Source organism: Astatotilapia calliptera, chromosome 19, assembly GCF_900246225.1.
Source record: "Astatotilapia calliptera chromosome 19, fAstCal1.2, whole genome shotgun sequence".
Classification (NCBI taxonomy): domain Eukaryota; kingdom Metazoa; phylum Chordata; class Actinopteri; order Cichliformes; family Cichlidae; genus Astatotilapia; species Astatotilapia calliptera.
Window position 1 is genome coordinate 14,651,284 of NC_039320.1, and position 57,920 is coordinate 14,709,203.

Here is a 57,920-nt window from a genome sequence, read left to right on the forward strand (position 1 = left end):
ATTATGCTACTTTCTGCTTTTACCGCATTGCATTATTTTAAAGGTCTTGTTAGTTAGTGTTTTTGCAGATTAATTGCCTTATTGTAGATCAAGCTACAGAACAATAAATAAGTGATTAAAATCATCAACAGCTGGAACATTAAAGAGATACATGCATCAATGAATCTGTTATCATAATCCAATAATATCATTTTGAAAAGTGTTACTGGACATAATACGTGCATTAAATATTGGGAATATATTTGGATTATACAACCTGTGCATTATTAAGCTACTGAAGTAGGATTATAGGTTTTACTTGCATTAATGCATTTAAAGTTTAAATGCATTAAATTCTCCCTAGCAGAACAATTATCCAACATGCCTTCTTGTGAAGCTCCACTCTTCACATAAGAAATCTGAAACAGGAAACAGGGCTGCACATGAGCACGAAAATCATGTTTACTATGCCTGTTTTCTACCATAATTTTATTTCTGTTTTCAATATTTTCTGGGGAGCCCCCACCGCTGAAAAAGAAAAATATCTAGAAACGCCCCTGTTTCTAGGTTACTTTCCTCTACTTCACTTTGAATGCACAGCTTTTAATTTTACTTTTTGATACTTTGACTTGCGGAAAGATTATTACCTCTAATTATTTAAATAAAACAATTGAAATTTAAAAAAAAGTACACTTGTTTTAGTCAGATTACAGGCCGAAAGATATTTGGCTCGACCCAGGCAGTCAACCTTGGTTATAAAGCCTCACCACTGACAGCCCAAGCAGCCAGTCTGCTTCGGGGAGGCGGTTTCTGAGTCCCAGAGGCGTCCAATCGGATTCCTGGGTCTGCTATCGATTCCAATTTGTCTGAGGCAAAGTTTTTGCGTCCGTCGCTCCTCGATACTAGACCTGCCTACTGAGGGCTGAATGCTCCTGCTTGGGGAAAAAATAGAGCAGATAGAAGAAGAAGAAAAGAGGCAGAGTTGGAGGGAGAGAGAGAAAAAGAGAGCGAGAGAGGGAAGCCGGGGGTGGACCGTTAATTTCATCCACACACCGTCTTGAATGCGTGGAGGAGAGTAGACTGAGCTGCTGTAAAAAAACATCACCTCGCCGAGGACCGGAGGACTTACGAGACAAGCAGAGAGCGTCTATATATAAAGCTTTATATATACATGTATAATATGGAACACTATGATGAAGAAAATTACTATATGCAACAAGAAGATGACTGGGATCGGGATCTCCTCTTGGATCCTGCATGGGAGAAGCAGCAGAGAAAGGTAAGGGCTTTGACTTCCTTCTGTCTCCCGTGCGGAAGTGGGATTGTTGCCTGTGATAATAATTAGGCTCTAATAACACAGCTCATTAATATTATCGCCACACATCCGCTTGGATGTGCACTTGGCGACTTTGGCTCCAGATCGATCCGTTAGTGGAGCCAGCAGACAACCAACGGCAGCCCCAAAAACCAGCTGGCAGTGGCTTGCTTTAATTATCAGGCTCATTATCGCGGCCAAAATCACCTGTACGGCTTCTTTGGGTACTTTTAAATACGGCTCCAAAACTTTTCTCGTCTACAGATCTCGGAGAGACTTGCGGATATCCCGCAGAGCTGTAGACGTATAGCGACCGTGTGTAGGAACAGCACTTTACGTGAAGCAGGAGGGAAAGCGTATGAGGAGGGACAATTAGAAGGCGGACGGGACGGCCACTTTTTCAGCGCAACAGATGTCAGCCATGCGCTTGACTGCATATGGTGTGTACCTGGCCCCTCCTGTCATCTGGCTTATGATGCGACGTGGATTAGGCCATGATTAACAACCCGGGGATGGAGTGTATTTGTGTGAGAAGGGGGGTAAACTCACCATAATTCCCTCCGACTCCCCTTTATTTAGCCATTTTACGCGCGGATTCTACGTATTTTCTAGCGCCACTAACAAAGGAGTACTTGTTTCTAGTTAGGAAGTTGTTTGCGGTGTTATTACCAGTGATAGAAAGTTAGCCATTTGACTTCTGACACTACTTTTCTTCCCCTTTGAGTGATTATGAGCGCTGTAACCCGAACTGCACACGGTTTATATTTTCAATAAAGAGCTTTAAGACGTCTTAACAAGTCCGGATCTTCTACACGCGTCTCCCAGCTGCTGCTCGTTTTCCAAATGGAATATGAATGGTCTGTTTCGAGAATGGGTGCTACTTTTCCCCTCCCTGTTCCCCATACTTGTCCTCTGCTTTGAAAAAGGGGGAAGAAAAACGCTGTGGAATCTGAGTAAGCTGTGGTTTGGTTTGGGCTGGGCTTGGATGGGAGCAAGCGTGCCCAAAAATGGTAATAATCGGCCCCTCTCGCTGCTGTTGGAAAACTTCTCCCCGAGTTTCTTTCTTGCTCTACGAAGCTCTCGGCTTCTGGTTTCCTGGATTATGTCATCGGCAGGCTGCTACCGGTCGAGAGCAGATAAAGGGGAAGTAAAGGAAAGGTATGCGGGGTTGATGTCAGGTGTGAACAGTAGACCGAAGTGCTTCGGACATCAGTAGGTAATTGTCTCCTGCTGGTGCTCCTTTAGGGGCTTTTGGTATATAAAGGTCATCATGCAACAAACGGGCAAGTTTCACCTGGCTGTTTTGTTCTGCCCATATCGCAAACAAGTCAGAATTTGTGGTGAAACACTTGCCTGTGATAACCTGCACATTCCTGTGCCTGCATGGCCCTCATTGATCTAATCATCCAGCAGAGAGCAAGGATATTTATTCATGTAAAATTCCCCTTGTCTGACAGAGCACTGATGATGGGTTATGTTGAGGTCTGACCAGACACAATTGCAGACTGAGAGGGATCACAGCAGCCCCCACCTTCCTCTGCAGGCCTGCACCTCTGTCCTTTGCCCCAAGGAGGGCATGGATAACTGTCACACGCGTGCACACTTCTCCGTGTGCATGTGTGCACGCAGCACTGAAAAATTCCTCCCAAGCTTCAGCAATCAGCTCTACTGCTGATGTACAGATAACCAGGAAGCCTTTCAGTCTCTCCCTCATAACTTTCTTTATTCTGATCTTAGTGTTTAAGTGCTTCAACATCTAAGATGTTGGTCACTGTACTTAAACATAAAATGAAACGATAGCTGATTATTTGAAGGTTTTTGCTGTTGTAGAATATAACTGGAGTTATCTAAACTCACTGTTGTTTGGATACTGATACAGACCACCAAGATGTGATAATTAGGTGGATAAAAATTTACAACTAAATTAATTCTCTTTGGGTCCAAGTGGCCATATGTGTCCATGCTGGGTGTCTCTTTACTGTTCAAGTGTCTTTTAAACTTTTTAACAGTGCAAAAGTACAAAAAAAGAGCACATTACACAGGTGAGGGCTTTTTTCCAGGCTCTTTTGCAATTCACTAACACACACACACACACACACACACACACACACACACAAAAGCCTGGCGTGTCTGAGAGTGCTTAAAATATTTGGAGTCCGATACAAGTCTTAACCTGACTCCCACGCACAAAGATATCTTCTAATCTTGAAATCCTAATGTCTTTGCATACCCAGGTGTCTGCTGCCCTCTGCCAAAGGTTACATGAAGCTCACATATTGTCACCTTTATCACATGATACATTCCTTAGTGATCACTCTGAGTGAACTTTATCGTCGCGCTCCTTTAATTTTTGGTCATTTTGTTTTTCTGTAGCTGGAAGGTGGAGTTCAGGTGTTAACTGCTCTAGCTAATTTGTCCAGGTTTGTCCTTATAAGGGTATGAGCTGCAGCACGTTCCACCAGATCTGCCTGTAAACCTCCCGCCTCCTACTTCCCATCTCACACACCCCTAAACTCTGTGTTCCCAACCCACACCCACATTCCCCTGGCCAGACTCTACAAGCCAGGTCACAGATCAGAGTCTCTGATCTCACGATTTGTTCACCTTCGCCAATAAAGTGGAGACAGACGCAGAGCATACCTGTTCTCTGAGGCAAAGAGCAGAAAAGTGGTGTGTCTCTTTAATTTGTGATGACTGCCGGCAGCAGAATCAGCGTGCTGATCAATAGATTTCTCTGAATTGTGATGTCAGAGAGTTCATGTGCTATGTGGCCAGGAAGGCTTTGCAGAGGCTTGCCTGTCTGTGTGATGCATATGTGGGAAGTGTCTGTAAAGCGAATCAGTCACCACTGTGATCAATCAGCACTGGGCGTGGCTGTCACAGGCAGCAGACTTCCCAATTCGGCACCCTGACCAACATCCACGTACAGTCACTCAACCTCTTCTGGAAGAAGTAGCACGATTAATTTGATAAGCAATAATTTCAATAACTGAAGTAAAAATTTCAAAGATTTTCCCATGTGGCGATGTGCTGAGTGATTTCCTTCACCATACATGGATATTTTAGTTCTGTAAATAAGCAAGTCTGTTGGCTGCTCGTGTCCTAAAAAACATCAAGTTTCATCACTCAGGAAACTGACTCAACACATGAATGACGGTGTGACGTTTTACTTCTAGTAAGAAAACCTTTAAGAGATGAGTGTTTTGTTCCACACTGGCAGCTGTTTGCTACATTGCATAATAGGATGTGTAATGTCAGCTCTGGCCACCTCTCAAAATGCTTCCTGTCATCAAATTCCTCTGTTCCCATGATGCACCTTTCCAAACCCTTTTTTTTTTTTTTTTTTTTAAACAAAAGGAGAAGAGTGTCAGATCGTTGGTGACAAAGCGGTGGATGTCAAAAGAGTAAAAAAACCCTCCAGCCACCCACCTTCCTCTCTGTCTCTGTCTCCCAGGCAGCTCTGCTCTCCACACTGATCAAGGCGTCAAGTGCTGAAATGTTGCTCCTCTTCACTACATAAAACATGAGCAGGCTGAAGAGTGTGTCACATTTATTTTCCATTTTCAGTAAACTGCCCGTCTGTGTCATGTGATGTTTTCCTTGCTGCGGCCTGTCATTGAGCCCTGATGACCACTGCCACCAAGGACTGCACTCAATCATATGATTAAACTCACATGTGCTTATCATCGTTTGTGTACATAGCGCTTGAATGATATTTTGAGCCAGTAAAATGTCATTTTGTCAGTGACCTTATGAGAGAAACAGTTATAAGTCTTATAATAGCAGTTAAATGAAACACACGATAGGACTGAGATATGCAGAAAATATGAACAACAAAAGAGAAAATGCTTTTTTTTTTTCTTTTTTTTTTTTAAACTTGTGAGGGTCAGTTTAGGAACATAAATTTACACATGTGAATTTAGTTTGTTTAAATATACAATACAATCTAATAATATGGATAATATTTGCACTATTTCCGGTCTACAAACACAGAAACAAACACACACAGTCAATGGGAAGAGTTGTTGCTCAGCCAGCTTTGAGGTAAAACATTCCCAGCATGTGCTTTGCACAATGTGCAATAGTCAAAGTTATAGTGTTAAAATATGTCCACAGTCATGGTTTAACATGTGAACAAATTCAGGTTATCCGCTTCCTCGGGGTGAGACAGGCTACAAAAAAATACAAGCAAAGACATTTTCTTGGTTTATCCTAAACCGTTTCCAAGTTTGGAAGATGAATTTGTGTTAATGTTCTTTATATCTTCCTAGGAAAATGGGAAACATTTATTAATATGTATGTAAACATGGATTTAAATACAGAATATAAGGTAAAAACAGAGTTTTAAGCGCTAATGAGCTTGAAAGTCAGTATTTGGTATGGCGATCTTTATTCTTCACACAGCCTGAACTTTCTTAGGAAAGTTTTCTTCCCTTGATGATTCTGATTACGAGACTGGACGTCAGTGGAAAAAGCAGCCAAAGACCTTCAGAAAGCCTGGAGAGCTATTGCCAAGGTTAAGAAGACGAGATGTGACATGTTGCTGGGATGTGTTAGCCACTCTCCCATTTCTGTGATGTATCTTTATATTTAGAGGACTTTTAAAAAAAACAAAACAAAAAAAAAAAACTATTGCGAGACTGTGAAGTCCCGGTCGTTTCTCCGATGCGGCCTTTATCTGATTCAGAGATGCTTCAGGGAAGTGAGCAACCTTTTGTCTGTTTGTCAGCAGGAGGCGGTTCAGCATCCTTTTCTCAGTCACTTAGTCATCTGTCAGGGTGGCTGCAGCTCCCTGTGAAGCACTAAAAAGTCTCAAAATTCAATATGTGAGTGAAAGATATCTTATTAGAAGACTCAGGAACTCCCAGGTGGATCCTACTGTTGTGGTTACTGCCGCCAGACTATAAATCCCAACAGGGGCTCCCAGGAGAAGCAGTCATGATACCCCGGTCACGGCTCTCAGGGCTCTGTCTCGTTTTCTGTATTGATGGGGTCACATGCTGACACCCAGGCTGAGAGCGCACAGGATCATCCACTCTCCCCATCATAGGAAGTTTTATGTGCGTGCTCCTAGCTCAGCTGGAGGGGTGTGCTCAGAGGAGTTGTGCAAATTTTATATTCCAGATATTAAAGAGCAGATGTTTTATCTTGAATTGAAATGCAGTGGTTTAATGACACAGACGTGTTTATAATTTTGACTGAAATAGATTTTTATTCATGAAAGAAGCATTTACTGTCAACCTGTTGAATGCCATATGCACGTTCCCATGAAAAACTGAATGTCTTCCATGTTTCTTCCAGTTTTCTCATTTGGGATTCAAACCAAAAACAAGATTCCTGCCATGAAACTGCTTCCTTTCTTCTTTTGTAAAATCTTCCTGTAAACTGATCCGGCGTGAACGCAATGTGGGTTTGATGGAGTCTGTTTCATAATTAGCTGAAACATCTTGTTATCTGCTGCTAATGAGAAGCTTTCAGTCTGGAGGAAACCCTCTCCTCTTTATGGCCTGAAGCTTTTGGTGGATGTACGGTGTGTCAGAAGACTGACCTGTGTCTAATGACTCTTACATAACCCCACTCTGCGTCTCAAGAAGGTGTTTTATTCTGCTGGGGCTTTAGTTGGAGGACTGGTGTCACTGTTTGCCCAGGAAATGTCAAATTGAAGGAGCTGTTTTTACTTTAATTGCTTCTTATGTGATGTTCCCTTACTGAGTTCATAATTTTTGGAAGAACTACTGGATGCACTGGCACACAGTTGGACATTAATGGTTCTCAGATGTAACTCAATGAGTTTTCATGATTCCCAGCTATGCTATGAAGTAGGTATTGTCTGTATCTTGTGAGTCTGTGTGTGTTTGTCTTCAGGGGAAAGTTGAGACCTGACGACACCTTCTTTCTTCAACCGCACAGGCTTTTTTGAGTTTATATTGACTGGATTTGTCAAGGAAATAACACTGCAACTGTGCAAGGTAAAGGCATGAAACTTTGTTAGTTCAAAGTAAAGAGTGCTGGAATCAGAGGGGCAAATGTCAGTTCCCACTTTATGTCTAGTTTCCTTATGAAGTGCAGGAGTATTTTCTCAGAACTCACTGGCATTGTGGTGGGATCTTTTTTCTGGCATGAGTGTGCTTTAGGTCCCTGCATTTGGAGCATTGCTTAGTGTTTAGTTTTTTTTCACCTGAATTTTTCCTTGGATACAGATTTTCCTGATCAGATGCTGCTGGAAGAATTAGTTTAAACTTGAATATCTGAATAGCCATGTGCAGCACTGTGGATGTATCTCCTCTGTGTGTGTGTTACCATGCAGTGAGAGCCAGCGACTGAGAGAGTTGTTCCCAGCTGTCTGAAGAAAGAAGGTCAGACCGCTGCACAACTTCTCGTCCGTTCTTGGCCTGCAAAAACATTTCCATGCTGTCGGTGAAATTCTCATCGCTGAACAGTTTCTCCTTTATTTGTTTCAGGAAGGTGCATGCTAATCTATCCTCATCCAGCTGAACAGTACATCTTAGTTTGTAAGAATCCACTGTTTGAAAAGTCAAATGTGAGCAATTACCAGGCTCTTATCTGAGCAGCTCCCAAAGGCCCAGGCCCTGATGCAAATTCTTGACTTTTCTCTAGCTCCAAATTTAGAAACGTTGTATATAGAAGTCAACCCCAAGCCATCGGTCATTAAAACAGTTTCAAGACCCATTGTTCAGTGAATTTTAATTACTTAGTTTCACGGGTTTGGATACGTTTGACTGCTTTGCTTCATTTGAAGTTTCATGAATGACAATTAATGCTGCATAGACTGCAGTTTGTTGTTATGTGTACGTTATTGTAGCCTCTTTGAGACCCCAGACTTTTTAGATTCTGCATTAACTCTGAGCTTTGGGGTCAAGGTGCTTTCCTGTGGAGACGACACTGCCGATCCCAAAAAAATAAATCTGCTCAATACCCAATATGCAACCATGTGTGGATCCACTGCACACTTATGATCACATGTTTTCAATACCGAACGACCCAGAGGGGCGTTTATAGGTGATCTGTCTGCATGTTTCCAAGAATTTTTTTCATGCACCACATGGGAAGGATGTAGTCGAGTCTTTCTTCCGCTAATGCTATTAATCACACCACATGCATTCTCAAGTGCATGTGCTGACTGCTTTGAAGCCAGGAGGGGGTTTGTACTGTACTCAGAAGGTCTGTGCACATGCTAGTGTATTAGCTTTAAGCCTCCTCATGGGAGCAGCTGTAGTGCGTTTCCTATACAGAAAAAAAAGGGGGAAAAAAAGCTTTGAGTAAACAGACACCATGGTAAAAACAGGGCGCAGGCACACCTTTCCATTCATTCATCTGTGTGGGTGTAGCTCAGGGGCAGAGAAAGGAGAGCATGGGGGGGAGGAGGCAGTGAGTGGAAGAAGAGACTCGGACAGAGGAGCTTTCAGGGCTCGGGACAAAGAGAGTGTGTTCAAGAGGCCGTCTATTGTCACATTGTCAACCTGGATTCAATAATTCATCATCATCAGCAAGGTTAGAGTTTGAGCTATCAAATGACTTCCCTCTTCAGGTGCTTTAGCTTACCATAAACACTGGAAACTGGGGAGACGGCTAACCTACACCGATTAATAAAAGAGAAGATTTGTTTCTATTCCTCAGTTTTTGTAGAAGGAAAAAAAAGATGGTATGGTACAGTCACATGGGTCCAGAGACTGGTCAGTGACCACCTGCTAACCACCAGTTATGAGGGCAAAAATTAGTATTCCCCAACTGGTTGCCGACAGTCGCTGTGGAAAGCTTCATTCATCCAGTCCTAGAGCAACTGCAAAAAGTGTCACACCCTCATTGTGAAAGATTTTGCCCAGCGATGTCCAGCAACTGCTTGACAACTGGTTGGGAAATACATGTTTTTCCTGAGAGAAATGTGGTTGCCAAGCAATCTCTAGCTAAGCTAACCAAGCTACTTTTTTATTTTTTTATTTTTATTTTTTACATTTAATAGACAGACATGTAAGGCATATAAACCTCCTCATTACATCTATACCAGATAGCAGGTAACCTTGTTTTCTAGAATTTGCTTTTGAGTTCTTCATTTAACATTGAAAGAAATGGTAAAACAGGACTCATAGCACTTAATGACCAGCTGCAAAGTTTCCAGACTGAGGGGAAAAAACAGGAAGGACATTCCTAATTAGCAAACTAGCTAAGAACATGGTCAAATTAAATGGATTTCCAGGAAGCAGTTTGCCACCCTTTTTACAGAAAAAAATTTTTTTTTTCTTTATCAAAAATCTGCTTTTGCTGATCACTTCCCACATGATGTAAAATTGTTTCTTGGATGGCTTAACTGATTTTGGAAGCTCACTGACAAAGTGGATGTGAAAAACTCATCAGATATAGGGTTAAAAACAATCACTACAAACATCATTCCATAACATCAGCTTGAAACATCTTATCCATCATATTATATTTTCTTTTTCATTCCTTTCATCCGTTTCTCTCCCTCGCTTCCCGTTATTTACTTTCTCTCCACTATCTATCCCCCTTTGTGTGGCTGAGTGGGTGGCAATGGATTTAAGGAAAACTTGTTTTGCTTTTTTCCTCCGTGCTTGTTTTAGTCTGGGCATGTTGAAATCTCCCTCCAGCTTTATCAGGAAGCCACTGCGCACAGGGTGGTGCATCACTGTTTGCACTGTGTGTAGTAAATGGGCAATTGGAGCATTTGAACAATACAGGCGGGATGTTTCTTAGTGTTTTATTTACACTGTGGGCAATTAAGTCTAATTCAGAAGGAGTCAAATTCACTGCAGTGACTAAGCCTTCCTAGGTGGCCAGAAAGAGATGAGAGGAAGTAAATATGAAGATGAAAATGATCCTGTGAGTGATAATAAGTGAGTTCTTGGCGTGGGGAGTGTCACTGGGAAAATTGAGGCCGGGGGCTATTTGTTCTGTTGTACTCCTACACTCTTCTAAAGTGGGACAAGTATTGAACGTCCGAATTTCAATCAGTGGCTGCTATTGATCCTGTGCTCCACCGGCACTCATGGTCAGCTAGAGCGGACTCCCTGCAGGCACGTCACATTGTGGTCTGATGACTCTGAGCTGTTTGTGATACGCGTTTAAATTGCACAGTAGCAGCGAGGGCTGAGCGACACCTCGGCTCCCTGCCCTGCTCTCTTTTGTCAGTTTCCTGCAGGATTAGCCTGCAACCTCCTGACGTCACTTCATTTATGACGGTAAGCAGCAGCAGCAGCAGCTTCTGTGAAGTGCTCGCAGCAGATCTCATTACAAGTTGTAACAGACACCTCCCCTTGATGGCCCCACCCCAGCAACCCAAAGCAGGAGGAAAGCCAGCCTGCTGCTTGTTGGTGTGTAGTGGAGAGCCCTCGGCAGAGCGGTGGGGCAGCAGAGTGGTTTAAGCTGCATGAAGTGCTGGCAGGTGCTGGTGCTGGTGGATGGACTTTAGGAGGGAGGGTGGTACAACCGTCACAGTAGCTAACTGTGGAGTTGAGTTGTAGTCTTGGCAGATGTGTGCGCGTGTGTCCTCCTGAACGCCCATAAAAGTCTTCCCACACTTTGTTTTTCTCAGTTTTTTTGAAGGATAATCTCTATGACCAAAAACCAATACAGCTCAGAACAGCCAGAGGAGAAACGTATATCACATATCACTTTATCCACTGGTGTTGGATGGTTTTATTTGTATGAAGTTTTCTCTCCTTTCTGTTGATGATAAATTGTGGTTCAGCTGTGTTGCCCTGAGCACAGAGTTTCTCTCAGGAGCAAAACAAAAATAGGAATAAAAGAACTTAAACTGGGTAAAATGGGGTACATTCATCCTTTCTAATAAGTCAAGTTATCCATTTCTTGGTGCGTTTGATGGCTTTGATTTATGAATCAATCACTGATCCAGCTGAAGGTCATCTCAGCCGAGCATTTACTAGATGAGACTCCAAAGGAAGAAAGAAGAAAGGCCACTGCTCGTTTCAATACTTTCATTAAAGTGTTTCATGTGGGGCCGGTGTGCCTCCATCATAGCTCTCTGCACTTTCTCCAGGACATTTATCTCAGCTTGCAGCATCAGTCTAATCTAGGCTTGTGTAGCCATTTTTGGTCATTCTTCCAGATGTGGGAATATGAGCCCACATTTAAATTATTTTTATAGTCCACATACCATGTGACTTTTTGCTATTTGCTGTTTCTCTAAACGAGCAATGAGCAAATCATCCATCATAAGTCTTAAAAAGGGTTTCATAAACTTCATACAGGATTATGTGTACAATTACAAATGTAACTGCCACAGAAAATATGTGGTGCACATATTTAGATGGAAGCGTTTGATTGGAGCTTTTCTGCCACGTTTATTCTGAAAAACTGATATTTAAGCTAAACTCTGATGTTCTTTGGGGTCAGCAGCAGGTTGGCACCACTTTAAGGGGCTGTTTCATGTTAGAGCAGGTCAGTGGCCCCTGGAGCTGAGCTGTATAGGTCAAGGACGCTGTAACCAAGGTTTGGGTGCATGTATTACTTGGACCTTTGGCAGTGCTCGTTTCTGTTGAAGAAAATTTTCAGTTCAGGTTTTTTTTCTGAACTGAGAGTGTTACCACTTCTGTGTTTGACTCGCAGGTGGAACTGATGAACACGAAGTTTAATTTTGTATGTCTGGCTATCAACAGCATCAGACTGCATTGTTTTTATGGCTCAGTGCTGAAACTCAACCGAATTATACACAATAAATTGATGTGTGCATGCAAGTTTCTTTCTTTTTTTTTTTCCCATGTAATGCCGTATTTAATGCTACATTAATATAAGAAATTGGATGAACAGGTCTCAGCATTTTCCCTTTTTGACGTGGGGAGCTTCACTGATAACATTTTTAGCCACAGAAAAACAAGCAAAGAACCTATTAAAGGCTTGAAACACCCTCATGTGGCCCACGTCACATAGCGTCCCTCGAGACTCTCCCATTAACATTAAAACACTGAACAAATCAGCATTTTTGAGGACAACTTTGGAAACAGATCATCAACAAACACCAAAAACAAATCTATTCCTGTGTGAATTGTGCTGTCTGCCACAGTGAAACAATTACAAAGGTAGAAAGAGGAAGAGAAAAACTACAGATATGAGGTTTTTTTTTTGGACATGTGAAAGACACACTGACTCATTGCTCTGGCTACCTGCAGAATTAAATATGTTAATTCAAGTAATTATAAATCGGGAAAGCATATTTTGTTTGCGAACTTGGAGAGAAATGTCTGTTTTCCTGGAAGCTTCTAGTTTGGTGCACAGAAAATTACTGCAGAAGTGCATTGGCCTTAACAGGACATGTGCAGTATAGCTGATGGGTGGATGAGTTGAAAGTGTCTTTTGTTTGAGTGCAGTGTAGCTCCTCCCCAGCTCAGCATTTCTCTGAGTCAGGTGATGGTCAGCAGTGAAAATCGCTGCTTCGGCACAAAGCAGCACCACGACTGGCTACCTACCATCACACGACGGCTGCTGGCAAACCGAGCTCGAGCTGACTCACGATTACTCTGAACCCGGCCACTGTGCTTCATCATATCTGTTTACATTGCTGTCCAACTGTTGTCAGAGACAGCTCAGGCATGACTCAGGACTCGAAGCTGTGATAATAAGTTCTCTTTACAGTGTCAGCATCTTCGTAAATTTGTATTTTTTTTTTAAAAACAAAATTGTATTGATACTAACACTGCAAACAAACAATATAATTTAATTGACGCAAGCATATAAAAGAAACATTCAAACTACAAGTGTATGCACATGCTGTAAACTCAGCCTCCTGCAAAAACACAGACCTTAATGTTTGTTTAAGTACTAGGAACATAAGCTGTACTTTCATTTTGGACACATACGCTGCAGTGAAATGGGATCCGTCACAGAGTGGCCTTTGTGCGGTGGGAGACTCCTGCTTTGAGCCAGCGAAGTGGGGAGATACATGTTCACGCTGGGCTTTTCAATGACTCGCTGCTCAGCAAGGCCTCTTTGATGCCCAGAGTCTATTTGAATAGCATCTGCACATAGATTTGCATCCAATTTGTGTGCTGTGAGATCATCAGAAGTGCTGCGTCTTCTTATCAGCTTGCGTCATACTCAGACATTTGTCTGGATATAAACCTGCTTGTTCTTAGTCTCATCAAATATGTAAAATTCAGGAAGTAGATAGAAGGTATTTGCTGTTTTATGGATATCTTCAAAGTTTGCACTTTGTACATTTGAGGAAGAAGAAATAAAACTACATATTGTAAGATGTTTTTAGTTATTTATTTCTAGTGCATTCAAAAGCTGCAAAAGGGTTAGATGGTGATGCATCTTTCAGGAAAAGTGGTGCTCAAAGTGCGAAAATTTCAAACAAAATTGCTGAGTACAGCTTCAAGTCAAGTCTCTCTTCCACAGCATGTCTTTATCCTGTCTTCCTTCTCTCACCCCAACCAGTCGCAGCAGATGGCCGCCCCTCCCTGAGCCTGGTTCTGCCAGAGGTTTCTTCCTGTTAAAAGGGAGTTTTTCCTCCCCACTGTCGACATATGATTGTTGGGTTTTTCTCTGTATGTATTGTAGGGTGTACCTAAATATAATATAAAGCATCTTGGGGCGTTTGACTGTTGTTGTGATTTGGTGCTATATAAATAAAACTGAATTGAACGGATACCTTCATTCGCAATCCACGTCTCCAAGAACCCACAACACCGAACATGCACACACAGACAATATAGTAAAGATAATAACTTGAAAATTAGTCAGAATGTCAGAATAAAAATGTTAAATTCCAACTGTGGTAAATAAAAGAGGAATAGATCATATTTACAGTGACCAAACCGTGAGGGACCTCAGAGGTGACTTAAAGCAACTGAGACTAGGTACAGCTGATTTCAACAATTCTTGAAGAGGTTTTTTTTTATGAGGGAAGGCCGCCCAGATGCAATGACATCAAAGGCCTGATTGTCTTTAGTGAGGAGATGGCACAGAGAGAAACTGTTGGATTATTTAGAAACCATTTTCTTTCTGTCATAATACATCTGGCTAAAGATTAGCTTAACTGAGGTTGAATGCCATTTGATTTACCTCCCAACACGCCGTCACGGATAGATGCTTCCTTCTGTGCAGTGATGTGGTTGACAGTTGTAATTAGGGATGTCGCCAGAGCCTCTACTTATGGTAACTTTCCATACCAAAATTTTGAAAGTGCTGTGGGACTTCTTTCAATGCTATAGGTAGCGAGTAGGGTTGTCAGAGAAATTGATACTTGGACACTAATTGATAGTAAAGATTAAAATTGGAGTTGCAGCAGGTTTGACAGCATTGTTGCAGAATGGCAGCACAAACATGAACATGAGCACCAAAAACTCTGTGAAGTACCTTAAAGTTGACCTCACGCTTTTTATGGAGAATTTCGAGACCTCACTAAAGCTCTCGTTTCAACAAGTGTTGTCAGTCCTTTGTGTCTGTGATGTTACAAGATGGTGCTACATTAATAGGATAACACAATTATTTGTGTCTAAGAAGTGTTATGTTTCTCTTAAAGTCCCAGTTTGAAGCAGAGAAAAGTTTGTCACCATATTGTCATCAGCAATGACAATATGGTGCCAGAAGCACAGAAAATAAACAGAACTGCTGCTGCAAGAGCCACTGTAGTTCCAATCATTGCTAACCAAAATCTGCCTTAATTTCCTCAGTTTCTGCCCACGGTATTGAAAGCAGTGTCTATTCCTGGGTGTCGTATGGAGTTTGAAGTTTGAGCATCATGACAAATCCTCGTGTAATTTGGTAGAAATAAGAGTTTTGGAAAGAACTGAGCTGATTTCTATGGAAGCTGAAAGAAAATCTTTTTTTTTTTTTTTTTTGTCATTCGTAAGTCAAAATTTCAGGTTATTATCTCAGATGGTTGAGTTAGTAAGTCAAAATGTGGCTTCGATAGGGGGAAAAACATTTCAGTGGCTAAAAAGCTTTCGTAGATTTCTGCAATGTGACCTTGCTGGTAAGTTTTTGGTGCTTTGGACACTACAGAGGGAGTGCCACTGAGTTCCATTATATATGAAAAATGAGCCGATATCTCAAATACTGGGTAACTCCCACCAAAAAACAATCGAGATGCCTTAATGGAAAAACATGTTCCTTTAATTTTGGAGGCACGGTGGTGGAATGGTTGGCACCGTCACCTCACATCAACAAAGTCCTGAGTTCGAACCTAACCAGCTGGCTGAGGCCTTCCTGTGTGTTGCTCTAACCAGGTACTCTGGTTATCCCCCCCACCGTTCAACGGCATGCATGGGGTTTGGTTAGTTGGTCATTCTAAACTGGCTGTAGGTGTGAATGTGAGCGTGCATGGTGGTTTGTGTCTCTTGATAAACTGGCGATGTCACCATGGTATATCTCGCCTTTTGCGCTGTGAAAGCTGAGATGGGTTTCAGCTCAACCATGACCCTGAACCGGATAAGCAGAAGAAAATGGATGGATGTTCCTTTGAATTCATTTTGTGAGGATATACTTTTAACTGACTAAATGTTCTGGTGAAAATCTTTGAATCTACAAGGTAAGTGTATCTGCTGCATAAACTGTCTGCATCTAAAACATATTTTTATTAAATAACATCACTGTTGCATCCTTTAGAAATCTAAATCTGATGGGAAATTGATGCAGCATCTGTGTTATTATGACCTGAGCGAGATTACATGAACTTCAGGAGTGCAACAGATCATCTCTAAAAAGTTGCTGACATCCAGGGAGGAAGCCACGCACTGAACACAGATGCTTTTGTGGTCATAAACTTGTGTTGCGTGGGGAGAGTGTGTGTGTGGACTCTGTTTTTTAAGAGCCTCTGAGCAGCCGAGCTGTTTGTTTGCGGGTCTCCAGGCTTTTATGGTTGTCATAGCAACCGCCCAGTGTCGGGCACTCTGCAACATTTTCACAGACGAGCCGGTCTTTGTTAAATGAACACGCCGGAGGAAAGAGCTATCGCCACGCTTTGACTTTCTATTGTGACACGCACACACACATGAATATGCAGCAGGGCAGCTCTGGGCCACGAGAGAGTAAATATCAGTCGACCGGTCACAATGGCTGCTATTCTTTGTCAGTTGGCGCTTTTTGGCTCGTCCACAGCTTGGTCAGCACGCGCGGGAACAGTGAGGAGCGTGTACATGCATGTGTGCAAAGTGCCTCTGCCTGCACAGCATACAGTATCTCTCTGCACCAGCTGCACACTGGCTATATGTGTTCCTGTGTCGCATGCTGGTTTTTTTTGCACTCTCTTTCTGAGGCACACTTGCCTCCTTGCATGTGTGCATGCTGAAGCAGCAGCCAAGGCAATAGTTAAATGTAATGGGATGACTTTGCTGAGTTGGCAGTTTGTAGTAACAGCCTGTTTGAGTGCCTGGTTGGATGGATGCTGCACCTGAGAGACTAGACTTTCACACGCCATCGCACGGCTGGACTGAAATGAGCTGTGTTAATCTACAGTACATGTTTTTGCAGATACTTCAGTGTCATGCATTATATTTGACATTTTTTAGATCTTTAGTCTGTAGTTTTATGCACACATCGTGCACATATTTCGTGGTATCTCGTGCACATATTTGAGTACCGCCTAACTGGACTGCAAAGCTTAGCAGATTGAGTACAGAAACGCTGGCAACAATTCTGAGATCATTTTCAAGTAAAACTTCATTATGATGCTTTTTGTCAGGGGAATATTTTCCAGTTTTTAGTTGGAGATTTTAGGACACCGTCCGTAGAAAATAACCGCTCTTTTCAGCTGTTAATCAACATTTTATAGGCATAACAACTGGGCAGTTAATTGAAGGTGAGGGAGTTTCAGTTTTATTTGAATATTTGTCCAGAAGTTTTGTGATATTCGCTTAATTTTCAGTCTGGCTTTGTTGTGTTTGTCATCCAGAAACTGTAGAGAGCTGTAATACAGGAAGTAACTGAGAGAACAAGAAAGTGAGAGTGAGTGGTTTAGTCATGCAGCTCTTAGGGGGACATACTAGGGAAACAACAGTGCTGGGATTATACCAGAGATTATACTATCACGATATTACAAGCACTATATGATATTATTGTGATTTTTAGCATTTTGTGGGATGCTGAGTGTTGCACTAACATGTTGAGATGTAAATTAAGATTGAGATTATGTCCTCAAAGTTAATCTTTGTTGATATACGATAAGATAAAGTTATCTCACTTCAGTTATTTTTCTTTTTTTACTGTCAAATGAGATTATTAAGCACATCAACCGTAAAATCTGCCGTAAAATGGAAGTCTGCTATCAGTCTGTGATTAATTGGGGCCAAGTTGGCAATTACATGCAATCGATTTCTAATGATACAGCAATTAACTCATAAACCATCAAGAATCACGTATCTGTTGCGGTCTACATAGACACAAATTCAGAGTTAACTGTTAAAATTGTTCTCTGCAACCTTCCTGTTCTATAGAAAAATAAACAGAATACAACTAGCTGGCAGTCATTCAGACTGATTGCAACATGCTGCCATGTCTGCATCTATAAATTAGACAGCAAGACCTTTTGCAGACCTTCAGCAATCTCTCTAAGAGTGGTTAAAATCACCAGAAAGCCACTATCTTTATTTATTTATTTGTTCATAGATGTAAGGAGGTTGCTCTATTATTATTATTTTTTTGTGTGTGTGTGACTGAGCCATTAGCTTGCTGTGAACAAGGAGGTAGCTTTGTCATGTCCAGCATTAGATGTTTTTTGCTCGGCTAATGTTATTTTAGGATGGTAGTGCAAGAGCTGAGCCCTCTTCTTCACAGCATTCCCAGATTATTATTATTTTTTATTCAATAAAATATTGGTGTCCTGTATCAATACAATATTGCCATGCAAATTATTGCGATAGCATGCTGTATTGATATTTCCTCCCACTCCGCTAGATTATACTGGTAAGTTTTGGTTCAGCCAACTGGACCAGTGGCTCACATGTGCCCTGCAGCCTCAGCCTTGGCCTGGTTCACAGTTTTCACTGCCAGAGAAGTGAGTGCTTAAATATCAGTGTGGGTAGTCAGGCTGCATCCTCTAGTGCGCTTTGAAGGAAGGAGACAGAGGGGGATGAATGATGACCTTTGACCCTCTCAGAACACTCCCTTTGCTCGTTGGCACTCCTGCCCTTCCTCTGTTAGGGAGAGAGAGCACTGTGACTACTAACAGAGAGAGAGAGAGAGGGGAGAGAGAGAGAGTAAAGCAGATGCCTTCCCTTCATCTCTCCTCCAGGTTCAGGAGTCAGAAAGGTCATATTGTTCATGTGCATGACTCACTCTGAGCAGGATGGATGGAGCAGCGGCTTTTATTACACACCCGTGCAGGGATGTTAGGAGCCTCTGTTTGGGTGTGTTTGTTTACCTGTCTGACTGACCGGTAGCATCAATGTTCCTAAGTACACGTGTGACATAAATAGATAGTAACAGCTTCATGTTACTGTTGGGAGTTCTGGTCACCGTATTCATTGCTTTTGGTGGATTTTAGTACAACAAACTGCATTAGGGCAGAAGAGATAACAGCTCAGTGATCAGATGTTGAAAGACAGTAAGACTAGACTCTGGGCCAGACTTTAAAAAACAAAAACATGTTCCCAGATCCAGGAGTTGAGCCCAGAAAGTGACAACACTGAACTCATTTCTGCTATGAAAGATGTTGTAGTAGCTCTGTTTGGCTTACACAGTGAGTTCAGTCAATCAGCTACTTCCTGACAAATGACTGAAACCCCTGCTTCATTCTTTAAAATGCATGCTTTGGTGAGACTTTAATTTTAGTGCGTGGTTTCCTCAGTTTACTCTGTGTTCCCTAAAAGGTCAGCAATGTCAAGACTGATTGCAAATCCATTGAATCATTCTAAAAGACTGCTAGAATTTTATAAATAGCTTTTTTAGTTGGTAAAATGATTAATGAAATGATGAAGCATTTTATATCCCGAAGGTCAGCTTGACTGTGACATCACACTGTTTTTGGTCATTGCGCAATGCTATAACTCAGGAACTGAAGGGTGGAGGGGTTGCAGCTATGTTTTATATGTGGTGCTCACCTATTGAATTCCTTTTTAAATTATTACTCTGAATTTTGAAAATATACATCCATGTAGGGCTGTTCGATATAACGATATATATCGGATGACGATATAAAAACGTCTATCATTTCATTTTATGCTATCGTTTGTTTCGTGGTGTCGCAAAATAAACGTTTACGGCAATATTTTTTCACCGTTTTGATGGTCACTGTAGTGGCTATATTCATTTCTTAAAGTTCTCTCTTTCTCTTATATTTAATATAACCACACTACGTACGGACAAGCGCCTGTTTTTATGTGTTGTCGTTAGCAACAACGACGGTAAAACCATCGCGTGTCCGCTTGTTTATTTTCCACATAAACCTTTCACAATAAAGCTCAAGATCCTGTTGAGACTTTTCAAAATAAACTGAATCACGTGAAAGAGTATGCAGAGTATTTACGGATGAGAAGCAAAAAAGAGCCGTCAGGTGCTAAAAAATAAACCTTTGACTCAAACGTTAGAACAGGCTTTTCCCCGCAGCACGCTGTGTAATAAATACAAAGAAAACGGCGGCCGTTACAACTTATGTCTAAAAATGTATAGTTTCATGCATCTGTTAAAACACTCGACTTCACCTACACGACGCCCAGCTGGAAACACTTCACACAAGTCGAGCTGCCCGAGATTCACAGAATTTACAGAAAATGTTACATTTTTGTGATTTATATCGTTATCAGGACTATAGATGTCTTATATCGGGATATGAGATTTTGGTCATATCGCACAGCCCTACATCCATGTAAACCTCATACAACTGCAACTTGGCTGGTGGTGAATGCCTACAATCTCCAACCATCCAACAGTTTTCATCTGCTTTTCCGAAGTAGGACAGCAACATTTTCCAGATCCTTCTGGGGAGTCCTGAGACACTCCTAGGCCAGGCAAGATCTAAAATCTCTCCAGTGAGTTATGGGTCTACCTGGGGTCCCCCCCCCCACCAGCTGGGCATGGTTTGAAAGGCTTAGAGATAGTAACTCTTGCTGGCTGTTCTTCATCGTCTCTGTCTGTGAACATATAACATAGTTATTCCTCTCTGTACCATCAGTTTCTTTTTTGTCTCCCCCTCAACTTCTGAGATGGGTTTTAAGCCTTCTTGCATGCCAGATGCATGGAGCCATAGCGCAGCAGTCTGCAGAGCATCCAGACAGCAGTTTGGCTCGTCCTGCAAGGCTCTTTTTCCCGCTATGCCTCCAAACTGAAGACGGCAGTAACACGAATCTTATCCGATCTGCTCTGCCAGACCTTTATTCTCAGTTCTGGGTTTTGGATGGAAGGATGTAACAAATAAATGAAGCCAATATCAGATTATGGCATTGTCAGAAATGCACAGGGAAGCATCAGCTGTGGTTTAACTTTAGCTTGGTTTTCATTCGCGTTTTGTGGCTTTTTGGCCACATAGAGGCTTCTCTTGGATGTGCTTTGGGCTCAGTTTATACCACAAGGCCCTGTGTTTTTGTCTCCTTGGACCTCAGTTTCCTCAACGGCATTGTCAGAGTTCACCAAATTTTAATTAAGCGTGAATTATTTGTACTGATATGCTTTGCATGTCTGAATCTACACATTTCTGTAATTTATTGGAAATAAAATTACAAACACAGCTACGATTAAGCTTTTTTCCTGTTTCCCATGAACGGGAAAATGAGGAACAACTCAGCCTTTTATCATTTACTGCTCACGTATTCTTGAGCAAGGCACTCCTCTCCTGCACAGCTGTTCCTCCGGGGTGCCATTTTAAATCAGAATGTGCTCTCTGTGAGCATGTCTGGTTAAATGCAATGTCCTAATCCATCACACATCAGGAAATCATCTGGGGGTCTGAGGAGGAGGAAAGTGCTGTATGACTGTTAGCAGCTCAGTTTTCCTGGAACAAAAAACTCTCTCCATCAGCACTTTCCTGCCCCACGAGCCAGTATGAAGTGAAGGTAGGAGAAATACTTAGGATAGAGATGACAGTTTTTACCTGCCTAGGATCTACAGAGGCCCATTTCCATGTCAGCTCATCCAGACAGTATTTATTCTCATTACTGCAGGAGCTGCAAGCAGCAGTACAATTTTTCATGTTGTGGATTTGATTATAAAACAGAAAAACTACTTCTTTTTTAACCATCTTTGTTAAACATTTTGGAGGAGATGCTGGAAAGATATTTTCCTAGACTCTATTTTTTTCATTGCAGTTTATCTGCCTGTTTCTGGGGTTTCGTGGGGACACGAGAGGCCCTGAGCTGGAGGCTGAGGCTTGAGAAACCGGTCGCAGTGTTGAAAACCGCCTTCCTGTGTCAAAGGCTCTGCCAGCACAGTCTGCCTTTCCTCTTTCGCCTAAACTCACCCTGCCTGTGTGTTTGGATATGGCAGGGGCTCGCACTCATGAGCTGGCTTGTTTCACTAAAAGGATTGTACTAATATGGAACTGGCAGAGAGGCAGGAAATCTTTTTTCTAAGTGAGGGTGATTAATGAAGTGGGAGAGAGGAGAGAGTGGGCAAAAAGGGGGAGGATGGGAGTAGAGGAAGAGGAGTGAGGGGAGGTGGTGGGTTTTTAAAGAAGAGGGAAATATGTGAGAGTTTTATACAGTGAGAAATGATTGTAGTTACTAATCATAGTGTATTAATCATAGTCACTGCTTCAAAGCCTGATTAATTCTTTAGTGCTTTTTAAAATAAAAACAACAGTGGCTTACTCACAGTCACCTTTTAATTGAGTAATGTCATATGTCAGGATGAGTCTGCTAAAACAAGTTAATCTGTGTCATCTATAATCAAGCTTCAGTCGAGCTGACCTTCATTAGATATTTAAAATTCCCAAATCAAGTCAAATTATATTGGTAGATTTTTTTCTTGTAAGTCTGTTAGGGATTTTTCTCCCATTTTGCAATATATGATCAGTATTATCATTTATTCCTGGTAGTTTGACAGGTTGAGGTTTACATATAAGTGAACCTATTAAATCCAAACAGCTTTGTAAAAAGCACTTTAAAGAAAGTATGGTTGAAACAAAAGAAAAAGCTCTTAAGTTTACAGAATTCTTTTATTTATTTGCTTATTTATTTATATAATACATTTTTCTTTTTGCCCCACTCCCTGCAGTTAAACTTGGTCAGTTTTATTCTTTTATTTATTCATCTGTATGTATTAACATTGCCCCAGATGTTCCCAGAAATGTCCAAACCCACAGAAATATGCATGTTTATTGACTTTAATAGTCCATTTTATTTTGGTTGCAGTGAGCTGTTTCATATCCTCTTTATGCATAACAGCCACCAAGCAAATGCAAACGGTAACAAAACAAAGTTTTACCAGTATATTAGCAGAATAACTTTAGCAAGAGTATCTGTGGGTAAGCAGTTGGCTTTGACAATCACAAATAAAAATTTCATGCAGTACATGTCTGTGAACTTCTATGTAACAGGTCTAGAGACTGGTTAGCAACCATCTGGCAAATGGTCACAAGGGAAAAGACTTGAGCTTAAGGAAGTACAACTCAAACCAGATATTAAGAATGTCTGCCTTCAAAGTAAAAGTTGCACCTTTTTAAATGTGTTGGTTACATTTAATTTAAAGGTGAATTTTCTCTGTTTCTGCTTCGTTAGCATCTGCCAAACCGACATCTGCCATGCAAACTACATGCAACCTGCAAGCCATCACAAGAAAGTTTTCAGTATAGCACTCTTTGCAACCAATTTCATAGTAGTAACTACTAGCAACCACCTTTCCCTAGTGACCAGGAGTTACCACGAGGTTACCGACCGGCCTTTAGGGCTGCATGAATAGTAATTACAGCTACTGCATACAGATTTTTCCCTTGCAACCAGTGGTTGCTAGATGGTTGCTCACTGATCTCTAGCTGTATTTTACTAAAACCTGAGTCAGATTTCTTTCATTGGTGCTGGTGGTTAACAAAATACCCAGTGACATAAATTATTATAGAGTGTTTATAACCACTGAGTACAGGTTATCCAGGTTGAGTATCCTGTGGTATTCAAGGGTCCTGAACTGTGGATTCGGTGGTTGCCATGGGACAAACATTGCATGCAATGATGCTCACTGGCAGACTTCCCCGAAGTTGATGTGGAGCAGATTTCTCCCACTCTTGACCCCTGTTGTTTTTACAGCCTGCCTCAGTTCTGGGAGGCTGAGACCAGACAGAGAAAGAGAGAGAGCAGAGAATGGGGGAGGCCTCCAATTTTTACGACCCTCCAGTTCCTCCCACAGACACATTCAGCCCTTCAGTCATGCTTTCACTTTGCTCTGTTACACGTTATGATGCTGAAGCTGAAACAGACTGCGTTAAACGGCAGTAATGAGAACGATTTTGCACTGGCAGGACTCTGGAGCAGACATGTCAACAGCTTACAGAGATTCACAGCACATACTGTACTGACACAAACTGTACAAGGACCAAACAGTTGCACATGGAGTGCAGAGGAATAGTACGAGACACGCCACACCGTGGATTCATATAATGAGCAGTTTTTAATTGCTTTAGGTGCTTCACAGCTGCATGAGTTTTTGGTCAGTTTGCTGTATTGATGTGGGCAACTCTGTCCTTTTGTTGCAGATCCAAAAACAATGACACAGTTTTTTTTTTTGTTTTCTTTTTAAATCAGTCCCTGCTTTTCAACAATCACACAGAGAGAAGTTGACGGTAGTAGAGACACAGTCTCAGTGAGCTACAGAGTTGAGATGATGGGTAAACATGGGCTTTCTTTAATATTGTTTTTTTTTAAATAAATGTAAGTCTTGAAGTTTTAAGTATATTATATTGATGTCACATCATATTGTGCCTGATGATACTGTGTAAGGTTTTTTTTTTTTGACGATGCTACTCAACCTGCGTCCTCCTCAGGCTATAAATATATATGTGCTAAGCACAGGGAAAGCCCTTCAGCCTCACTCTTAGGTAACTCTCAGAGGTTTTTCTCTCTTAGCTCTTTAGGGAGTCCACCACGGCTATTAATTAAGTTGGGTTGGCAATCTTCTGCAAAGACGAGCTTGAGTCATATGGAAACTCATTGCACAGTTGTCACTTTCAATCCCAAGGAGGAGCAATGGGGAAAACGTGACCTTTCCACTCTGTAGCAGTCGGTGCTGGACAAGCAACTATAACCAAGAATCCTTCAAAGTGGATCTTAAATCTGGTCTTCCAGGATAAAGTGTTTTATTCCAGGAAAATAAATTATCATCCTAACAATTTATTGATGGAAAATTTGAAACAGATCAGATAGTATATCTTCATTTTTAACATTACAATAGAAAGACTTTTAGGTTGAGGACTGAACTGTGCTGGGTAATGTCGCTGGCAAGTCCCACAGATGCGGTGACCTCAAGTGGATCTTGGGTCAACAAAATGTGCACATTTCTTTTATTAACTTTCTTTTTTGTAAGATTAGACTGACTAGAGCTTTTCAGGTCAAAGCCATGCTTGGCTGTCTGCTCGTGCAGTAATCTGTCTCTCTGTGATCAGTGGAGCAGCAACTCTGAGCCCTGCCCTGCCAAGAGCCTCAGAACACCTGAAGGTGTCTGGGAGTGTAGTCCACAGCGCAGCCAGAGGGGGGTCATGTGAGGGTGCAGGTGGCTGCCAGCCTGGACTGTGTGCTGTTGCCAAACTCCACAGTGACCCAGAGACTTAGAGAAACTGCAGGAGGGCCGGCTAATTCCTGTCAGGAGGAGGCCTGTCGTCCAACCCGAAGCAGCCAAACTTGCCCTCCTTCCAAGACATTTAACAAGCTAACATTCCTTCTGGGAACTTTTAGTCGTTTTCACAACTGTGCTCTTTGCAGCTTCATTCTGAGTGTTTTCAACACTCTGGTCTTCATAAACCTGCACTAATCACGAGTTTTAGGTAAAAACTCATGTTATTCTGCTCAGAGCATACAAAACACTCCACTTTGTACTTCACACCATTTCCTGTCTTTTTTGCTCTCCTTTAACATGAAGCTGTTTGCAGGTGGTTAGCAAAATTTCCTGATATAATTTAGATCGTCTTTCTGTTATTTTGAAGGTGTTTCACAAAGAGGAGGGAACAAAAGAGCTGGCACTTGTCAAGAATGACATCTTAGACAAAAAAGAGACAGAACATTGTAAGAATCTGAACCTGCAGAGCCAGCAAACACTCTTATCTTAATACTTTGATTAAATTGCACAGTATTCACACAAGCTGCTGACAGCACAGCTCTGCCTCGACTGTTTAAAACATTTGGAAAGCCCCTAAAGGGACTATTGATTAGAATTATTTCAAATATCTTAGTGCCTGTTGGAGCTTGACTTAAATCATGAGTAGTATTGCTGGAAAGTAGTATCTTCTGGGTTCAGGGCGTGTGCCTGCTGTTTGCACATAAATCTTCAGTGCTGGTCTTTTTCCGTCAGTCCTGCCCTTAGGGATGAAACACCATATAATCTGTCTGTTTCCCTTCACATCTTCTACAGTATCTACAGAGTTTCCTCCAGTTTTTTTTCTTACTCCACCACACGCCATCAACCTCGCACACATCTTAAACCCAGCTCTTCCACACTGTAGTTTATTGATAGCCGTGTAAACCTCACGCGACTCCATTTTTAAGCGTGATCTCATCGCGGAAGTTCCACAAGTGCTTCGAACCAGATCGCCAATGACTTTTAAGTGGCTTTTGTTCCCCAGCAGTGGAAAGCAAGCCAGTGAAAGACAGTGTTGGCTTTCATAAACGCCTGGCTCTGCTCCTGCAGGTCCTCCTTCAGCTCTCTGGAGGAAACACAGTGTCTGATCTGCGCACAGTGGATGCAATTAACCCGGGAACTCATAAAAAGGCGTTTTGCAACAGGGTGCATAACGGGCCCAGTCCTCATGCCAGCTCCTGTTGGGCGGTTGAGGTCCTGCTCCAGATGGTTTCCATTAGCATGTTTGCATGCCAGCAATGCCAGACAATCCAAGGCTTGCTACACCTACTGTATGTATACAATGGTCCAGTGTGTGTGTTGAGTGAAGAAAATCCAGAAGTCAAGTTTGTCGGCACCACAGGAAAAGGTGAAAGTGTGGGAGCAGGGATTGCATCTGTCCATCAACAGATTTCCATTGATATGTAACTTTTAAAGGTCCCGATGTTGTGGTTTATTAGTCCTTGTAGGAGAACTCCCTTATCCCTCATAAACTGTAAACGGAGCTGGCAGTGTTTCAGTATTTTGTTCACAGATATCCTAACCAGACATGATTTCCTGGCAGCTTTTCCCTGTGGATAGCAATGTTGGGCTAGACTGAAAAATGTCAGCATCTACTTCAAATTCTCAGAAAATGCACAAATTTTGTACAAACATTCGTAGTTCCCAAAAGATGAACTATGTTGATTCTCTTATTTTTTACCAAATTTGTGCCCTAAAGCTAACAGCATTCCTGTGAGCTGTTCTTTGTTTTACAGCTGATAATTCTGGTGCGCTACTGTACCCACATTGGTGTTATTTAATATGTCAGAGAAAGATTTAGTCCCATTATTTATGCCAAGTGCAATGAGCCAAAAATGCAGGATTTATGGCATTCACCATCCACTGTGCCCGTTACTCTTACAGCAAAAAGGTTACAGTTCAAGACACAACAACAGTGTGTACTTTGAAAGGGCAGATGAGGTCTGAAAGGAGGAGGAAGTGGTGTGTGATCTGGAAGGCTGAGAAAATGCAAAAAAACCCACTTAATTAAATAAATCTGCTAATCCAAATAATCTCCTGCTGATGATATTGTCACCGTTGCTTGCTTGATTTTTTTGAACTAGTGCCAATATCATCAGATTGTAAAACTGAATAAGCCTGCAATACAATACAATGCAAACAAAGAAACTCTAGTTGCTTGATAAGTAAACTTGCCCCTTTAAGAACCTGGTTGGCTCATGTTTGGTGTATATTTTGCAGCACATTAAATACACACATGTGACGGTGTTTTTATCTGATTTCTTTCCCCATCATATAGACGTTTACAGCTTGGTGTAACTCTCACCTGAGGAAAGCAGGCACGCAGATTGAGAACATCGAAGAGGACTTCCGGGATGGACTGAAACTCATGCTGCTGCTGGAGGTCATCTCAGGTGAGGGAAAAAAGCTCCTTGCTTAACAAGATTACCTGAATGAAAACAGCACTTGTTGATTTTTAGCTACCAGAATTCCCCTTACAGGACTAGTCCAACAGTATGCTTGTATAAAATGTATTTCTGACAGCTAAATCATAGTGTAGATAACACTCTCGTGTTTGTTTGAACTAAAGAAACACAATTTTAACAGCTTTATCTTCTATAATGTGTCTGGTTATGAGAGGAATTTAAATTAAGGCCTTCATATTTGATTATGCAGATGGAAACCAGAGCTGTAGGTCAATTTGAAGGTGGAGTTCAGAATGAAGTATTAAAATAACATTACATTGTTTTTGTAAGATGTCATGTATTTTTGCTAATCAAAAAACATTTTTCTGTAATTGAAAATGTGTTTCTTGTCCAGGCGAACGCTTGGCCAAACCAGAAAGAGGCAAAATGAGAGTCCACAAGATTTCCAATGTTAACAAAGCCCTCGACTTTATCGCCAGCAAAGGAGTGAAGCTGGTTTCTATTGGAGCTGAAGGTGAGTGATGTCACATCAAAGCAAAGGTCAGACAGTTTCCACAAAACCCAGAATGACCTTCTCTGTAGTTAGTTTGCATTTGTCACCTGTTGATTTTAATTAGGTCATCAACCAAATCAATAGCTACTGTTCTGTTGTAAATAGTTATGTATAATGTGGCCTCCGGCCCTCCCTCTCGCTTTCTCACCCGTTACCATGGCAGTGGCACAGGCTGCTGTGCGGTTTAATGAGATCCTTATTGCCGAGTGCTCGGGCAGAGCTTGTGCTTTGCAGTGCATTTTCTGAGAGTAGATCTTAGGATCAGCAATCCCCTCTGGGGCTGAGGCTGCTCGTTGTTCAGCACAAATAACTTGGGGATGTCCACCCTCTTCCCATCTGAGAGTAAACAAGTCTTTAGCAGAGTAAACACTCGACTTTCACTTTCTGTCTCTCTCACTCTCTCTGACTGTCTGCCCAGTCTTGGCCACATGCATAGTTTGCATACATGTGTTGCAACAAACAGGAAGTCTGTCAATGGCTGTAGATAATCTGAAAAAAATCATATACTGTCAGATATTTTTTGGCTTACTGTTTAGTTTAGAGTGAAAGTAAACAGATATTTTGCAGAGCTCCTCAAAACGCTGAAAGATGGCTTTAAAAACTACCCAGAATTACTAAAGATGGTGTGCTGATTTTGCTGTTAACAGTTTAACATTTATGTTCCTGAACACATACTGCAATCCCTATGAAATCTGCTTACAAATGAAGTTTTCGGTTCTTGAGTTGGAAACAGGTATTTCTATATATCGTCCAAGGGTGGGGGGAAATACAGACCTCAAGGGTTGGTTTTAGATCTCACCCTGGGTCAATACACCTGAATCAAATGATTAGATCATTACCAGGCCTCTGGAGAACTTCAAGACATGTTGAGGAGGTAATTTAGCTATTTAAATCAGCTGTGATGGATCAAGGACACATCCAAAACCTGCAGGACACCGGCCATTAAGGCCTGGAGTCCCCTACCCCTGATATAGTCAGTGGCTATAAATGTGTATCCCCCAGCCTTTTGGCAAGTGGTTGCTGGGTAAGATCAGCTTCACCCAAAAATCTCCTTTTTTCCTGGAAACGTGAAAAAATGGGACAGAGAAAAGGAAATTGGAAAATTCAACTTCATAGTAAAAGGTTTGCCTTACTGTTGCAATCAACAGGTTTCAAAAGGGGAAACTTTTACTTTGAAGGTGTATGTTCTCTGTTTCTGCGGTAAACTACTGGTGACGACCTGCTAGCAACAAAGAAATCCCAAGGAGGAGTGCAGCACCATATATCTCTTTGGGTCCTGTAGCAACCTCCAGCAGCCACTCACCTATCAGTGGGATTTTTTTCTGGTTGCCATATGGTTGCTGACTGGTCTTTAGGGCTGTGTGACTGAGGCCTAATGCAGTCAACTCAGCCACACAGCTCTGCCTATGATAACAGAAGTCCCACAAACCTGCATGTGCAAAGTGAGGTTAATCTTAAAGTGAGACAAGTGAAAATTTCTTCATTAAGGAACAATTGAAGGTAAATACAGGAATAAGGAATAATTTTAACTGTAAAAAGCACTCTAGCAGAGTCTGTTCTACTGAAAATAAACAAAACTAAAGCCTTAGAATTTAAGGTTGATAGATTCTCCTTCAATTTATAACTGTATTGACTAAAGATGTATTATATGTTTTAATGTTTTTGTGAAGTGTCCCTTTAATGAATATGATCCCTTGGACGGTGGCTAAGACGGGCATTACTGTCCCTCCCCAATGCCTCCCTTCCTTAATAAGGTTAACCTCTGACCAGTCTTAACGCCTGCTGTTCAGAATCTCTAGTCTTTCCATCATAAGCCGGTCTCTGTCAGCGTCGTGCACAAATCTTGCAAAGAACTCCTTAGCTTGAGAAGGTTTTAATGACAAAAGCTGAGCTGCAACGCAAAATCTGACAAAGTCACAATTGTGCTTCATCTGCGTAAACATGGATTGAATGAAAAATTGATTTAACATATTTTTAATTCACAAGCTGTATAAATGTCAACTTTTTAAGTGGCTTATAGTATTATTTTATTTTAAAATATAGCAACTGAATAAGATTTTAGGTGATTTTTGCAATTAGGGGGAATAATTAGTTACTCTGGTCCACCCCACATGAGCTCAAACTTGTGGGGTAGATGAGTTTGACAGACCTGATCTGCAATGTCTAAACTATAAAAAAAAAACTGGTTGTGTCATTTTTCCTTAGCTTGAGAGATATCAGTTATGTGTTCAATGAGACCAGCAGTAGGAAAGTCAAAAATATTTGATTACAAACAAAGAACACCAGCGAATAATCACAACTGAGACAGGGCAGGTGCATTTTAAATTTAAATTAATTGAAATAACTTGAAATTAACTAGAGATTTTTTTTCTGCCCAGAGTAATAGTATAAAAACTCCTAAGCCAGACCAACATTCCAGACAGATTATCCGCCTGGAATCCCCTCCTGGTCCTGCCGCTCTGCTAGCTGTGTTGGTGGGAAGTGACTAGTCGAAGGCTCAGGTCTTTGCGACTCCTCAGGGGGTTTGTTGTGGGTGAGGGATAAAAGACGGGGGGATGCAGTTTCAAATGGAATTAGAAGGATTTTTGTTCTTCCCCTGGTGGATCAGTCATGTTCATTAGAGCTAATCTCAACATGTATCTGCATGTGTCAGCCTGAAGCACCGAGCTTGACTTTTTTCTGCCTCCTAATTCAATCGCGGGCGTCTTTCGCACCGCGTTACACGCAGAGACATCTGACTGGCATCTCGCAGTCTGAGTTTGTCACAGTCGAGCGGCCGTGCTCCAAGCCTTATTGGATTAGAGGCAGAAACAAATAATTATTGAAGGCGGGCAAACAGGGTGACCTGTTGGAGGGGATTTTCATTATCGACAACACAGAGAGGGCTGGACACAGGCAGTTCGTTCACAGCCTTCAGCTGCCGGCACACAGCTGATTGACAGCTTAACAGGTCTTGGCTCAAATCACTGAATCATCACATGTTTCATTCATAAAGGCTTTGCTGCACACATAAGGGAAATCATTAAAGTGGAGTTGAGTGTTTAGTTGACCTCTTGGTTATCTTGTTGTCTAATCTAAGCATCGAGATTAAAAGATTTTGAACACTGATATCTCAGCAAGTAGCTGTTTTACTAAATAGGGATCAAAATATAGTGGAGTTCTTAGCAGCAAATGAGATCAGCCTCCCTGCGCGTGAGCTGTAACCTGAGCGTCTCCACTCTCTGTTTTGGTAGCTGGTTTGTGTGCAAGTGCATGTTAGGTTATGTGAGTCTGTTAAACTGCTGGCCTCACAAGCATTCACTCAGTAGTTTAAGTATAAGAAACTACTCAAAGTTGGGATGTTGGTGCCTTAGGATGACATCCAATTGTTGTGCTGTATTTTTAGCATCTTTAAAATATGATAATTTTAATGGAAATGTTTTCCAAACACCCAAAATACATATAAGTTTTGTTGCAATAACATTTACAGTAAATGCCTGTATCTATACAACACAGAATAGCAATATAGTCTTTTAAAAGCTATTATAAGTAATCTTAACATCTAATATTACTGTACAAGTCTCACAGAGCAATATGATGGGGTTTTTTTTGTTTGTTTGTTTTTAAACGTGTCTGCGTTCCTGAGAGTTTCTTCTTCTATTTTTTTTTCCCCCCTGTTGAAGGAGTTTTATTGAGTGTTTTTAATCCACATCAAGGGACTAAGAATAGGTGCAGTCTGTAAAGCCTGATGTGGCAAAGTTTCAAAGTTTATGGCAATCCATTAAATAGATGAAACCAAAGGGCTTTGCCTTCTCCTTAGAGCCATGGACAAAATTGTCAGCTTTTAAACCTAAAAATTTAGTTTTTCTTTGCTTGAAAACCACCCAACAAGCCAGATGTGAGAAAAATATATTATACTACAAGTGCCTGCTGAATGCATCAGTCCTGAAATGTTACTGGTTTTCCCTCTTACAGAGATCGTAGATGGCAACGCCAAGATGACCCTGGGAATGATCTGGACCATTATCCTCCGCTTTGCCATTCAAGACATTTCTGTGGAAGGTAGCATTGTGTGTGTGTGTGTGTGTGTGTGTGTGTGTGTGTGGTTGTGTTTGTGGGAACATTTCCACACGCGTCTTATTCATTTGGTTTATTGAAAAGAAGCCTAGCTCACTGTCTTCATTTGCAATTGAAAACACTTTTCATTGACACAGTGTCTCAGTGTTAAGACCTTTGCACTGAGCTTAAAAAAGCTTCTTTTTTTTTCTTTTCAAGGTGGAAACGTTTGCGATGTGGTCCTGCCCATGGTTAACGTATATAATGCATTTACAGGATAATCCAATTTAAACGCCAGACGTTTGTAAAGTTTGCTTTGTGCGGCATTTCCACACTGTGTTTATTAGTGAACTTTGCTTTACTGGTTTGCTAAAAGAGGATGTTTGACACCATTTGGTATTGACTGGAAATAGGAAAGCATGAAACCTCCAAGCAGTCACACATGCTTTCCATTCTCTTCACCTCCACTTAATCCAGCACTAAACAGGGATTAGTGGAGAGTCGGTCAAAGTAAAAGCCCGAGAGTTCCTCCAACTTCACAATGATCCCTTCTCTCCAACCACAGAGACATCTGCCAAAGAGGGCCTCCTGCTGTGGTGCCAGAGGAAGACTGCGCCATACAAGAATGTTAACATCCAAAACTTTCACATCAGGTACGAGGCTGGAGAGGAGCACAAATTAAGCCACACAGATGGTTGTTTTACTCACATGCTAAGCTGCAGTTGCAGTTAATCACATGAGATTGTGGAACCATAAACATAACTATCGGAGGCTCAAAATTTGATGTCAAACAGGGAAAATTAGACTAAAGAATGTGTACGAGCAGGGGTGCCTTCACCTCAGCTAAAAACAGTTTTAGCTTAACCTCAGTGGAAAAATTTACCTTTTGTGCATTTTTGCTTTTGGCTCTTCGTTGTTCTAATGCTCATTTATAAGCAAACCTTAAAATAAGATGAGGGGAAAAAGGAAAACAGCCCAGTTTGTTGCTTAGTGTTGGAAATATTTCTGACAATCAGGAGATACAGTAAGCAGATATTACCTGAGCAAAAGTTCAGAGCTGGATTACAGGAGGATGGTTAAATATCGTCCCGTCCACTCTGGCTTATGTTACCTTTGTCTTTGTTGTTCGTCTTTGTTTTGGAAACTCTGGGAAAAACAAATCTTTGCAAACGCACAAATCTCATCATGGGCGGACGATGAAACGCTTAAGCACCTGAGGCATGTTGTTGCTCGACTGGCAGGTGCACACACACATAAACAGAAGTGTATTTGTGTCACCTTGTGATCTAGATCTCTTCTAACACTATGAACTATGAATAACCTTAATGCAACACAGATTCTTAGGTTGCGTCCCAGCTGTGAGACAACCTGTTAGAGATTTTTTTTTTTTTTAAATCTCTGACAGGATGCTTCATCATGTGTTTAAATTCTGTATTTGGGTTTAGTCTTTGTTCGTGTTCGAGGACTTGCACTTTCAGGTATCCTGTTGCAACCATTTGTTGCCACCTATGCCAAAAAAATTAAAGCATAAGCCTCTTTCAGTGAAGTGTTTTTAAATTTTGGAAGTCCCCTTACTGACACATGATACTTTCCTACTGGTAAGCTTTTTATGCATGAATCCTTCTCCAAATATCGGCAAAGGGCACTGCTTCAGTTAAACTGTGGTTTTCAGCTTGGCTGTTTCAGTGAGGTCTTTATGTGGAGTTAATTTTTTAAAACACCCGAATTACACAAACACATAATTTCATAAATAGCTCAGACTCGATGCAGATGAGAGCTGTTGCCTCAGACAGCGTTGATAGGTAACAGATCAGACTTGAAATAGCAGAGTGCACACCCTTAACCAGGAACAGACAGTAGACATCCTCGTAAAGTATACTGTGAAACGCAGGAAGTGGAAGTAATTATCCATAGACATGTTGCATGCAAATAATTAATCAAATTACAGCGACTAGCTGTAAGTTCTGAATGTGAAAATACAAGTGAGGATGCTACCCAGGCATCCCTATTTCAGGCCTGGCTGGGCCTGGATCCATGACACAGAATGCCTCCATGTATGTTGAATTATTGAAAGAAGACCTCTGTGATCCTCAGATGTGGATGAAAGCTGAGATGAGAAGGTGGAGATGAGGTCATTTCAGGAGAATGGGATTGCCAGAGCAGAGTCCCGATCTTTGATGTGGTCTCACTGTGAGAGATGATAGCAGGGCTTTTGAGATGGAAGAGGAGGGAAGAGTACAGAGTTTGCTTTTTCTCTCTGAACGCTCACATACTGCTGCTTCAGGTATAAGAAGCAATGAGCACCCTTGTAAAAACTCCTGTTGTGCGTTGCAGGCACTTTTTTATGGCGAATAATACATTAAGCATCCCATCTCACTAATTTGTTGTTTGGAGCCAGAAAGCACTAATAAACCTTCTCCAGCTTCCCCAGATTGATGATATTGTGAGGCTCCATCTCATCGTGCTGCATTTAGACCGACTGGTTTCAGCACCAAGGGCACCAATCAATGAGCCACAGAAGGCCAAGCTAGAAATATATTTCAGAGAAACAAAATCACGATCAAAATCAGATTTAGCTGCTATGCCTTGTATGGATTTTACAACCTGGGATCCAAAAATAATAGGATGCAATGACTTGGAAATAATTTCAAATCTAATATCTAATCTTAAAATCGCAAAATATCCACATGGTCGGCTTTTCTCCACATATTGGAGATACGAAAGGCTGGAAAGTAGTGAAATATAAATAAGAGCAAAACAAAACAATTGACAATAGCTCAGTAATATGATACGGAATTATTTCTCAGATTACATCACAGTGCATGATAGTTTTAAATGATTGAGAATTATTTGTATACAAAGGCCTTCTTTGTGCTTAGGCTTACTTAGGTTGAAGGCAATGACGGTTTCCTTTATAAAGCACATTTTATTACACACAATCCTGATGTGCTGAACACAGAGGATTAAAGTCCTGTTTAGGTTAACGGTGCCTTAAGGCAGTGAAAACGGCAAAATATAATAAAACAAAAGAAAACCAAATAAAACAACACAAAAAAACACCTGTGGAGTGTAAGCATGTGTGATCAAAGTTTGAAATTCCTTTTGAAAATCATAGACACCCCATGTTCTGGGTAAAAGAGGATCTGGCCATCTGGTGTCTTATGAACACATGGTTACATTACCAGCATCTGGATGATATGGGAGTATATTAGTGCATATAACATGTTGATCATCAAATGGCCAAATGTTAGCATTATTGCCAGTCTCATCAAAAGGGAAAGCATAGGCAGAGAATATCTGCATGAAGATTGTTGTGCTGCATCGTTTAAATATGACAAAATGCAGTAAATGCTGAAGATGAATTATAAATAACTTTATATGAGTCACTAAAACCTGGCATTCTATTGTATTTGTGCAGAAGAGAGCCAGTTGGTTTCTGCATACAATAAAAAGCGAACCACGTAACATCTGTTAGTGAGTCGCAGTGAGATCGCTTGCCAAGACAATTGCTCTGGAAAATGAAAGAAAACCAGTACCAAGATATCATGTCTGTTGAGTGTACAAAAGTGTCTGAGCAGGAATATCTTTTTCTTTGAATGTGTTCCAGGCTCTGGCGCTCAAATTCCAACAGATATCAGAGTTTTAAACAGTTTCTCTTTTGAAAAGCACCAAAAGCCCCACCTTGGGTCCCGAACACACGTTGAACATCTGTCTCGTCTTAGTATGTCTTATTTCTTATTCTGCAACAAAAGCACAAAGGAAAATTTCATGGCAAAGGATAAAAAACATTGAATTTCTTAAGAGCTATTGTTTGAGCACGTTTGGTGCAGAAGATAACAGTAAAATGGCACGTGGTGTTGGAATGATTCGGGGTTGACACAGAGCTGATTAAGGAGGACAGACTGATGGGGATGGTCTTGATTAAAGTTAAATTCCTGCCATTTTTCCTGATCACTCTTTCTCTGCCTCGTTCTCTCAGCTGGAAAGATGGTTTGGGGTTCTGCGCGCTCATTCATCGACACCGTCCAGAGCTCATTGACTATGGAAAATTGCGCAAGGTGAGTGTGCTGCTCAAAGGCAATGGAAACCCCGAACTGGAGCTGTAGACAGGAGTCACTGCGTTTCAGATGCCTCAAATAAACTCTGAAAATAAGACAAGGAAGTAACATGATTGTCTTCTGACCAATTAACGAGAAACTCTAGCTGTACCTTCTTCTGTAGTGGTTGCCAGCCCCTGTAGCTAACTTTAATTACCATGCTTATATCTCCAATGATGATGTTAACTATTTCTATGGTGCAGTTAAAAGCAATGTAAAAGTCTTGATGATCTGCTGGTTGTTCCTGTTGCCAGGACGACCCCATGACCAACCTGAACACAGCCTTCGACGTGGCAGAGAAGTACCTGGACATCCCCAAGATGCTGGACGCAGAAGGTGAGCAGGCAGGGAGTCAAACTGTAAAATCACGTCACGAAGAGCAGATTTCTTGCCTCTCTTTGTTTAAAAGCAAAAATCTGCTCTCTTAGATTTCCTCTTCAGAAATCTGAAAGCTCTTTGAAGACCTCGGTGTCACCTTAACTCGATCTTTGTATTATTGCATCACTTTATTTCAAGTTTCAACCACTCTAACTGCTTTAGTGTTTACAGCTGTGAGAGTTACTGTGCCTTCAGAAAGAGTGGAGGAATGCAAAAAATACCACTTTTTCTGTCTATTTGTTGAATTTTTTTTTGGTAATGACATTCTGCTTTGACTTTAAATGACCAACTTTTCAACAAGTGCGCGTTATCCTGATTCCTGAGAGGGTATATTTTGGCCTTAGCATTCACTTGTGCAGCTGTGCAAACAATGGGAGACTATTTTCTACTAAATGTAAATATTCAGTTCTTTCTCTACAAATAAATTAAGCCTTACTGACGTCATCCTGTATCTTCAAGTATGGTTTGCTCACCAAGTAGTTTTTAGATTTGAAAACTGGAGGTTTTCTGTTAAGAGATGTAGCTAAAGCCCATAAGCGCATCTGGTCCATACCACTGATTTTGTTTTCGTTCTAAATATTATTTATGTGATGAGTTTTGTTTCCTGTTTCTTCATTTAACTGTTCTGTGTTTAACAACCTCAACCTCCTCCCACTCAACCCTAACCTCCATCCCCTCCCTGACGTCCTCTCTTCCCCACAGACATTGTGGGCACTGCCCGTCCGGACGAGAAGGCAATCATGACCTACGTCTCTAGCTTCTACCACGCCTTCTCAGGCGCTCAGAAGGTATCCTGGATGCAGCGTCTCCTTCCTCCTCCTTCTCCTCTTTGCCTCACTCCCCTCTTTCCCTTTTTTCCACCTCCACGTGTTTCTCCTAACAGTATCCTTCTCTCTGCAGTGCACAACGCCCCCTGCAGGGGTCGTCTTCTTTACTTTCCGCATGGTTCACACTACCAAATGCATGATGGGACAAAAACACGCTGTTCTTAAAGGCAGCGAGTGCAAGTGTGTCTCCAGTCTACCTTGTTGTAATGGCACTGCAGGCTAGTGGAGCCACCCCTCATTAGGGTTTCATGGTGCTGAGCAAAAGCAGAGTGGGAAGTGTGGCGACGTTTATCTGATCGGAGTGATGGTGATTGGCTGTGATAACAGCAATGGCTTGACACAAATTAGCCTGAAGTGTATTACAGAAGGGGATATGTGACTGTTTAATTGGACGATTATGTTCAGCCCTCGGAGTGACAGCTTAAATTGAGAGTGAAGGAATGAATACAATTAAAACTGGTGCTTCGTAGTCAAGCAGGAGGCTGGATATGTGGCAGCTGGTTACACACAGGAGTCCATTTCCCTGTTTCTTTACAGGAAAGAAGTGCTACTTTGGAGTTTCTCAGTGGGATAACGAATTCCTGTCTGTTAGTTTGACAACAGCGTACATAGAAATACAACAGGAAATGTGAGACTGTGCTGCACCTCTGCAGCATCATGAGGCACAAGTTATATAAGAGCCAGGTTCATCTAAGAGGCCCAGCAGTGGAGAGAGCACTTCACCACAGCTGTGTTTAAGCAACGTGCACTAAAAACGTCTGTGTTTATAAGTGGAGAGAGTGGTGTGCCTCATTGAGAGAAGTTAAACTACAGCTGGACTCTGGATTGCATCATAGATAAGGAGGTGTGGGATGACATACAGCTGGCTCTCAATGCAACAAAATGAAAAGTTAAAACACTCAAGAAACCATTACTCCTTATAAAATGAATGTGTTTTCACTTCATGCTTCCACCTCCCACTTTGAATCAAGGCAAGCATCTCACTTTTCACGAGAAAAATTAAGAATCGCTAATAACAAGCTAACTTGAAGACCAACTGCAGGTAAACTGGAGATAACTTGTCACTGCACCCCCTGCTGGCCTTTTTTTGTCTCTGCACACTTTTACACTGGTGCCTTTTTCTCTTCCCTGTCCTCTCTCCTTTTCCTCTGTTCCCTTGGCAGATATCATTAGCACCTTGAGGCCAGATGAGAAGGCCGTCATGACTTATGTGTCGTGTTATTACCACGCATTCTCAGGCAAACAGAAGGTGAGAAATAAAACATAATAAAAAGTAAAAAAAAAAAAAAAAAATCACAAAATACCTGCTGTACTGGTTGGCAGTATTTTTTTTTGTCTTAGTTCTCTGAAGCTTTTTAGCGTTTTTTTTTTAGCTCATTGTTTGGGTTATACAGTTCCATGTTTCCATTCACTTACACCTCCCTCATAGCAATGCATCATTGGTCCAGCTTCAGACAGCAGACAGAAACAATAAGAGTTTACGTATTTAACATAATGGAGCATTCAGTAGCTAACAGGAAGTCTGTGGAGATGAAAAATAGAGCTAAAAGCAGGGTCTATGTTTTGAATTCGTATGTAAAGTGTCACGTTTCCTACTACAATAACATAAGTTTCTAAAGAGCATTTTCTCTTGTCCTGCAGTAAAGGCAGGGCACCCAGAGTTCTTCCTCTCTGCACAGCAAATCCTGATTATAGACTAGGTGGGAGTAGGATATCTGGTTGCTCTGACTTCATATTAAAACATTAAGCAATCCAAGAAACACACACATATTTGCATTGCTGACATCATTGCTATCTGAAAATTGAGTTTATGTGCCTCGAAGTGCTATCGCTTGATGCATTTTTATTGTGGGTGGCTCCACTGGGAGACTTGGCTTATTCAGAGCCTCCTTATCTCCTCTCTTTCAGCAGTATATTGATCCCTGATACAATGTACACCCCTGCAACTAGTCCCTGCACTCTCAGTGGAATATATTATTCCAAAGACATGCCAAATCCGCTAAAGATCTCCGCAGCGAGTAATAGAGACTTATCACACATGCAGGATATCCGCTAAGTCTCCTGTACTTAAAATCTTTATTAGGATCCACTTCTTAATGGAGCTCTCCTGAGAAGCAGGAGTCCGGAAACTGCTGCTGGCTGGCACACAGTTTTACAGCTCTGGCGTAGATTTCAGAAACAATGGGTGGAGGAACAGTTACTCCTCCTCTCTTTAACACCTCCGATTTCACCCTTTAGGGCAGATATTTAGCAATAAACACTATGAGTTAGACATTCCTATGTTGGAACGCTCTGCACGTGGAAATCCTCACATTAACTCCACAAAGTTAAATAACAGTATTGTTTTTTAAGGAAGTGTAATTCCTGATAATCAGGTTACAATTCAGTCTCTGATCCAAAAATAGATTCTGTGCTACATGATTATGTTGTTATTCCTTTTTCTCCCTTGTTCAAAAAAGGTGGCAGCAAGGAGACACATGTGTATCACCTGTTTGCTACATGACAATGGAACATGAATATAAAAAACTATTAGTTATTTCTCTCATTGTGGAGGTTTCATTGAGCTTTGATGGAGTTTGTAGTTACACACATATTCCATCTTCTTTAAGGTCCAATTTTAAGTTACGGCCCCATTATTAACATTGGATCACATGGTCCATTTTTATTAGTGCATAGTCTGTGTGGCGAGGAGAGTGCCCAGAATTTTATCACAGTTTGTCGCTCTTCTGTGCTTTGTTTTAGCTTCTTTCAGCTCTTAGTTTTGCTGTCAGACATGCCAGTTTATTTCTTTTGTTTCTCAGTCAGTGTTGTCAAATGTTTAAAGTGAAAAGCTCAGTTAAACTTCACACTAGACAAAAGAACTCATTTATAGCTGCTAAAGAGACAGGAGGGAACGGGAGGGAAAATTGCAATCATGCTCAAAATCTGTTATTTGGTAGAAATTTGTGGTGTTTAATGAGTGTTTCTGCTGTCCCAAAGGGGCTAAAAATGAGTAATTGCAAGTTTAAGGGCTTGAATCAAAAAAGGAATGTCAAAAGAATCAAAGAACTATGATCTCTAGGTTTTAATGCGGGACCTATTATGATAAAATTTCCTTTAATTGTTCCATTAAAAATATTTGTTATATCAAGTCTTGGTGCGCCCCCTTAGTTTTTCCACTGTCTGAAACAAACCATCTCTTCGAGTTGACTTTCTTCTGACCTGAAGGTTTGAGCAGCAGGTCTGTGGGGCTTCTGCTGATCATACAGAAGAGACACAAAATAGGGCAGTGTCCACAGTGGCACCGCAGATAAATGGGAAGATGGTTTTCACCTTAATAATCCTTCCCTCTGGTCGCTGTGATGTCACAACAAAGTAATTCATGAAAGAGGTCCTGGCTGTCGAGCCTTTCATTAAACAGGCCCAGCATGCAAACATTTGCTCACAGAAGCACGACCTGCACATCATGGCTCTCCTTTTAAGGCAACTCCTGGTGGAACCCCCGGAGCATGTCTCTGACCGAGCCAAGTTTCCCCTGTGATCTCTTAACAAAAGAGGCTGGAAACAGTCCTCAGTGTGGGATGCCAGGCTGTGAACTATGAAATGGGGCAGGAGGGAGACTCGGGTTTAGCTTACTGAGACTGTGCACCCTCTAAAAGGACACTGCTGCAAGGCTGTGCTGCCTTTTCAATCAATACATTTACTTGTCAAGCACTTCAGAGGTATATTGCCAATGGTTTTGATTTGCTGCAGTTGCAGATGGAGTTTCTTGTTTTATTCTAAAAACTGTGTCTGGGTGTGCTGCATTTCTCAGCTAAAATCTGCTGCATATTTTCCAGACTTTATGCATGTCACTTCAGTTTCTGCTTGTATTTTCTTTCAGAATTCTTTTCTCTTTACAGCATTTTCATCTTACACACAACAGGTTACCTGACTACATATCGTCACAGTGACTTATTCATACATTGTGCATTCAGTATTAAAGACTGAGAGAGGTGTTATGTCAGAGATGAGCCCCTCTGTTCCCCCACTGGGCTTCACTCTACATTTCTCCAGTCAGAGCTCTCTTTATGTAGGTTGAGAGGCTAAAATAACACTATTTGCTGCTGCTATGCTATAAAAAGATAGTGTTGCAGAGAGAACGCTGCCCCTACACCTGATGGCAGGTACAGTTTAATGCATCATTGTTACAGCTCTCTGAGTTGTCACCGTTGTTCTCTAGAGTCGTGCCTGCTGGAAACAGGCTGGACTCTATTTAATCTTGGGGCATTTCATTGACATTCTCAGTACAGCACACACGTCCAGGCATCATTATACATTATAGGTATGGTAACATGCAGTGACTGTCCTGATTTTACTTCCCTGCAGAGCTGTTGCTGATGTATTGCTTCATTCCCTAAAAATGACTCATTTGGGAAATCTTGGAGTGCTTCTGTGTAGGCAGTATGGATGGATGGATGGATGGATGGATGCAGTCAGATCAAATATATCACCTGTGGCACACTCACCAGTTAGATATGCAAGGAACATTAGAGATAGCTGCATAACACCAAGGCTCAAAATTTGCTCTGTCTCTCTCAGCTGTGGGTCTCACTCTGTTTCCCCCCCCTCGCTCCCGCCATTTAGGCAGAGACAGCGGCCAACAGGATCTGCAAGGTGCTGGCTGTCAACCAAGAGAATGAGCAGCTGATGGAGGACTATGAGAAGCTGGCCAGTGATGTGAGCACACCCCAGTTTTTATCCTTTAATTGCCCTGCAACTTCTCTACTCCCCCCCCCCCCCCCCTTTCTGTTTTCCCCACCCTTACTGCACCACTCCTTCACCTCCTACCCCTGGGGGTGTTTGTGCTCTAAACAGGTATAAACATGGCAGATCAAGATAACCAGCGGCCAGACAAACAGGTTTTAGGCATAGAAGTGCACCAGATAAAATCAGATTTTTTGGTAGTCGGTCTGTTTTCTCTCTCATTTTATACCATTTGCTTATAAATGAGGTTTTTTGATGTAGCAGAGAATTAGACCAGATTGGTAAAGTACATGCTGCATGATAACATTATAGAGTTACCTTACAGTTATGTAAATTGTCACAGATTAAACAAACAGATATGAACTTAACGTGTTTATTTCATTCTATCCTTACGTATTTACCTACCACAGTACCAGTGGGCAGGTTCAGGCTAGCACTTTATGCCACTGAAGCTGAGACTTTTATCTCTCATGACAAAAGAAAGTATGTCTATTTCCCCAAATGATGAACAATTCCTTGAAAAAATCAGTGGATTTTTAAAAGTTAACTGTTTATTAAAAACTATTTTAAAAAGACTTATTTTTGGTGCATTCTTGTTGTAAAGTCAGGTTAAAATAAGTGAACTTTCAATACAAAAATATTTGTGTATATCTGATGCTGTGTTATAGATAATGGTAAAGAAAATGAGAGAAAACAAAAAGACACAAAACATACATTTCGTTGCAATCAGTTAGTAAAAGGTAACTAGTCAACTAATTATCTCACCTTATATTCTTTCTTCACATGTCAATCACATCCAACACATCTCATCTTCTTCCTCTCTGACGATCATTACGCTCCATTTTCTGTGATTTGCATGGTTCTTCTTCCCCATTCATCTCCATGAACTCATTTTCCCTCCATCTGCCTCCTCATAATCTCATCCTTTACCACACACACATACATACATACACTTTTCCACACATTACACAACACCCCAGTTGTTGGAGTGGATCCGTCGCACCATCCCCTGGCTGGAGAACCGAATGCCGGAGAACACCATGCAGGCCATGCAGCAGAAGCTGGAGGACTTCAGAGATTATCGCCGCCTCCACAAGCCGCCCAAAGTGCAGGAAAAGTGCCAGTTGGAGATCAATTTCAACACCCTGCAGACCAAGCTGAGGCTCAGCAACAGGCCTGCGTTCATGCCCTCTGAGGGAAAGATGGTCTCGGTAAGTCAGGGCAGTTTCTGAAAGAACAAACTTGAAAAAGTTTGAGATGTCAGAAAACATTGTAACTTTTTTTACTCTAACAATTTTGCATTTTCTACTATTACATAATATGAATAATTACGCCGTGACAACAATTACATAAACATTTTACAATTTGTAAAGTCTCAAAACATCAGGAGGCATTTTTCCCATTATAACTGTGAAATAAATAGTATACGAACAAATCGAATAAGATTCCACCAACTGTAACTTCACTGTTTTCAATTCCCTTTTGGTTCAGTCTTAAAGCTTTCATTATTAACTGAAAAAGGCAATAAAGCCTCATCTGCAAAGCATTTATCAAAGCTCAAATACAGCCAGACAAAAGTAACAACTGCTTTTGAACTTCTAAATGGCTCAAACCAAGTTTCTAAAACCATTTTTGTGTAATTAAGGTGCTCAACATTTGCACATGCAAATTCCAAGCAATTTGAATGCATGTAAAACATTTAGCATTTTCAAACAGTGCAACAAATAGTACCTTAACATTTTACACTCAAGGTTTAGCAGTCTCAGCTCCACGTTGAGGACTGATCTAAACAGAATAAGTCGTCACTCCTTAAGTAGAATATATACAGTTGCTAAGTACAGACTTAAGACAGTGAGCCATAAAAGTAAATGTGAGGTTTAAGTAAAGTAATGTTATGTTGTGGATGTGTGTATTTGTAAAATAATATATGTAGTCGCAGAACATGAAAGCTGTTTTGTTTACTTGGATTTATAGCTCAGATTTTCATCCGTTGAAGTCACAGCCTGTTATAGACTGTTTCTCCTTTGCCTCATGCAGGACATTAACAATGCATGGGGAAATCTAGAGGGAGCAGAGAAAGGCTACGAAGAATGGCTCCTCAACGAGATCCGCAGGCTGGAGAGACTCGACCACCTGGCAGAGAAGTTCAGGCAGAAAGCAGCCATCCACGAAGCCTGGACTGAAGGTATCTGCTGTTTTGAAAAAAGTGCACATATGAACATAACGAACCAGAGCGCTCCTGTGTTTAGTGCTGTGTGGCTGAGGTAAAGTAAAAATGCAGAAGTATAGGTGGGAGATATTTTAGCTTTAATGATATACTTTCTGTGTCTCCCCCTGAAGGTAAAGAGGACATGCTGCAGAAGCGGGACTATGAGACGGCCTCTCTGTCAGAGATTAAGGCTTTGCTGAAAAAACACGAGGCCTTTGAGAGTGACCTGGCGGCACACCAGGACCGCGTGGAGCAGATTGCAGCCATTGCACAGGAGTTAAAGTAAGAGAAGTGAACACCTTCTGTGGATCAATAAAAGGATGAAGTAGAGTTGGATAATTTGCGGGCTCCTGTGCATTTACAGCTTGCCTGTTTGCACAGTAAGAGCTGAGCCTACAACTAGGACATTCTGCTCATTCTCATTTCACGCCACATAAAACACAAAATCAACAAATCAAGATGACAGACAAACAGGAACAAAATTCTTATCTATGAAAGATGATTAATGTGAGTTAAAGCTGCTCTGCTGCAGATAACGAACCACTTGTGTTCCTGTCTCTTTTGTGCTCCAGTGAGCTGGACTACTATGACTCCCCCAGTGTTAACGCTCGCTGCCAGCGGATCTGCGACCAATGGGACGCTCTGGGAGGTCTGACCCAGAAACGCAGCGAGGCTCTGCAGGTAACATGGGACAAGCCCAAAGGGAATCGAAAGTAAACAACCTAGCAAAGAGTCACATTTCTGACTCGCTTTAAAGTGTTTTAAATTCCCCCTGTCCTTCTTTATGCCGGTGAGGGCAAAAATTTAGAGATGAAAGAGTTTTTCCTCACAGTGAGAAACTGTGACGACAATTTCAGAGTTTCTGCTGGCCTTGAAAAGCCTTTCAAGTTTAGAGACTTTATTTGTGAAGATATAACCCCCCAAATCCCTCTGAGCTCTGTGAATGCTCATGCAAAAAAAAAAAAGCCTCCACGAATTCTTAAATTTCACCCAAATAGACTTTGAAGGTCAATAAAAACCCTGTAAATTTATGTTTATCACATTTTTAATGCTCAACAGAGAACAGAGAAGCTCCTTGAAACCATCGACCAGCTGTACCTTGAGTTTGCCAAAAGAGCGGCTCCGTTCAACAACTGGATGGAGGGCGCAATGGAGGACCTGCAGGATACATTTATTGTCCACACCATTGAAGAGATCCAGGTGAGATGGGGAAAAATACATGCGACTTTAGGGAATAAATAGAATTGTCAGCCTTTAAACACACAGCAGGGGTTATGTAGCTGCGAAGTTAACACAGGTATTTGTTCGTTTGGTGCTTCTTTACTTTCTTGATGAGCGTTGGCTAAGCAGCTATCATCTATGTCAAGTTAATGTGAAGAAGTAACATATTGCCTGCTACCATAACAGCATATTGCACCTTCTAGTGGTACATAATGGTAATAAATGAACATATGACCAAGTTGATATATCTTCAGCAAACTAAATAGATGCTTTGGATAAGTCATAATGGTTGAGCTCGCTATTCCGGTTCTCCGAACACACCTGTTGTTGACGATTAGTACAGCTGGATGAAGTAATGTGAGATCACTGGGTGGCTTAAAAGGGGCTATGCATCGATAGTAGAAACATTGATCGGCAACCCTTTGATTGGTCGGCGAAAATGTCGAAGGAGCGCGCTCAGTATTTTTTGGCAGCAGAGCAAGAACTCTTGATTGAGGGATTTCCGGAGTTTCAGAGTTTAATTAAAACGCAAGGGAACACTGCAAAGGCTGCAAAAGCAAGGAGAGAGGGCTGGCAGAAAGTTTCTGACAAATTAAACTTGTAAGTAATTTATTATATTATATTACATTATATCATATTATATTATATTACATTATATCCTCTTTCACATTAGAGCCACGACAGGACCCACTAGAACATGGGAACAAGTAAAAGTGAAATATAAGAATAGTCTACAGAATGGTAATATCTATCACTTATATTGCTTTTCGTCTCTTGGAAAGAGACCCTGAAATAATCTGTTTGTTTGTTTATAACAGCAACCAAGAAAAGGGCAGAGCAAAAAAAGACAGGTGGTGGTCCTGCACCCCCTCGTCAACAAGTTGGTTAAGTAAATAATACCCTCACGGGAAAATCGATATCTCTCTATGAGCACACTGTCGCGCTGAGCTAAAGGATCCTGTCTGTCCCGCAATATACGCTGGATTCTGAGGACTCTCCTTATCAATCTTGCACCTTCCGCAATGGGTGGCTCGCGTATACGGACAGGACATGACTGCGACAGACTTCCCAAATCCACCTTCGCTTTTATAGCCGTGGTCTCTCATCTTGATTACATGAAGTAATTTACAATTACTACTCTGAAATATGAATTACATCTGAAATAATCAAATACATGAAATAGAATGATTAATAGTACATTTCCCTTTTTTTAGGAAATGACCTGTATGTATCTGTATGGAATCAATAAAAGAATCAAATACTGCATTATCTTTAGTTACATTGATAATATTTATTTATGGTAAAACAGTGGTAAAATATCGCTGTTGCTTTCGTATAAATGAAGCGGACATACCTGAGTGGCCGCGATCTAATCTTGTTTACATAAAGTAAACCTGCTCCCGAGCAGGTTTACGCTTACGGCTCTGTTGCTATGACAGCAAGTCCCGGATGAGCTTCGGAGAACCGAATGATCCAGGATCACGCGAAATCGTCAACAATCAAATCCAGCTAACTTACTTAGCGAGGTACGAAGAACGGGCCCCTGGAGTATTCTAAGATCATATGAAAATTATGAACTGGACAACAAGCAGGGTGTTTTTGCTACTTAATGATTAAACCGCGATAACATGAGCTGACTGTTTGTTTTGAATTTCTCTCTATAGCTGCTTAGCACTGAAATTGCATTAGGGAGCCTATTGTTAACAGTTAAGCACTTCCAGGTTTGTTTGTGTGAGGTACTTCCTCTTTGCCACAAATCATATTTGATCTAACAGAGGAGAATTCCAGCCCAGTGATAGGATGGCTGTAACAGAAAGCTTTCATAAAATAAAGCACTGTCTGGGGCCTCTTTAAAACTGAATTTTTTTTAAATTAAAAACTCTCAGCAGGTGGATGTTGTTCTCTTCTGATGGGCTTTAGACTTAAATCTAACATTTATCAAACAGATTTGACACAGACACACAGACATGGATCTTCTCATCTCACTCACAGCAGGAATGCAATTAAACACAATATCAGAGTTTGACTTTGTCAGATTCTGGTATAAAACCATAAAAGCAGATGCAAGCAGACCTAAGCAAGTTTGTCTTAACTAATGAATCAATCAAGAGAACAAAAATGAAAATGCAGTTGTTTGAATCAACACTTCATCAGACTGAGGAAGCTTATATTACATGTTTGGTTTTGGCTGCTTCTTTTTAAAATAAATCTTTCTTAATATCTCTGCACAGTGTTATATAAGTTCCATATCACTACAGTTTTTAAGCAAAAAAAATTCAAACTCAAATTTTTTTATATTTCATAATTCACAAAAAAGGCTAGTCAGAATCAGAAACTTTATTGTCATTGTCACGAGAACAACGAAATTAAGAATGGTCCCCGATCATTGCATCATCCCTAGCAATATCAAAATATAAATAAACCAATAAAATTCAATAAATAAAATAGATAGAATACTTAAAATACTAATAAGATGTAACAGTGAAACATTCACATACATTCCCACACATGTTTCAGAGTGGCGTGATGGACATTTTTTTTTTTTTGTAGTATTCAGATGTGTTATTGCAGTTGGATAACAATTGTGTTTGAGTCTATTAGTCCTTGCTCTGATTGCCCTGTACCGTCTGCCTGAGGGCAACAGTTCGAACAGGGAGTGGCCAGGATGTGAGGTGTCTTTTATGATGTTTTGGGCCTTTTTAAAACAGTGGGCGTTGTGTAGAACTTCCAGTGTGGGGAAAGGGCAGCCAATGATCTTTTGGGCGGTGTTAATGATCCCTTGGAGTGCTTTCCTCTGAGCCCCTGTGCAGCTAGTGTACCAAATACATATGCAGTAAGTTAGAACACTCTCAAAGGTGGCTCTGTAGAAGGACACCAGCAGTCTCTGTGTGATGTTATTCCTCCTGAGAATTCTCAGGAAGTACAGTCTCTGTTGGGCCTTTTTCAGCAGCTCGGAGGTGTTCACACTCCAGGAAAGGTTCTCCTCTATATTGACTCCCAGGAAGCGGAAGCTTGCCACCCTTTCTACACAGTCCCCATTTATGAATAGTGGTTGGATCTCTGCCTTTTTCCTTCTGAAGTCTATTATGAGTTCTTTGGTTTTTGAAGTGTTGAGGAGGAGGTTATTGGCCTTACACCATGACGTCAGCTGCTCCACCTCGTCTCTGTACGTAGACTCGTCTCCCTTGGAAATGAGCCCCACCACTGTGGTGTCGTCTGCAAATTTCACAAAGATGTTGCTGTGGTGGCGAGGAGTGCAGTCATGTGTGTAGAGAGAGTAGAGCAGTGGACTGAGCACACAGCCCTGGGGTGAGCCAGTGCTGAGACTCAGGGCTGAGGATGTGTGATGGCCAACTCTGACTCTCTGTCTACGGCCCGAGAGGAAGCTGTTGATCCACATGCAGGTGCTGTATGGAAGCCCCAGCTCTTGTAGCTTGGCCACCAGTTTGTGTGGAAGGATGGTGTTAAAAGCTGAGCAGTAATCCACGAAGAGCATCCGCACATAGCTACCATGCTCTTCCAGGTGTGTTAATGCAGCATGGAGTGCTGTGGCTACAGCGTCTTCCGTGGACCTGTTTGCTCTGTAGGCAAACTGGTGTGGATCCAGGCTGCGGGGCAGGGCTGCTGTGATGTGTCTGCGGACCAGCTTCTCAAAGCATTTCATTACCACTGGGGTGAGTGCCACCGGTCTGTAGTCATTCAGGCCGGTGATGTGGGGCTTCTTAGGCAAGGGGACTATGGTGGAGGACTTGAGGCAGAGTGGGACAGTCGCCTGTGCGAGGGATTTGTTGAAGATCCTGGTGAAGATCCCAGCCAGCTGTTCTGCACAATCCCTCAATATTCGACCTGGCACACCATCAGGACCCGCCGCCTTCCTTGGGTTAACAGCCTGCAGCATGCGCCTCACCTCGTGCTCTTCCAGGGTGAGGGTGGTGCTGCTATGGGTGGCGTGTTGCTGCTGTGGCTCCAATACCTCCGGTACCCTGGTCTCAAAGCGGGCGAAGAAGATATTCAGCTCCTCTGCCAGCTCCAGGTCACCGTCCGCAGCTCCGAGATTGATCTTATAGTTGGTTAGGTGCTGGATGCCTTGCCACACCTGCCGGCTGGCATTACTCTTCAGATGGTCCTCAATCCTCCTCCTATAGTCCCCCTTCGCCTCTCTGATGCCTCTCTTCAGGTTGGATCGGGCTGTGGTGTAGTAATCCCTGTTGCCAGACCTGAACGCAATGTTCCTCTCCTTCAGCAGCTGCCTGACCTCCCGGGTCATCCAGGGCTTTTGGTTGGGATAAGCCCAGATCCATTTGACTGCTGTAACAGTGTCTATGCAGTGTTTTATATAGCAGAGAACACTGTCTGTGAACATTTCCAAGTCCTGATGTTCAAAGAAGTCGTCCTAATTGTTTGTCTACATTTTGTGTCTCAGGGATTAAGCACAGCCCACGAGCAGTTCAAAGCCACGCTACCAGAGGCTGACAAAGAGCGCTTGGCCATCCTGGGAATTCACAATGAGATTGCCAAAATTGTGCAGACCTATCACGTGAATATTGCCGGCACCAACCCCTATACTACCATCAACCCACAGGAGATTAATGCCAAATGGGACAAGGTAATATAATCAATAAACATGTAAAATGTTATGTTTTTTGTTTTCATTTGTTGGTGTTTTCATGTGTGGGTTTTTCCCCCCCTTTTTTTTTTTTTTTTTTTTTTTGTGCATGATGAGTGAAAATTTGGGGTCTAGTGCATTTTTTTCCCCCTTTTCAGTTATCCATTCCCTTCTTAATCCAGATTTTTAAGTGATCTGGACTGTCCATACATCCAAACAAGAAAGAAAGAAAGAAAGAAAGAAAGCCTGTGAAGGAAATAAAAGCAAAAATGTACACGACAAAAACTTTGGATGAGGCATAACATAGTAAATAATAGAGGTCTTGGGAGAACAATTGGTAAAGAGAAAAACATCAGGGAAAGAAAAGCTTGTTTTGTGTCATGTTGGTTTTTATTACTTTTTAATATTTAATCAGTCAGAATACAAACCCACATTTTATTGCCTACAATTCTGCATAATAATTCAGAGATAATTAAATTTAGAACAAAAGACTGGGAGAAAAAGGCAGGCAACAAAAGAGACAACAAAGAAAATGTGAGCTCTTTAAAGTAACGTAAAATGAGTATGGCAGCTCCAGTCAAAGCAAATTCATGCTTTGGTAAGCTTTAGTGGCATAAGAGATTTATTTTTATATTCAGTAAGGGAATAAGAACTTGTGTTATGAAAAGAGTGAAGCGCTGAGAGAAGATCTTTTAAAAAAAAAAAAAAATGGGGGGGGAAAAAGAGTTTCTCCATTCATTACAGGTTGCGTTGTTCCCATCTTTATTATAGCCACACGACTCAGTATTAACGCACTTGGGTGTTTCCATCAATCTCCCGGCTGCTGTAGGTCAGGCAGCTGGTGCCGCAGCGCGACCAGGCTTTGATTGAAGAGCACGCCCGGCAGCAGAACAACGAGCGTCTGCGCAGACAGTTTGCCAACCAGGCCAATGTCATCGGGCCTTGGATCCAAACCAAGATGGAGGTCAGTGTGAGCAGAAACCGCAGTCGGAGGAGCACGTTATAAGTTGAGAATGAGGCCAGAGTGATGGTTTGGTCTTTAGGTCTGAACTAGAGGTTATTAGTTTTTTTTCCTGTCACAGAATTTCATATTCAATTTCATATTAAATAATGATAAAATATATAAGACTTTAGTTTTGGCTTTTTGATAGTTGCTCTTATTTGGTGTTAAAATATTATTTGATAACACTTTGAAATGTGGGAGCTACTGTAGCCTTATATAAAGGAGACATTTTCGTGTTCTTGAAAGCTTGATCCAGGTGGTACTTGCATAATGGTGACATATGTTATATTCAGTAAAATAGCAGAGATGCTGTCCTTTTAAAAATAAAAAATAAAAAAAATTGATGAACGAAAAGCTTCAAAGCCAGGCTGTGGTATTTGATTTTTGACTATTCTTGAATGGATTCATGTGTGCATGTCCTCCTCTCCGCTGTGACTCATTGTTCTCATTAAAAGGTGTCATAACCTTCTCTGTGTGCTTACACAGGAAATTGGCCGCATCTCAATCGAGATGCACGGCACCTTGGAGGACCAGCTGACGCACCTCCGCCAGTACGAGAAAAGCATCGTCAACTACAAGCCAAAGATCGACCAGCTGGAGGGAGACCACCAGCTCATTCAGGAAGCTCTCATCTTTGACAACAAGCACACTAACTACACCATGGAGGTAAACATTTCTTCTGGCGCCAACAAATATTCACATTACTGTTCTTAATTTCACTCCGGCTTTTTGACTCGTCTGTCTGACTTGTCTGTGTCCTGTGAATACTTTGGTTTTCTTGGTTTCCAAACACTACAGAACAATAGATGGCGGTATGTTTACATGCCCACAAGAAGGCCTTTAAGAATATGGCGGTTTACCATCTGGTCTTCAGTGTACAGTATCAACTTTCTGGCTCATGAGCCAAGTTTTGGGGAACTATCCCCGCCAAGAATAGCTTTTACAAGCCAAACTAATTTGTATTTTGTCTGCATAATTACAGACATATTTTCCAAACTTTTATGTAGGCATCTGTCCAGAATCAGCTACTGGGAAGCAACAAAAGCACCTCGTCTACTGTTTTTTAGTAAATGAAGGACATTCTTTTTTTCTTATGAGAGTAGATCTCTTCTTAATCTACTTTCTTGTTGTCTCACACAACAAATTACATGAAAATATTAAAACCAGCAATAAATTCACTAAAAGCTCATTGGTGTATTTCTGTGCCAGCGAGCTCTACTGTTGTCCAAAAATTAGAGAAGAAACACATCTGTTAGCCGTGATGTCGCCCTTTGTTTAAGGGTCAGTCCCGTATATGCAGTCCTCTCCATACACCACAGGTGTCGAACTCCAGGCCTCGAGGACCGCTCTCCTGCTTGTTTTCCAACTAACCTGCCCTTGTAGCTTCTTATTGGCAAAGCACACCTGATCCAGGTAATCAGCTGCAGGTAGGGCAAGGATATCTCAAAAACAAGCAGGATGCTGGCCCTCGAGGACGGGAGTTTGACACCCCTGCCTTACACGCACTGATCTGCAGTTGAAACTAGTCCCCAGCAAGTAGAATATTGGCTCCTGTTGCAATGTTTGCCATGCTCGGCTGGTTTAGTAAACTATTTTGCATATTTGTTTGTGTTTTGACCATTTTCTAGCTGCACATATTTGAGCAGAATCTAATGGATTTGAACCCTGAGTACCACACGCTGTAAAATCAGTGCTGAGAGATGGTATAAACATGGTTTTGCTGTTTTTATGGGCTTTGTTGACATGAACATAGTTTGGAGGATGCTGTTTTATACACAGCTGAGTGAATTGTACTCAGTCTGGAGTGCGGTTGATAGACAGCCATCATTTTTCACTGTAATCTTTGTACCTGTTAGAGCAAAAGGGCAGACAAATAATAGAATGTGCATTATCAGCATTCAGATAGTTCTAACATTTTATTCTTCAAAAGTTCAATTTACAGTCTATATCTGACACATCTGCCTTGTACTGAGCTGCAATTTTCCTCTTCTCTTTACACAGGGCATAAAACAATCTACAAACCACCTCGGCTAAAGCTCAGCTAAAACCAGTCCCTCTGAAACTCTTCTTTAGCCCACCTTAACACTTCCTTCGTCTTCATCTTTCTCTCCCCTCCAGCACATCCGTGTGGGCTGGGAGCAGCTGCTCACCACCATCGCTCGTACCATCAACGAAATCGAGAACCAGATCTTGACACGAGATGCCAAGGGCATCAGCCAGGAGCAGCTTAACGAGTTCCGGGCTTCCTTCAACCACTTCGACAGGGTCAGTACTCGCACTGTGCAGGCACACTGGAGAGGTCCGGACATTTGCAGACAGCTTTAGTTTGTTTTAAACTTTTTTTGACATTTGGGAAATATGCTTTTAGGTTCCTTCACTAACAAATTTGATGCACCTCTCATGTTTGTCTGATAAATGTGAGACTAAACCAGCTAAACACAGAAGAAGAAAAACGGTTTTCCATGTTCAAGCAACCGACATCAGACACTAGCTGGTTAATTAGCATGCTGTACCTCATTTGCATTCAGCAAATGAGATGAAAAGGTTTCAAAGTGCAAGTTGCACAGTTTGACAAGGGTATTAACTCAGACTGTTTCCTGGCCAGGTCTTTGGGGTTTCTACACATACACGCACCAATAGCAACAACCTCAAACCTCTTTGGGAAGTGCCAAAAATTCCTCTATGCAGGAAAAACTCTGAACTTCTGAGGTGCCCTTTTGTGAGCTTTATGAGCTCTAGGCTAACCATGTACTGCCTCTACTATTAGACAATGCATTTTTCCGAAATGTCAAACTATTCTTCTGCAGATTTAAGTAACACTGTGGCATGTGGAGTCACTCATTTTTCTGTATATTCAGACATCACCAGCAAAGCAAAGAAGATGAGGTGAGGCTGTATAACCTAACCGGTTTGAGATCATTTTTTTTTATCCTGTCATGCTGCCCGACGTGTGGCTAACAGCAATCCTTTAACCAGAAACTTGAAGAAAATGAGTGTGTAGAGTAGAGTTGTTTGTGGAACGCGTAAGGGTGCACCCAAGTGTTATGGCTGGGTTGAAAAGAGACTTATAGTTCAGTGACGCAACATTCATCTTTAAAAGCTTTCAGACATTTTTGGAAAAGTGGTAGTCTGGCAGAATGAGCCTCAAGGCTCAGCTGGATGCTTTTGTGATACGTGAAATTAAGATGGAACAGAAGAGGAATATTAAAGTTCACATTACAGGCTTTCCTTGCATAGCTGCCTCTGTAAAGCTCCTTCTCCTACCTCCAGAGCTTAGTGTTTACACTGGCGCAGACATGTCAGGAGCAGCATCAATTATGGATGAGATTTTATTTATCTCCACCATCCCACCCCCGCACATTACCATAAGTTCATGCCTTCATCCGGAGCCATCCTATTGTTAATCAATACCCGAGCTCAACAATCAGAGTCCACAGGAGCACAAATGTAGACCTCGTCCTGCTTTGGTTTACACATGTTTAGCTGAAAGCTCAGCTAAACACGAGTTGGTAGATGTGATGGGGACCTAAAGTGCTGCAATTATCTGCTTTTTAAATTCTACTGAGGATAAAAGCAAAAAGTATTTCCTGGTTGTCTCAGGATTCACATCTTTCTCTGAAGATTTTCTTTGTTCATGTTTAATGAACAGCTTTTCTGACATTGCTTGATTAGCCAGATATTAAGCCAGATTAGCCAATACTGAAAAAAATAACTGAATAATGATGGTGGTTACAGCTTCTCAAATGGGAATAGTTGAGGTTTACTTCATCTTCTCTCATATTAAACTGAAAATGTTTGTTTTCGAAACCCAAACTGACGCTCTTAAACCATCTGATTTTGTGATTTAAAAAAAAAAAAAAAGACTTATGATTGTAACTGTTTTATGACGTGCTCACTCCAGTGTTTTGCTGTAAAAAGAAAGTTCTGCTTCTAAGAAGGATAACCATTGTGTTGCTAAGTACATGTGCCATCAATGATATCGATAACCTCTCCACAAGGTCCTGTAGTCTGCCTGCCACACTGCACATTAACGCCTCTGAATGCCTCGCCAAGCATGGCAGCACTGCTGCCACCGTGTGTTCACCTGCCAGATCCTAATGAATATGCACTGTGTTCTCTGTTTTCTATCTCTTGTGCATGGCCCTCTTCACCCCCTCACCTCTTTTTGCCCCCACCGTGCATGGTGCACTACGCCCTCCCCCCACCCACTTCTACTCCTTCCCCACCAACACCACCTCACCTGTCCTGCCCCCTTCCACCACCACTCCCTCACCTCACCACCACTGACACCCCTGTATGTGTTGCTGCATGGCCTGTGGCCCCGACGCCTCGCCTGGCACTGGCCTCCCACACCCCAGGACCACTCGGGCACTCTGGGCGCGGAGGAGTTCAAGGCCTGCCTGATCAGCCTGGGCTTCGATATCGCCAACGATGCACAGGTACTTAATTGTAACCACGCCCTTACGGTGAGAGGTTTAACTGGTTTCTTTTTTTGTTTTTCTTTGGCTTTTTCCCCCTTATACTTCAATCCCTCCCCTTCGATTCTATTCTTGCTTTTCTTCCTCCTCTCTACATGTCCCTCTGTGGTTTCCCCCTCACCTTGCAACATCCACATCGCGAATTGTGTGGATTTCTTCCTTAATTCTACTCTTTTTTTTTTTTTTTTTAACCTTTAATGCTTCACATGGCTATCCCTGCCCCTCCTTCTCTGTTTCTCTCTTTTCCGCCTGGTTTTGTTTTTCCCTCGCTGACATCTTGTAGAAGAGAACAGGAATCATGGACCCTGAAGACTTCAAAACCTGCCTTATCTCCATGGGTTACAACCTGGTAAAGCCATGTGCAGTTTTCAAGTATGACCATTTGTTTATGTGTTAGTAACAAGAAGCGGTAATGAGATTTTTTTTTTAACCTTAAATATGATCAAATACTGTGCTGTTGATGTTATTTTGGACTTGTCTAATTTTTTTTAAGTGCAATTCAATTTATTCTGAACTGCTTAAAATTTGCTTGTTTATTACATACTTGCACATTAACAGTAGGACAAATATATCACTGCATGCAGGGTGTTAGTCATTTGCTGTGCTTTGTGCATCGTCTCTCATACATCCTCTCTGTTACCACAGGGTGAAAACGAGTTCTCCCGCATCATGAGCATAGTGGACCCCAACAGAATGGGCCTCGTCACCTTCCAGGCATTCATCGACTTTATGTCCCGCGAAACAGCCGACACAGACACCGCCGACCAAGTCATGGCCTCCTTCAAAGTTCTGGCAGGGGATAAGGTAAAGTATTATATTAAACAACACACAGCCTATATATATTGGTAAAAATTAAACATAGATAATTCTGAAGCTTAATCCTTTAGAATTGCACTTAAAGTGGTCATAGTTAATAACTGAGCGCTAACAATGAATGGCATGACTACCATAAGTACACAGGAGATTATCTGCAATACATCTCAGCTCTGCAGAGCTTTTGACCATCATCGTTTGTTTTCCTGGCTTTTCTATTATCTTATGTTTGTCTAATTTTGTAACATCTCTTGTTTGTTTTTGTCATGCCTGTTAGAATTACATCCTAGCTGATGAGCTCCGCAGGGAGCTGCCCCCAGACCAGGCCGAGTACTGCATCGCTCGCATGGCCCCGTACACTGGCCCCGACGGTGTCCCCGGAGCCCTCGACTACATGTCGTTCTCCACCGCCCTGTATGGAGAGAGTGACCTCTGAACACTGTCAGTCGTCCTGGCGCGGGACCACCAGCCTACTCTAATCAACCGCCACGTCCTCCAAAATGCCCAGTCACCACCCTCCTGTTCATTTTTTTTTTTTTTTTTTTGGTATGTCTCTGGCCTTATCTTTTTGTCATTATCCTATGTCTCCTCCTGCTTTTCTCCCCCTCCACCTGTCCAGCCTCTCCACCGCTCCCTCACACTCTGTTTCCGTTGTATTTGCTTCCCACGCAATGCAGCAGCTCTCCAGGTTTACAAAGAGGGAGAGACAAAAAATATTTTTTCTGTTTTTATTTTCTTGTTGTCATTGTTTTTCTTCATGAAATGAATAAAGTTAACATATTTTATTATACTGAACAAAAAAGGTATTTTTCTTCACCTGATTGAAAATAAGAGACAACAATTGTAATAAAGAAAAAAATGCTATACTTTCTCTTCTAATTTTGTTTGCTCCAGGAATCATCAGTGGCATTTTTTTCCCCAAAGAGGGTTAAGTGGGGAGTTTGTGCCTGTAGTATATTTTCTTACATCTTTAAACTACCTGTATGACTCCTAAAATCCAAAGAAAAGCTGGTAGCCAGTATGTGTATATGCGTATATATATATAGACATTTTTAGGCCATCTACTCATCGGAAGGTTGGTGTATTCCTGGCTGCTCCAGTCTGCATGCCAATGTACCCTTGAGAAAGACACTGAACACCAGGTTGCTCTCTGATGCATCCATCAGATTATGAATGTATGTGAATGTTACACAGAAACTAGAAATGGTGCTCGAATGAATGGGTGAATGAGACATTTTTTACACAGAGCTTTGATTACTCAAGTAGAGTAGAAAAGCCCCATATAGCAGCCAGTTTAGTTACCGTAGATGTACATAAAATGATTAAAATTATTCTCGATGTCACAAATTAGAAAAATAATGGAGAAAAAAAAGTGGGGAAAAAAGAGGGCACACCGGAAAAGAGCCAGAGGCAGCTTTCGCTTATTAATAATTATCCTTGCGTTATTTGTCATGGCCTAGAGGTGAGTGAGATGGTTCTATGATAAAGTTGACATAGAGCGCCACAATAAGCCACAGAGAATATTCCTGTTAAAAACATAGAAACTCAGACATATACAGTGGCTTGCAAAAGT

General features: G+C 41.6%; 1 protein-coding gene across 6 annotated transcripts; it reads left to right on the top strand.

Moving 5' to 3' along the window:
• Nucleotides 1-805: 805 nt before the first annotated feature.
• Nucleotides 806-57,137, top strand: actn1 (actinin, alpha 1). 6 transcript variants are annotated; one of them, XM_026151354.1, is made up of 22 exons: nucleotides 806-1,258; nucleotides 27,276-27,390; nucleotides 27,797-27,916; nucleotides 31,910-31,996; nucleotides 32,556-32,643; nucleotides 35,970-36,048; nucleotides 36,342-36,423; nucleotides 37,168-37,253; nucleotides 41,898-41,990; nucleotides 42,998-43,228; nucleotides 44,055-44,202; nucleotides 44,358-44,508; nucleotides 44,799-44,907; nucleotides 45,286-45,426; nucleotides 49,871-50,053; nucleotides 50,883-51,017; nucleotides 51,543-51,722; nucleotides 53,175-53,321; nucleotides 55,415-55,495; nucleotides 55,818-55,883; nucleotides 56,180-56,338; nucleotides 56,625-57,137. In XM_026151354.1, exons 1-22 carry the CDS (start codon nucleotides 1,151-1,153, stop codon nucleotides 56,781-56,783), a joined length of 2,748 nt encoding a protein of 915 aa, XP_026007139.1. In that variant the 5' UTR covers nucleotides 806-1,150; the 3' UTR covers nucleotides 56,784-57,137. The 6 variants fall into 6 exon arrangements, with proteins under 6 accessions (XP_026007139.1, XP_026007137.1, XP_026007134.1 ...); XM_026151352.1 differs by lacking the exons at nucleotides 37,168-37,253; nucleotides 55,415-55,495 and adding an exon at nucleotides 38,456-38,541; XM_026151349.1 differs by lacking the exon at nucleotides 55,818-55,883 and having other exon boundaries at nucleotides 807-1,258.
• The last annotated feature ends 783 nt before the right edge of the window (nucleotides 57,138-57,920 follow it).

What these genes read in the sequence shown, in the direction of transcription:
- actn1 (XM_026151354.1), top strand. Translation starts at nt 1,151, where the DNA reads ATGTATAATATGGAACACTATGATGAAGAAAATTACTATATGCAACAA. An exon ending in ATCCAAAACTTTCACATCAG is followed by an intron (nt 32,644 to 35,969) that starts GTACGAGGCTGG and finishes TCGTTCTCTCAG; the next exon opens with CTGGAAAGATGGTTTGGGGT. An exon ending in TTAATGCCAAATGGGACAAG is followed by an intron (nt 50,054 to 50,882) that starts GTAATATAATCA and finishes CGGCTGCTGTAG; the next exon opens with GTCAGGCAGCTGGTGCCGCA.